This window comes from Cavia porcellus, unplaced genomic scaffold (assembly GCF_034190915.1).
Source record: "Cavia porcellus strain 051 isolate PalLab524CR breed Dunkin Hartley unplaced genomic scaffold, mCavPor4.1 scaffold_16, whole genome shotgun sequence".
Lineage (NCBI taxonomy): Eukaryota > Metazoa > Chordata > Mammalia > Rodentia > Caviidae > Cavia > Cavia porcellus.
Window position 1 is genome coordinate 31,080,981 of NW_026947499.1, and position 70,537 is coordinate 31,151,517.

General features: G+C 46.5%; 2 protein-coding genes across 7 annotated transcripts; both read right to left on the reverse strand.

Moving 5' to 3' along the window:
* Positions 1 to 1,207: 1,207 nt before the first annotated feature.
* Positions 1,208 to 28,050, reverse strand: Ppm1f (protein phosphatase, Mg2+/Mn2+ dependent 1F). 3 transcript variants are annotated; one of them, XM_063226139.1, is made up of 8 exons: positions 27,936 to 28,050; positions 21,838 to 22,106; positions 17,593 to 17,738; positions 13,150 to 13,352; positions 12,024 to 12,212; positions 9,756 to 9,899; positions 6,349 to 6,442; positions 1,208 to 5,280 (listed from the first exon to the last, which is right to left on the reverse strand). In XM_063226139.1, exons 2-8 carry the CDS (start codon positions 22,005 to 22,007, stop codon positions 4,901 to 4,903), a joined length of 1,326 nt encoding a protein of 441 aa, XP_063082209.1. In that variant the 5' UTR covers positions 22,008 to 22,106; positions 27,936 to 28,050; the 3' UTR covers positions 1,208 to 4,900. The 3 variants fall into 3 exon arrangements, with proteins under 3 accessions (XP_063082209.1, XP_063082210.1, XP_063082211.1); XM_063226140.1 differs by lacking the exon at positions 27,936 to 28,050 and adding an exon at positions 27,857 to 27,876; XM_063226141.1 differs by lacking the exons at positions 9,756 to 9,899; positions 27,936 to 28,050 and adding an exon at positions 23,790 to 23,906.
* A 3,425-nt stretch (positions 28,051 to 31,475) lies between these two features.
* Top3b (DNA topoisomerase III beta) lies at positions 31,476 to 57,614 on the reverse strand. 4 transcript variants are annotated; one of them, XM_003478401.5, is made up of 18 exons: positions 57,496 to 57,614; positions 49,415 to 49,596; positions 48,175 to 48,306; positions 46,312 to 46,418; positions 45,482 to 45,556; positions 43,924 to 44,120; positions 43,295 to 43,451; positions 42,238 to 42,351; positions 39,089 to 39,179; positions 37,390 to 37,544; positions 37,167 to 37,272; positions 36,320 to 36,466; positions 36,069 to 36,242; positions 34,615 to 34,743; positions 33,915 to 34,064; positions 33,424 to 33,524; positions 32,732 to 32,933; positions 31,476 to 32,059 (listed from the first exon to the last, which is right to left on the reverse strand). In XM_003478401.5, exons 2-18 carry the CDS (start codon positions 49,482 to 49,484, stop codon positions 31,578 to 31,580), a joined length of 2,589 nt encoding a protein of 862 aa, XP_003478449.1. In that variant the 5' UTR covers positions 49,485 to 49,596; positions 57,496 to 57,614; the 3' UTR covers positions 31,476 to 31,577. The 4 variants fall into 4 exon arrangements, with proteins under 4 accessions (XP_003478449.1, XP_005007385.1, XP_063082213.1 ...); XM_005007328.4 differs by having other exon boundaries at positions 57,460 to 57,565; XM_063226143.1 differs by lacking the exon at positions 57,496 to 57,614 and adding an exon at positions 52,579 to 52,741.
* Between the last annotated feature and the right edge of the window lie 12,923 nt (positions 57,615 to 70,537).

Here is a 70,537-nt window from a genome sequence, read left to right on the forward strand (position 1 = left end):
TGTGAAGTCCCTTAAGGTCTATCAGCTGTGATGGTCTTAAGGAAAGTTCCCATCCCCCTGTCCTGGTAACCTCAAGGAGCTAGCCCCTTTGACCACAAGGGAGTGGGCCCTTTTAACCAAGAGTCGTGAGGCTTGCCCCAAATTGAAGCCAGGTAAAGCCCACCACAGGGAGGGGCTACCCAGGCTATGTCCTTTGTAGCTTCAGCCTGGATTCCTCCAACTCAGTGGAGCTATCTGGACTCCCTGGTTTCCACCAAGATCCTTGGCAGCCATCCTTCCAACCCTGCCTACTGCCAGCTGATCTCTCTTGGTCTGTTTGTAAGATTTTTAATTTTCAGTATTGAGAATTAAACCCAGGGCCTCATACCTTTGTCAATTTTTGAGACATGGCTAAGTTGATAAATTGTCCAGGCTGGGCTTGAACTTGTGATCCTCCTGCCTCAGCCTCCTAAGTATGTAAGTGTGTACCACCACATTCCACTGTAAATGCATTTAAAAAACATTTACTGTGTAAAAAATTAGAAGTTAGAGAAAAACCTAAAGGTGTGGCGGGGGGAGCCCACTCCAAATCCTGTCTTTTAGGATTTACCAGGAGTGGACTCACTTCTTGGATTTTTCTCTCTTCAAGTCCAGCTGCAAGCCAAGTTCCCCACTGTGTGCCCCAGGTCACCAAAGCTGCTGCTGCCCTCACCCTGTATGGAAGCCTTGCTCCAGCAAACCACTCATGCTGGTTCAGGTAGCCAATGCAGTGGGGCATGTAGAATGGGCAGAATGGCAAACAGGCAACAGGAATGGCGGCAGAAGAAATGCTCAGGGCTTTGATCTTAGCCTGAACAGGTCACTGGTATGGTGAGGGCATTCGCCCAATGCTGGACTCACTTCTAATTGTCACCACTGGATGGAAGCATCCTCAATAGCAAAGCTGGACTTCTGGCTTCTGGATGAAAAGGCAGGGCCAGTAGAGGCTCCTGAAGCTTCTCACTGTCATGTAAGGTTCCAGGGGGCTTCGCTTCTCTGGTTATTTTCTTGCTGCCAATGAGGGTAAGCTTGGAGCTTCAGGAAGAAAATGAGCCCAGGCTGTCTAGAAAGGACATTTTGTAGGGCAGTCTGCAGATAGTCTCCTACTGCCTTAGCACCTCCCAAGTATACCCTGGAGCCCATGGGGGCCAGAAATTCAAAGGTCAGGGAAGAAGGCAGGACTCAGTGAGAGTCTTGAAATTCATGGTTTATTGACACTTCAGCATGGTGGGCCCCTGGGAAGAGACCACAATTTGGTCCCTTCACCTTGGAACTTGTCCCCCAAGACCGTGGAAAACAGTGATGTCTTGGAACAAGATCCCCTGCTATGCAAGAACACAATTCTCAGGAAGCCCCCCAAGTGTGTACAGAAAAACCTTTGGCAAGGCCCATATGGCACATGAATGGCAAAGCTCGGCACATTTGGCAAAGTTGAGGAGTCTCAGCAAAAGCATAGGACTCCAGAGTTTGCCCCTTTTGGAATACAGAGGCAAATCAAACCAGATACACAGCTTATTTTATACAGGTCTACCTGGCTTCCAGGTAGCTTGGGGTGAGGGGCAGTCCTTAGGAGTGACCAAGGCTGGCCTCCCAGTACTGGAAATACTGCTGAGGTAGCCGGGATACCCACGCTGGAACATGCTATGGCAGGGGAGGGTGAGGACAGGGGCTGCATGCTACCCCAAGAGGGTAGGAAACAGACTGTGGTCAGTGGCAGGGGATTAGGCAAGGTCTCTGGGAGTCTGAGACCCCATAGGCTGTGACACTCACACCATGTCTCCAGACCTCTAAAACATACTCTCTAGCCTGAATTTTGGCTAGGACACCCTTGAGAATTGGTTATGCCTTCCTGCCTCACCTAATTCTACCACCCTGCAGGACTCAGTTGGGAATCAGCAGCACCTGTAAAAGCAGGGTTTGATTTCTCCAGCTTTTGTATTCCATATAAGGCGCTGGCATCTGTAAGTTGATTCTTTTCCAACCCACTTAATTTTAAGAATAGACACTAATAATACTTAATCACCCCTCCCTGCTGGCAAGAGGAGAGGGGCCTCAGCACTGGCAGCATCTCTCCAGGATATGCAGGCTTACCTTGAGTAGCCCCTACATTTCCAGAATTCCCAGTTGGAGCCACAGCAGATGTTGTGCAACCCCTATGCCTAACAAAAGGGAAACAGAGGTCCAGAAAGGTACAATGACTTGCTCAGCTTATACACTGTGCTGATGAGAAAGCTGCTCTTTGAAATGGGGTTCAGATTTTCATGGTATCCCTGGTCAGAGAGGTTCTTCTCTCCACTCAGAAGCTACTGCAAAGCCAGTTCCTGACCAACCCTAACGATGGCCCAGACTGCTGCATTCAGGACCCTGGCTGTTCCCACAGCAGGGTAGCCCAGCTCAGGGGTTTAGGGCAGGTGTTCAGACAAGTGTGGGGAAGGGGCTTGGCCCTGTGCCAAGCCTGAGAGGCGGTCTGGCAGGGCCTCAGGCCAGGCAATAAAGCAGACCAGCAAAGGGTATGATCCAAATGTCACTGGGGTATAACTCCTCTCTTAGCAGTAGTGAATAGAGTAAGATTAGCAAAGCAAAGAAAAACAAGTCAAAACTCCCTCTCTGTCAAGGTCACTACCATGAGCAGGATGGGCTAGTAGTGAGGGATAAATAGAGCCACACTCCTGAATCTTGCCCAGTCCTCTGCTGAGCACACAGGAGGGGCCCTGGCTTCTGGCCCTCAGAAGGCTGTAGGGCCTTTAAGCTAAGCTAAGCAATGCCTAGTCACTGTTGGTGTCCAACTATTCTCTGAATGGCAATGCTTAAGGCGCTGTCTATCAGAAGACTGAGCAATGCCTTAGAGTACGGTTTCACTTCCTGATGCCCCACTGTAGGAGAGTGTGAGGGGAGAAGGTGAGGAGCCACCAGGGCTGGCTCTGCCCTTCATGCAGATGTAGACTTGGCTGGGGGGTCTTGCACATCTGTCCTTTCCATGAGTTGGGAGAAGGGTGAGATGCACTGAGCACAGCCCTAGTTTCCTGGTACCCTGCTGTCTGCAGGTGGACTCTGATCACTTCTGCAGGGATCTCATGGCCAAGCTGCCTCTTACTGTTCCTGTCACAAGCCCTAGCTAAGCCACCCACTGCTCTTCGCACCTCTGTGGGAGCAGCTCTACTGCTGCTCAGCCCTTCCCTGAAGCTGTTCTCCATGGGCCACCAGGGCCCTTTTCTCCTGCCATGTCCCTGCCCTCTGCTTGAACTCCTCAGTCCTACCAGTTTCAACTCTACACGTAACTACACAAGCTCCTTGAGACACTTAAGTATCACCTTCCCACTTCTGAGCCTTAGTTTCCCAGTATTCAAGAGGACATCGAGTCCTTCATTCTCGAAGCTATAGGAAAAAGCCCTGCAGGGGAAGACATGAGCCTGGGGGCTGGAGGGAGGAGGCGCTATGGCCAATGCTGTCAGATTGCCAGCAGCCTCTCACCCCTGTGTCCAGACAATGCCAAGACACTGGGCTGCCTCTGGGCTTCCCAGAGCCTCTTAAGCAATTTCCCATGAAGAAACCAGTGTGATTACAAATACACAAAGATATTCTGGAACATTCTACTCAAGTAGTAGTAGGATCACTCTGCCTGGGATCCAACCAGAGATGGCATAGCAGAGCCCAGGCAGCAGCCCCACCCATGTCATGGCTCCTGTCAATCACCCTAGAGAGGCTCCTGGGGGTGCCTGGCAAGACAAAGAAGGAAAAGAACTCTAGCCAAAATCACGCCTTCCTAGCAAAACAAATGCTGCTTCTGTAAGAACTTCAATGGGCCTGTCAGAATTCATGGTAGACCAGTAGGTCTCATCTCCCGATAGCCATTTAAGGCACTTAAGTGACTTATTAACACCCCCTGGAAAAGTTTCTGTTTCAATCCTGATTTACAAAAACAAAACACAAACAAAAAAATAAAAAAACTCAATAATACTGCAATGAAAATATTTCCAAAATAGAAGAAAAAAAAGTAAATACTTAAATTTTCTAAGAAATAAACACCAACCTCTGCTTAAATTATATGACACTATGGGTCTTCTTGGCACTGACAAAGACAAAATCTGAAATACTGCTTCTGAATTAGACTATTCCCAGAATAAAACCCAAATACACAAATGACACACACGTCTTGTGTCAGTAAGTGCAGAGCTTCCCCTCTCCAGGGCGCTCAAGGGAAACAGGAAGAGGGCCTTGTGGACCCTAGCACATCACGGGTGGCTCTGGCAGCTGTGGACCAGACCCTTGGCTTCCCTCTCTTTCCAGAGAGGTTGCTCTCACCTCTTTGGGAAGCCAGTGAGGTCAACTAAGACCTGCCAGGCCTTTATCCGTCAATATGATCTTTTCCTCCCATCACGGCCATCCATGGCCATGGCCATGGCCACAGCCACAGTGAGAAGCCATAAGAAACCTAGGCTATACTAGGATATACTGCCTGCTTGACCTGACTCCAGGAGATTCCTGAAGATGGATGGACCTCTGAGGTCTGCTGAGGGGTCCCCAACACATGTATCCTAGTGCTCCAGATATACACCCTGTCTTTAGTCAGACTGCTGCCAGGTGTCTTTGACTGTTGGGCCCACCCCTGCCTTGATGGAAGGTCAAGGCCACTTCCTGGGCCATCTTTACTTTGGTAAGATCTTTTCCCTATGCCTGCTTCTGAGCCCTGCCAGGAGCAGTTCTGCAGTCACCAGAACAGGGTGTAGCACACACTGCCAGCGGTCTTGGGATGCCGGGGCAAGCATTGTGTGGGTGGTTTCACCCTGCTCACTATTGACTGTCAGGTCCTAAGGCCTCTGAGGAGACTCACATGGGTGGAGGGAAGGGTTGAGGGCAGGGAATGATGGGGGACCTGGACCACCTAGTTTCTCTGTGGAGTGTCAGTCTGGGGATTTGAGAGGCCAGCGGACAAGTCTTGGCTTCTCACATCTGCTTGGGAGTTGCCTGGCCCCTGGACCCCACTCTCCAGCAGCTCTCGGGGGTCCCTGAGGAAAACCACCATAACTGTGATGTTGTCACTGGAGCCTCGATCCCGGGCCACCGCCACCAGCTCCTCGGCAACATGGGCCCCATCGCCCTCCTGTTTGACCAGGTGACTGTGGACAAGGCTGGCAATTTCATCAAGGTGGACAAAGTCAAAGAAGCCGTCACAGGCAAGCAGCAGGTAGTCCTCAGAGCCAGTCAGCTCCCGGGAGGTCGAATCTGCATCCCCAGACACATAGGGTTTCTGGAAGATATCCCCTGGGCAGGAGAAAAGCTTATGTCAGAGGGCCTCACTGTCTACTGGTCTTCACTAGCCCATCATGCCTCCTCGGCCTGTGGGCATAGACCCTGGGCCAGATGGAAACCCACCAACACTTCCCACCCTCAGAGTAAGCTCATCCTTCCTCGTGTGTTCAGAGATACAATGGCAGCAGCATGAGATGGGTTGTGAGGAAGGCGCTGCACTTCCCCAGGATTGGACACTTCAGGATGGTGAGAGGGGCAGGGGCAAAATTCCTGGGGTGCTCGTGAGCAGGGGAGGGAGTGATTTTTAAGTACTGTACTTGGAAGGGGCAGGTATGATCTGTGGACTGAGACCCAGCAGTGTCAGGCTACTAAGAAAATGGAGTAGAAGACAGGGTAAGAGAACTGCTATCCTCCTCAAATATGCAAAAGAATCATTAACATAAATGTGGACGGTAACCTCATTTATTAAATATCTGAAACCTTTCTCCTAGCCCATATAGTAGGTAGCTCAAGGATTTTAAAGGGACTTGTTTTAATGAAAGTTAACGATATATAACTTAAACCGCAATTACTGGTGGGAGATGAAAATTTGAGCATTCACAATTGTGGTCTCTAACTCTGCCCCATTCCTGTTACAAGCTGACTGGTGCTATAACCAGTACAGATAGGCCCCAGTTTATGATGGTGTGACTTGGTTTTTACTTTACAGTGGTGTGAAAGTGGTACATAGTCAACAGAAATTCCAGTTTGAATTTTGATCCTTTCTGGATCGGCGGTGAGTGGTCTGAGACCCTCTCTGGAAACTGGACAGCAGCAGCGCACTGCCACTCCCAGTCAGTCCCATGACCAGGGCAAATCACTGATTCTCGACAGCAGACTATGTCTGCGGGGTTAGGTGCCTTCAACACATTTTCAACGTACCGGGGGTTTATTTGAAAGTAATCCTACTATAAATTGGGAGCTTCTGCATGCTGCAAATCTTTTCAAGCTCACAACACTCTGTCCAAAACCACCGGGTGAGCCCCTGGCCACAGTTGGAGGCCTTGCCTTACCCCATGCCAGCCTCTGCACTCTGCTTACCGATAGCTCTAGAGACAGCCAGGGCTGCATTGACTCTCCAGCAGTCCAAGAAAGTCACAAAGCCACCCAATCGTTGGATTCGTTCCCACTCCTCCTGCAGGGAGACAACCAGCGTCTGAGGCCTGGTGGAGGTGACTGAGGGTAAAGTGGAAGCTGTTCTCATGGGCCCCTGTGAGATGGGCACAACCCACACCAGTCTGCCTTCAATCTTGGGGAGCAGTGGTGCCAAAGAGAACCGATTTACCCACCATGTCCTTCCTTGAGGGCAAGGTCTCCCCAGCGAGGCCCTAAAAGCAGGGTGCTTTGGCCTTCAAACTGTGGAACCAGCCAGACAAGGTGATGCATGCCAATTATCCCAGTATTGGGAGGCTGAGGCAGGAGGACTATGAGTTTGAGGCTTGCATGAGCAACATAAAAAGATCCTGCCTCAAAAATAAAAATAAGATATAACAAAAGCCTTGGAACCCTCTTTCCTGAGCACACCTTCCCCCATCCTCTGTTCCCTGAGGGAATCCTGTGAGGACAGGACTGAGTTAGAGGATGGGAAAGCACTTGGGTCACACTGGGCCTGTGAGCTCCACCCTTGACAGCTGCTTAAAAAGCCCTAGTGGGGTCCCCTGTGCCAAAAGGCAACCCTATGTGTACAGGCTGCCCCCGCTCCTAAAGTGGGTCTGGCGTGCCTACTTCAGGCCTCAATTGTGTACTTCCTGGCTAGGGGCAGCCCCACCGAAGGAGCAGCAGGTCAGTTCTGCCGTCACCTGTTCTCTCCAGCTAGTTGCTGCCTCTGGCCTGCAGAAGTCACCTGCCTTCCAGATTCTACTCCAGGCCCCACTCCCATGCCTCTCTTTCTGTCACCCGGTTGTGTCCTCACCCTCACCTGTCACACTTTTTTATTCCATTAGACACAGCTACTGGGTGGTGGATGCAGGTCCTGTTTTGTCACCCCACTGCCTCAGCAAAGTAGCATGTGAAAAACAGGCTCCAGCTGGGCATGCTGATGTATACTTGTAACCCCATTACTCGGGAGGCTGAGGCAGGAGGCTACATAGTGAGTCAAGGCCAGCCTAAACTGCAGTGAGACCCTGTCTCAAAAAAAAAAAAAAAAAAAAAGAAAAAAGAAAAGAAAAGAAGACTCTAAGTATATGCTGGTCTGAACTGCCTCCAGCTGCAGGAGGAGTTCTGTTGAACAGAACCTTTGTGGACTGCTGGGCCCTGAATGAAGCTCTCAGCTTCCTATCCTTGTCACTGATGTGGTGAAACTCACTGTTGTGAACTTTTGCCCACATCTCTGATTATTTCTCTGGCAGGTGGATTGTAAGACAATGGGAATCATAAGCAGCCGCTGCAGGAGGGAGCTGGGATCTAGTCTCTGCCCCTATTTCCCCTCACCCCCCAGCCATGGATCAACAGAACTAGACACCTGTGTGTGCGCCCGTGCAGGCACTGATCCCTGCACTCATGTGTAGTGAGCCACTCTATCCTCACCCCCGAATCTGCCAAATCCTATTTGACATATGAGGAGCCTCAGGCTTAGAGAAGATGGGACCAGGACCAAGCCAGGCTATCTGCCCCTATTCTACCAGGACACCATTCAAGTGTGGCTTGGAAAAGGTCTGCACTGGACTTCAGAGAGATGCTGGCCTCTGCAGCTGCACAGGTACAGGCAGTGTATGGCTTACCTGGCCAGGGAAAGGGGACCAACAGGGAGTAGGTGCTGAACTCCGCTGCAGTGGGGTGGCAGTGGAGCAGCAGTGTCTGCTACTTGGTATGTCCTCTGGGCAAGTGACTGAACCTCTCTGAGCCTCAGGTCTCTCCTCTGTACAATGGGGAGGGCACATGTGTAGCCCAGACCAGGAGCTGTGCTGGGAGGCCAAGGAGCACCACGATCCCTGACTGTGATCAACACCAAAAAGTCTCTGTCCTGCTTTCCAAATCTAAGGACCACAGGAGGAAAGATGGCTCAACATCACTGCAGAAAACTCAAAACAGACATGGGAGAAACTACAAAAGCCAGACAAGAAGACTACCCCCCTAACATGTCTATACATTGAAGGAAAATCAGACAAGGGATGGGAACAAACTGTTCATGGGAAAGGCAGGGCAATAAAAATTATCTTAAAACTTTTTTTCTTTTAGTGTGATCCTGAGGATTAAACTCAGGGTCTCTGCAATGAGCTACGTCTCCCTCTTTCTTTGTTGGGCATGGGGAGGGGGGGTAGGTACAGGGTCTTACTGAGTCAGGTTGGACTCAAACTTGTGATTCTCCTGCCTCAGCCTCTCAGAGTAGTGGAATTATAGGTGTGTGCTACCATACCTAGTTTAAACTTTTGAAAATGTTTAAATTTGCTCTACAAGAGAAAAGCAAATTAAACAACTGCTAATATCCTTCTTACTCTCAGAAGGGTGAAATTCTGTAGTTGGTGGGAACATGGTAGGATGGACACTCTCAGATGCACTGCTCAAGCACAGGCTGGCCCAATGCAGAGGTCTGTTGGGCAAATCTACGAAGACTGTATGTCTACTCTGATCCTGTAATCCTACCTCTAGGAATCTTTTCTGCGTACATACTTGACCCTGGGCAATGTAGTGTACAAAGTTATGCACTGTTGTAATGTTTCCAGTGCAGAAAGATTTAAGGCTTCAGTGTTTCTCCATAGGGACTGGATGATGAATGGAATGCCAAGCGTCTCCAAGGATGAGGGCCCTTCACATGCAGATGTAGAATGGTCTGCCAGGTGCACAGTTAGCTGACAAAAGCCAGTGCAGAGCACATTATGTGGAGAAAACAGGGTTGTTTTCTTTTCTTTTTTTTGGTGGGGACAGGGGATACACAGCATTCTTTGATATCCAATATGCCCTCTCTGCCTCAGGAAACAGACTAGAAATGGAAGATATGGTCTGAGCAGGAATGTCTTCCTCATGCCCAAGTTAGGGCCCTAAGGCTCAGACAGGTGAGTGATCTGGGTGGCAGTCTCCCAGCATAGTCTCTGCCTACTGTAGCTCAGACTTTGTTCCAGCACTAGTGCAGGGCCACTTCCTTATTCTTAGCCCTTGGCCAGCTGCTCTATGCCTGTGGATATCATGGAACTCTGTGCTGACCTGCGATGACCCCACTTCCTGGGCTGCCTTTTGGGACAGAGAATCCCTGGAGCTCTGGGCTCTGTGTTACTGTGACCCAGAGAGCTGTCAGGAAGGGCTTACTTGGGACTCCCTGGCCACCCGAGCCATAATGTGGTGCCCTCTTCAGCAGGAGCACCAAAAGATGCCAGTCACTGCCGAATCCTCCTCAACAACAGCAAGCAGGAACCTGCTGACATTCTGCTGCCCTGTGAGGTCTCCAGTCTTGTACAGGCCCAGTACTACAGCAGTCTGGGAGCGTCCTGGGATTAGACAGAAGGAGCCCTTACCGGTTGGTCAGGTCTGTGTGGCTCCATCAACTTTATCAACTGTCCCTGCTGCACCAGGAAGACCTGGGAGTCTCCGAGCCAGGCAACGTGCAGGTTTGTTCCAGCAATAAGCGCGCATACGCCTGTGGTGCCACTCTGCAGCCGCTGCAGGAGGAGAGGCCCACGTGGGGCAAGGTATATGTGACTCAGTGCCCACACGAGATGCACACACCAGCCAGACTGAGCCACAAACTCAGCACACAAGAGGACTGTCCCAGAGCCCTATGTGGCATGGATGAATTGTGTAGTGATCATGCCACAAGGAAGAGGACAGTGTCCAGCAGCACCCCATTACTACCGTACTCCGGAATATGCAGGTTTGTCTGTATGGCAGGAAGCAGACTCATGAGTTGAGTGGGTGTGTGGAAGGACAGGGAAGGAAACTGCTTTTGAGTGTGATAAAGATGCCCATTACTGGAGTGAAGGGTTTCATGAGTGCACACATAAACCAAAACTTACCCAATCATATACTGTAAATATGGGCAACTTATTATGTGTCACTTACGTCTCAAAGTTGTTTACAGAAAATAATAGGGGCTAGAGATATGGCACAGTGGTACAGCACTTGCCTAGCCTGCTGGATTCTGGCCCTAGCACCACCAAATGAAAACCAAAGAAAATAAACTATACAGCTATAGATGGCTCTCCTTCACGAGCGGCCCTCAGCTGAGAGGCCTGCCTCACCAGCTGGGGTGGCAGTGTCAGTCTTCTCCTAGGCTTCCTCTGGAGGCTTTAGATGTCTTACAGCCTTCTGTCGAGGTGGAAAGTCTCTGCTGAATTCCACTTAGCAATGTGGTCAGCAATGTGCTAATAGGTGCCTCTCCCCACTGTCTCCTCACTGAGACAGGTCTTTCAAGCAATCTTAGTTTCATTTTCCCAATGTTTGAAATGGTTACAATATTAGAAGATACCTCCTGGGGCTGTTGTGAAGGTTAAGCAGGAGTATGTTCACAGAAGACAGGACTGATGGGACATGTGCCTCCCTCCTACACACAGCTATAACTCCTGAGGACAGACACCAGCAGCCTGCTGAGATCCTGCTCAGAAGAGCAAGGTGAGATGGGAGAGTATCAATCGTGTTTTGCTTTTTTTCTTTTTTGAGACAGGGTTTCACTATGCAGTTCAAGATGACCTCAAACTCACAGTGATCCTACCTCAGCCTCCCCCCACCACTGGGATTACAGATACGCCCTACCACAACTGGCTGCATTTTCTGTATGTTAGGATGCAATGACATTTTGGGGCCTGATGAGACTAGCTCAGGGGGTTAATTCCCAGAGATAGCAAATGCTGGCCTGAGAGTGTCACCTCTCATGGAGAAGCCAGCTAGTGCTTCCTCATCTACCAGGCCAAGGCTTCCCCTGTCCAGGGTGGCTTCCAGGCCTGGTGCTGGGATGGCTAGGGGCTACCCTTGTCATTTAGAAACAACTAAGGTTATCCAAACTATCCACTCCTGAGCTTGCTGTGGCTTGCCTGCCTGGCTTCACCCTGTCTTCACAAGGCCACGTTTCCTCTGCTCCCCTGCCCCCCGACTGGCACTGCCTGGTGCTGCATTCTGCCTCCTCTTGGGAACCGTACATACTGAACTCTTCTTTGAAGGCAGTATACTGGGTCAGGGTGCTACGGTTTGGAGAGGGACTTAGTGTCCCCCAAGGCTTAATGTGTTAAAACGTAATGCCCACTGTGATGTACTGAATGGATGGAAACTTAATCAACAATAGTGTCTAGTGGTGAGGACTTTGGGAGGAGAATGGGATTAGATAAAATTATTAGGGTGGAGCCCCCATGGGTGAACCTAGTGGTTTTACAAAGAGAGGGAGGCCAGAAGATACACACATATGCTCGTGTACTTCTGGTCTCTTGCTATGTGATGTTTTGAGAAACTTTGGGGCTCTTCCAGCAAAGTTATTACTGGATGAAGACTTTTGACTCTGAACCTACAGAATCATAAGCCAAAACAAACTTCTTGTCTTTATAAAGTTATCTAGCCTCAGTTATTTCATTTATAGTCATGGAAACAGAATAATAAAAGCTTTATGCCACTTCCATTCAAATGAAAAAATGAGTTCTTTTTCTTAAGAGTAAATGGCATGATGACAAGCCATCCCAGTGAGGACATTCCTTCGCCATCAACCACTTTGGTATCCTTCCCTTAGTAGAGGTAGGTCCTCCAATCCTACTGGCTACTGGCCCTCTAACTGCCCTTGAGACCTGGTTGCTGGTTCTTACCTCTCGCTTGGCTTTCCAGAGAAACATTTCATCAGTGTGCTGGAAGGCTTCTTTGAGGGCTTCCGCAGGGTCTGTAAGCAGCTTTGGCTGGCGGGCAGCATTGACGTGTACATGAACAGCAGCATATCTTGCAGCATCCACACCTCCATGACCGTCAAACACAGCGAAGTAGGCACGGTCCACAGAGTCCTGATGGAGAGCACAGAGTGGGTCACTTCACTGGCCTCCACGTAACTGATTACGTAACTGGACACCTGCCAGCTGCTCTCACCTAGGGGGTGGGTATGGCCTAGGCACTGACTGGGTAGCACTATGGTTTCAATGTTTGTCCTTGAGACTTCTCTGTTGCAAACTTAATCCCAAAATTCTTATGTTAATGGTATTTGGAGGTAGGACTTTTGAAAGATAACAGATTAATCCACTCATGGATTAATGGATTAAAGGGTTACTAAGGGAATGGTTTTGTTATAAAAGTGAGCTCTCTTTGGCAAACACATTCTGCCATGTGATACTCTGCACTGCCTCAGAACTCTGCAGATTCCCCTCTACCAAGAAGCCTCTCACCAGATGGAGTTCCTTGACCTCCCAGTCTCCAGAATGGTGAGAAATACATTTTTTCTTTACAAATTACTCCATTTCAGCTATTCTATTATAGCAACAGAAAACAAACCAAGACAGGTAGGGCTTGAAAAAACAGGCCCAGCAGGCTCAAGCACTTAGGAGCTGGGAGATTTGGAAGAGGAAAACCCTTGGAACCTCAGTCTCCCCATCTGTACTGGGCTGTTCCCAACATAAAATGAAGTAAGATACACCAGATGGCCCCTGGAGCTGTAGGCTGGCAGGGTTTGGCAGTATGTTTGAGGTGACTCTGGCACAGGGCCTGGCCTCCCAACAGACATATGTCCACTGTTGCCTTTTCTCAGTGCTTCGCTAGGAAAATAAGGTGCCTGGCATCTTGGCCCAAAGGACTTACGCCTCTCAAATGTCCCTGAAAAGTGCTTTAGGAGCTACCCAGCACCTCAGCCCTGAGCAACAGAGGAGTCCCTCCTGGCTCAGCTTTGGCTGCTAGCTGTTCCCAGGCCCATCTCCTGCTTTAGCCCAGGGACCCTGTCAGTAGGACACTCACAGATAAGCCGAAGAGCAGGTTGAAGGCAGGAAGGAACACATGCCGGTCCTCCATCCTGCGGCGAGCATTCCGGATGGCGTGGATAGAGACCACCCACTCCTTCTGTGGGGTTCGGGCAGTAACTGGCACCTGCTTCTGCCACTGGCTACTTACTTTCCAGAGCTGGTTAAAGAAACTCCGCGCCACTTCTGTGGTATCTAACACTGAGGACATGACAGAATTGTTGGAGTAGCACAAATCACAACAGCTGAAGTGTCACTGGCTGCTCAGTGCCTCTCTGCTCTGGACCCACTACGTTTTCCAGATCCCCCCACTCCCACCAGCCTGCATGGGCCTCACCAATCCCTCACCTCCTGGGGCATGCTGAGCATACCAACCTATTAAACCATGTGTGACAGTTATTGGCAATTAGAAATGTTTGGTTTGACAACAAGTACTGAAAAGTCTCCTGCTCCATGATGGGGCAACTCCACTCACAGGAGTCCACCATAAAGAAATGGAAAAATTCTGTGCAAAGTATAGAATACATTATAATTACTCACTGCTTAGAAACAATACATATCCAGTGACAGATGAATGATGAGTAAACTCTTATCTATTCTCTTACGAAGAATTAAGCTGCTATTAAAAGTAACTTTCACAACTAAACGTGCAACTACCATATGACCCATAATTGCACTCCTGGGCACTTATCCCAGAAAAATAAAGACTTTACACATAATAACTTGCAGAGGAATGTTCATAGTAGCTTTGCCAGTAGTGGCTAAAATCTGAAAACAGCTTAGATGTCCTTCAGTGTGTACATGAATTTTTGATACATGCAGCAACCTGGGTTAGTTTCCAAGGAGTTATGCCAAGTGAGAAAAACCGATCTCCTAAAGTTATGTATTGGGTGATCTATTTATATACATTCCTGAAATGCCAAAATTCTAGAAATGTACATGAGTAATTGCCAGCAGCTAGGGATCTTGGTATGTGGGGCCAGGGAGTGAGAGTGGCCACTAGAGGATAACACAAAGAACCTTTGTGGTAAGTATAAGATCCAACTTGTGATATTTTATTATAGTTTTGAAAGATGTTACCCTTGGATGACATTGGGTCAACTGTACATGGAATTTCTCTGCATTATTTCTTTCAATTAGATGGGCAGCTATGATTATCTCAAAACAAAAAGTTTCGTTGAAAAAACTAAAGAAAAAAACAGAAAATGGATTTTTACAGTTTACTAGCAAGTAAAACGTTTATGTCCTGATTTTAAGTGAGAAAAAGATAGAAAATTACAAAAACAATTTAAGCACAAGTACATGGAAAAACCACTTGGACTCAGAAAAAAGGGGGCAGAAATGGTATTGCAACCAAGATGTCAGAAGTGGCTGTCTGCAGTGGCTGGTTCTAAGGGTGATTTTTTTCCTCCTTATACATACTTTTTAATACTTCCCAATTTTCCATTAAAAATATTTGTCAAATGTGATGGCTTTAAAATCTGTCCATGAACTTCCTGATATTCCTCCTTTCAGGAGGCAGAGCCAGCCCTCTCTCAAATAGGGAATTAAGAAAAGTGCAAGGGGCTACGTGGCCTTCAAACGTGGAGGCCTGCGTGCTTGCTCTCTTTGTGATTGAACTATTTTGAAAGGGACAAATCCCTCCCCTGTTGACCCCACATTGTGACCTCATAAGACTCTGGGCAGAACCCCCTACCTAAGCTGCTCCCATATTCCAGCCCCATTGAAACTGTGAGAAGATAAATGCTTTGTTTCTAAGCCACTGAATCTGGGGAGCTACTATGCAGCAATAAATAATGCACCCCATAACATTCATTTAACAACAACCACAACAAAAAGTCCAGTGAAGCTAGTCTAACTACATGTGGCAGACACAGGGGAGTAGAAGCCTGCTCCTAAAAGAGTTCCAGGTCAAGTATTAGAAACAGGGTAGAGTCCCTGAGATGCAGGGCATACTCAAAGGACATGGGAAATTGAGGAACAAAGTGTTCCTGGTAGAATAGGAGAAAAGCAAAGGCCAGTGGGCCTGCAGAGGAAGAACCAGGAGTCTGTGAGCACAGGAGGCTGTGGAAGGGTGGACCCAAAGGGACCCTATACTCAGGAAGCACTATGGGGTGTCCATAGCTGGCTGTTGCCAGCACACCAAGAACAGCAACCCATTCAGTACTTTGGCAAGAACTGTGGGACTGGCAGAGCCAGGCTAAGGGTCGGAGGGTGGAGAAGCTGGGCCCAACACAGGAAAACCCAGCTCGTGGATGGTCGCTCTCCACCCTGTAGAAGATCCTCTTTGTGCCAGCCCTCCCATGCTGCCTCCTGCCTTCCTCTCCCTTCTCTGTTGAGGGCTGTGCTCAGAAAAATGCTGGGAAAGCTGCTCTGGCTCCTTTTACTCCCAGAAACAGCCGGCATTTATCAGACCTGAAGACCTCACCAGATCCTGCTGTCTTTTCCTCTCTTGCCTTAGGATGTACTGCCATTTCCATCCTTGTGTTTGAACTTGAAACTTGCTTAGTCCCAGGGCAAGTAAAAATGAGGAGGATCCTGATGGCTTGGAGGGCCACAGTCTTCATGCCCTTAGCAATTGCTTCATGAGTTTTGTTTTCCTATCAATAGGGCGGGGCTGGCTGGGAGGCACAGAGACTGTTTCTGTCATATCTCTGCCCTTGGGCAGTGGAGAGTCCACAAAGTCTGTTTGCCTTGAAGTGATTTTGCAAGGATAGGTTGGGAGAGGACAGTCTGCTATGTTCTGGTGCTGTGAATGATCCATGCCACTAGCCTAGACTTGCATGACTCTGCTCTGGGACAGACAGGGCAGGCTGTGATTTCCTTCTGGCTGGGCCCTCTCCCTCCTCCACAGGTCCAAGATGTCTCGTTCAGCAAGGCGCACCAGTTCTGTTTTATACCAGCAGCTAGCGCTGTCTCCCGCCTGGCCAGGCAGAGAAATAAACCAGGAGAGGGTGAGGGGAGGATGTAATCCTTTAGTGGGGCTAGTGGCAGCTGCCACCAGGCGGGTGCCTGCTGGCTATGCAGAGAACAATGGTAGCCTGTTACTGAGGACAACTGTCTCCTAGACAGAAAGACAAGGCTGTGCACGGATGGAAGGCAGGCAGGAAGCCAGGGAGAAGGGGACCAGAAAGAAGAGGGGAACAGCCTGGCAGCCACTGATGCTAGAGGCTTCGTATAGTTTTCTTTCTTCTTCTCTCTCCCTCCTTGCTTCTCCCTACATGTTTGCACTAATGCCAAAGTAACATGGTCAGAAAGGAAATGGCAAAGGAAGGGAAATCTACTTCCTGCTGCTCAGATGGCTCTGCAGAGGCAAACCGCCGGCTGGAAAACGAGCTGCAAAGATCCCATGGGAGACCTCCCTATAGCCTGTCACTTTGTTTCCTGCCTGGCCAAGGGCTCTTCGGGTCCAACATGAATCAACACTTTGGTGAAATACAATAAAAGATAATTATTAAAAAAGAGAAAATCACGCAGTTAAGTAAAAGTCCATTTTTGGAGGGGGTAGTAAGGAACTGAATACAGGGCCTTTGCACACCCTTCCAAAAAATTTCATTATTTTGAGACAGGGTTTTGCTAAGTTGCCCTGTAGGGCTTCAACTCATGTTCCTCCTGCCTCAGCCTCCATTACAGGTATCTGCCACTGCCCTGAACACAAGCCCTACATTTTCATGAACAGACTGTCAAACAGCTCTGCAGGCCTGTCAGTGACTACTCCATCTTTGGGGTTCTGTGGTCATGCAATGGTGTTTCAGGGCCTTGGTTTCAGTGATGGCTGTTTCTAAAGTGGGCTGACAGACAAGCGATCATCACTGCCACCCTGAGGTTGTGGACTTAGCTCAGCGGCATAAACGCCTGCCTTGCAAGCACACGATTGTGAGTTCAATCCCTGGTACCGATTAAAAAAAAAAAGCAAACATCAATGCCACCAAGAACCTCAAGTTCACTCCTGAGTACCTCATGCTAATGAGGTCCCAACCTGGTAAGTCAAGAGAAGAGGTCCATGCTCTATCGAGTTTTCTACTATCTGGACCATGATGTGATCCCATGCATAGGCTGATGCGTCAGGCTGCTGACTCTGACCTCGTGCTAGCTGAGGCATGACAGCAAGTACATTTCAACTTGGTTGCCTGACAGTGAGCACCTTGGTTTCCTCATGTGTAAAGCAGAACAAGCTTCAGTTATTTCCAAAGGCTATTCTGAAACTTCAATGAGATGGGACACAGGAGGGAGCCTGGCACCCACCAGCTGACCCTGAGCAGTGCACTGAAGGCTACGTTCCCTGTTCTTGGCTACATGCTACCATGACACACCGTCTCTATAACTAGATCCCGTCATTCCCAATGGGCAAGTACCTTGGCGTGAACCCCTTTTTGGCTCTGCTCAACAGGCTCCCCACAATGTCACCTTTAGTCTATCACCTGCTAGGCAGAGAACTCACAGGTCACCGTAGCCTTCATTTCCTCATTGTCCTTCCCTTCTTCCTCTTCTTGCTTGGGCAACTTCCTAAACTCTGAAAGGTCAGCCTGCAGCATCTGGGAAATGGCCTCATGGGTCAGAGCTGCAGCAAGTGGCAGTGGGGCATTCCTAGGGATGAGAATGAGAAGTGAAGCGTAAGTGATTCCCCAGCAGGAGCTGGTCTGACACTCCCCAACCAGAAAGGCCTGCCACAGGTAGAAATCATGGTTTGTACCCTGCTGGGGTCACAATGAGCAGGGTACCCTTTCTCCTTAGGGGTCATTCACATAAAACCCAGGGGAGGCAGACATGCCTCTTCTACTGGGACCTTGCTGGACCAACTGCAAATCCAGGGCAGAGGCAGAGAGGGTGCCACCAAGACAAGTGATCCTCAGTGGCTGGGCAGACTGACACCCAAGATGATGGTACCTGGTCCATGTGCCACAGGAGAGAACACACGGTCACCACTGCAAGCTGGTGAACTCCCAACAGTTAGGCCATGTTAAGAGCTGACTGGTTTCCTCTCCATTCATATATCAAAGCTCTTGCCCTCAGTACCTCAGAATGAAGCCTTATTTGGAAACAGAGTCAATGCAGATGGAATTAGTGAGGTCCTCTTGGAATGGGATGTGTCCCTACTTCAATGACAGGTGGCTTTATGAAAGAGGGGGAATTTGGACACAGACATGTAAACTGGGAGGAAGCACTCTGAAAATAAGCCAGAAATGTGAACAATGAGCCTGAGTATTGTCTGAGAATTGCCAGAAGAAACTGACCCGCTGATTCAGGGTCATCATCTTCATCTCAGACCCTAGCCTCCAGAATCTCTACTCTTCAAGCTGCATGGTCTGTGGGCCTGTGTACAACAGTCTCGGGAAGCTGATTCAGAGAGCATGGGACCTCGGTGCTGTTACCAAAGATAAGCCATGCATTGTAAAAGTAAGCCAGGGCCTCTGGGCAGGTAGGGCTGGGGTGATGGGAATAATGGTTAGGGCAGGCTTGGTGGTCATCAGGAGCCACTGATTTGGTCTGTTTGGAAGAAAGATATGGTATGATCAGATTGGTGTCTTATATCTTTTGGTGTAGAGGGGGAGCTAAAGAGCAAATGTTGGTGGGAAGGTGGTGACCACAGTCTAGAAGAGGTCGAGGCCAGACCTCTTCTGAGCAACAGGCCATAGTGAGGCTGATCAGGAGTGGGGTAGAAGGAGAAACAGGGATAGCTCAAATTTCTGAGTAACTGAGGGTGGCATTGGATACCTTAACTAGCCTGCCTGGGACAGGACAACAGATTCTATTCCATGAGTTCTCAGATTCTGCTAAACTCCCAAGGCCTGGAGAGTGATGGGAACATGGTGTGGCAGGAGGTGGAGCTGTGGGGTGAATGAAGGCGAGTCAGCAGGAGCTCTCCTGATCAGGAGGAGAGCCAGGAAGCACGTGGAGAAGTGGGGACCAAGCGGGTAGATGTCCTCCCTGCGGCCATGGAGGGAAAACTATGAGAAATGAGACTTAGCTGACAGCATTGAAGGTCAGAGAACAAAGCTGAAGAGCCAAGTAGGCGTTGAAGGGGTGGACTGCAAGCTGAAAGCAGAGGAGGAAAAGAAATGCCAATGTCCAAGCAGGGGCCTTTGGCATGCAGACAATGCAGAGATGGGTGAGTGGCTGACCAAGGAGAGTTTTGAGAAGAGAGTGACTGAGGCCAGCTGTGGCCAACCAGGGCAGTGGGAGGATGGCTGAGATTCTGGGAAATGAGACCCTAACACACACACACACACACACACACACACACACACACACACACACACAGGCTTTTGGCACTGGGGACTCAGCATCCACAGAAGCCCATGCTGGCTCTCTCAGTAGAAGAAATCACTTCCTGGTGGCCCTAAAACCTCTAAGATGCATCCTGATTCCCAGAATCTGCCTCTCCAGTCAATGGGGGCAGGGAGTAGGGCAGAAGCTGGAGGATGTGCATTTACTGCTGTGTGCCCATCCCTGGGGACAGCCCAATGAGTCTCTGTTGGGCTGACACATAGGTTTACCCTGAGGACAAGGCTTTTCCAGCAGCCTGGCTGATGGGTCATAACCTGCAGGGGCTGAGCACTTGAGGTATCTACTGATGGACTTTAGAATTCCAGGGGTGTTTTTTTTTTTTTTTTTTTTTAAATAAGAGGATCACTTAGGGAGGAATAGGCGGGGGATTTAGCTCAGCAGCACAAGTGCCTGCCTGTTAAGTGTGAGGTCGTGAGTTTGATCCCCAATACAAAAAAAAAAACCTTAGAGAGAAGCTTCTAGAACCAATTTTTAAAACCACCAGGCCTTGGAAGATTAAAATTCAATGTAGGGTTTGGAATGGAGCACTTGCATGCTCAAGAGCCTAGGTTTGAACTCCAGCTCCACAGAACCCCACCTCCAAATCAAAAAATCCATCCAAGATATGAGCAATGAGTTCCTCCACCATCTGGGGGTTTCCTGCTAATCTCTGGGTTTTCCCGTTTCCTGGCAGGAGAAGGATGCCTGTTCTACTCAGTCCTGGTGAAGTCATGTTTCGGTTTCCTGCCTGCTGCTGCTGCTGCTGCTGGGGGCAGGGAGGCAGCTTCTGGCCAAGGAACTCAGACAATGGCTGGCCACAAGCCACCTGCTTCCCTTTCCTGGACATAGCCCTTATCTCATCCAAGAGGCGTGCCCTGGAGCCCCTCAGCCCTGAGTGGATGCATCATGAAAGTCAACGTTGATTCTGACCTCTGTGCGCTGGGGCTCCTAAACTTACCTGGAGGGTAATCTGGGGAACTAGTATAGGGACTCAAGAAAAACTAGTCCATCCACCTTGAAGGTTAGAGTCTAGCAGCAGAGAAGAAAATTGCGTCTAAATTCCAGTGAAAGGTATGCACTACTCGAGGACAAATGATATGACAGTGAAACTGCCACTGGTAAGAAAGGAAAACAGGACAGAAAATTTACACACCCTAGAGGCTCAGTGATCTGATATCTACACAGCCTCAGAGGAGGCCATTTAAAATCTGAAAAAGGGCCATGGCCCCTTTATATCCAAGAATCTGCTCCTGGGTGGTAAGGGCAGAAGCCCAGCACAAAGCAGATCTTGAGAAAGAGCAACCACACGTGTGCATGTGCAGTGGGCACTTGTGGACACACCCCAAGTGATGACGCCACCTATGAATGTGCATGTCTGCATAAGGGATAAAATACTAGAAATGAACTAAAATAAGAAACCCATTAAGATGGCTAGGAAATAGAATACCTTAGAATGCTCTTATGTAACATGATTTAAGATGTGTTATGGAGGATGGATATGGGGGCCTAATCCCTCCTCGGCTCTGGGAGCTCTGTGCCACCCCCTCCAGCTTCAGACCAAAGGGGAATTTTGGTTCCTCACCCATTTCTTACCATTGACATCCATGTCAAACAAGTTCTGGTTCTCCTTCAACATGTCTAAAACCCGCTGGGGCCAAGGTTGTGTAGCCTCTGTCCATCCCTGGCCTGAACCCTAGTTCCTGCTCAGCCCTTTGCAGAGCACCTCCTGCTGCAGGTCACTGCCAACACTCTTCCCACGCCAGCCCTTCCCACTTTCTGCTGTAAAGCAAAGCCAGCCCTCTCCATCTAGATTCCCCCTCTCCTTCCAGGCCCTGCACTCTGACTTGGCCCCCGTCCTGCACTGATGCCTCAGCTCAAAGGCCTTGCAAATCCCTGGGCTCCCACTTGACACCGAAGTTCTGGCCACATTCCCTCACCAGCCCACTCAAATCCTCCTGGACTTGGCTTTCCTCCTTGATACTCCCAATTACCCAAGGCAATGACAGACAGCTTTTTGTCACCTCCATGGAAGGCCCAAGTGACTGCTGTACCCCGCCCAGAACTCCTTCAACTCCCTTGAGTGCCTCTGTTTTGTGGTTCTCTCCTCTCCAGAAGGCAGGCTCAGATCCTTCCCTCCTTTCTGCACCCAGTATGGCTGGCTCTGCCCCGCCCCAGGCTGATACTATCTGTCTTTAAAACATTTCCCCCAAACCTACCAATAAACTGTTTGTACATGTCTCCTACCTTGTAGACCACAGTCACAGAGCACTGCTTCCTAAGCCACGTGGCTACGTGTCATAAGCCACAAGTGTGTGGTGCACACACTTGGCAGAGCCTCCTCCCATCTATTCAGGGCATGTGCCATGTGCCCCTTTTGCTGGAGTCCAGTCTCCACCCCTCCCAGGTAGCACAGGCCTACCTGCTGCTCAGAAAGCCCATCGCCAGCTCAGCCAGCTCGCCCTCCAACTCTTCTCGGCTCAGAGTTGCTCCCGAGAACCTCCATGGCAAGGGGCTCTCCGGGTTCAGTGGGGCTGGGAAGTCTTGAAGAAATGTGTTCAGGAAGTCTGAGATTTCTGCGTCACAAGCCATCGGGCTGCTGTTCTGTGGGGCTCCACAGGAGATGTTCAGAACATCCCGGGGAGCTTGCAGCTGGGACAAGGATGTAACAGTCTCGAGTCAGTCTTCACTCTGGGGAGAGATTGTGGGATCACAGGGTGATAAGTGCCCTCCAACGTGGAGTGCAGGTCACTGATGGTCAGCAGGGATCTCAATAAGTCCCGGGCCTCAGAGTTTAGGGAGAACAAAGTGGAGTGTCAACCCCTGGTAAGATCCTGACACAGGTCCAAGTGGGTACATGAGGGTGCCCAGAGAAGCAGTCTCGGGAGATGATGCTGGAGACAGTGGCCATGTATTCCCAGCAAAGGATGGCTGCTGTGGCCAGATGAAGATAGGAGAAGGACTCAGGGCCACGTCATTGAGGCAGGTGACTGAGCAGACCTGAGCATGGGACCCTAGGCAGTCAGAAGCGTCTTGAGGGAAAGAAGTGATGTCACATTTGCATGCTTGGAAATGGTGACCAGATGGGAGAAGGGACATATGCTGGAGACTGTTTAGGGCAGTGGCAGTGAACTTATAGCACACAGAGCCCTGTCATTATGCAAGCCAAGTTGCCATAGCAGCACCAACATCAGATAACAGTTGTTTTTTTCTAAACTAACATATTAGTATTCAGGTTTAATTGTAGTGTCGGCACTTTGCAATAAATAAGTAGGTTTAGGGGCTGGGGATTTAGCTCAGTAGCATAAGCACCTGCCTTGCAAGCAGGCAGTTGTGAGTTTGATCACTCTCTTCTCAAAACTCTCCTTGGTCAGCCACTCACCCATCTCTGTATTGTCTGCATGCCAAAGGCCCCTGCTTGGACATTGGCATTTCTTTTCCTCCTCTGCTTTCAGCCTGCAGTCCACCCCTTCAACGCCTACTTGGTACCGATTAAAAAAATAAATAAATAAATAAATAAATAAGTGGGTTTGGGGCTGCATCTTGGGTACTCAGTCTCTAAAAGGTTTGCCATTACTGGTTTAGGGGAATAACATAAACAAGCAGTCAGTTCAGGAGCATTTGGGAGATGGTTCAAAGTGGGAGCAAGAAGGGCTCTTTAGAGACCCAGGGCTGCCCAAGAGTTGGGCAAGAGAGAAGCAGAAGGCTAGCCTGGAAGGGGTGGTACCCTCTGGAATGTGGGCCAGCCTGGTCAATGCTCTCTAGTAGGAATCAGTCATGAATTCAGAATGGCTTAGGCTTCCTAAGCTCTGGTGAGAGGAGAGGTACCACTGGTGAGGGAAGTGTCCCAACACCAGGTCAAATCAGTGAAGGATCTGGAGTACAGAGCAATGGGGCAAGCTGGGGCATGGTGACCTATGCCTGGAACCCTAGCACTTAGGAGGATGAGGTAGGAGGATCACCACAAGTTTGAGGCCAGTCTGGACTACATAATTAAGTACAAACCAGCCTGAAGTACATAGAGAAACCCTGTCTAAACACACACACACACACACACACACACACACACACACACACACAATGTGATAAATTAAAATAATAAAACATCTCCCTTCTTTTAGAGACAGAAATCAAAAGTTAATTTGTTTTTGATAAATAAAAATACACACACTCAAAGAATGTAGCAATAAGCTGTGCCTGTTATTGACAGTTTCAGGGTTAGACTTAAATTCGATTTTCATATTTACACATAAGTCCAAGTAAATAAAACTCCCATTGCCTGGGTTACAAAAGGCAAGCAGGGAAAGAGAGAAAGAAAGAAAGAGAGAGAGAGAGAAAGCAAAGAAAGAAAAAGTAGATGGGAACAGCACTTACATTCTAACCATCAAGGTAAGACCTTGTGAAACGGAGCATTGAGAGCAGGCTGGGAGTTGGGGCAGAAACAGGCAGGAAAGGCAGGGCTGCCAGCACAGACCAGCAGAGCTGTGAAGCCTGGACAATTAAGCCCAGGAGAAAACAAAGAGATGGGAGTGAATTTTCCAGCAAGCTCAGGATCAAGTCCTCTTCTCTGCCTGTAAGCTGCTCTGGCCTCCTAGTGCCATGCATAATGCAGCGTTGCCCCCAAGCAACTGCCAAGAGTTTGGAACAGGCCTGGCCTCATACAACTCTAAGTGATGTAGAGGCACTGATATCTCCAGCTGTGTTAAATATGCGCATGATAAATTTATGATTAGGGTCCAAATGAAAGGACAGCATGCTCATGCCACATAACACAGTTGAAGAAACCTCAGCCCACAGCATATGGCCCCACTTTTGAGTACAGAATTCAAGGCCTTCCACATTGGAGGATACTTGTTGGGGACTCTGCTGAGCACTCTCTTCTGGCCTCCTAGCCCTGGAGGATTTCCTGTGCCTGGTTCCCTTGAGGTTGGAGGCACTAACACTACAGACCCTGACTCTAGCAAGCATATTATGTGCCCAGCCACATGCCTGCATGCTTGACCCTGTGCCTACTGTCCTGAGCCCACCACCTGGCATGGGCCCCAACCACCATGATGCATGTGTACAGAGCTCTGCCTGCATCTGCAGAATGGTCAGGATGATTTCCTCTCAGGAAAAGTGCCAAATGCCCACTGTTATTAGAAAGGCACTGTTATTAGAAAGGCAGAGTGCTCAGAACCTATCCTGCTTGCTGGAGACCACTGAGACTCATTTCTGCATCATACAGTTTGGGCCAGAGATGAGAAAAACCAGGACCATTTTCCTTCCTGGAATCTAGACAAGGTGAGGGCCAAGGATAATTTCTTCCCCCTTCCCCACATCAACTCCCAAGTCTGATGCATGCCTTACCAACAGGAGCAAAATAATCCCTGCCTTTAGAATCTCACAGTCTAGAGAGAAAGGCACTCAGCAGTGGGAAGGAGAAAGTCCTCCTGGTTCAAAGGGAGACCAGGCGCCCTAAGAGTGCCTGGATGGGCAGGGCACAGTCCCTGGGTAGAGACTAGTAGAAACAGTCTCAGGAGGCAGGTGGTACTTGCCTCACAGGTGGTCTCAGGATGAGGCTGAAGGGGAGAAGGTGGGGCTGTTCTGTTGCAAAGCCATCATGACTCACTGGTAGCGGGAGGGGTTTGTGCACGAGTCTGTGCAAGTTACCAAGGATGGAGTGGGGGACACAGGAGAGACTCTGGGCTCCCAACCTCAGAAGTGCCTGCCAAATGTGACCCCTGACTGGTTCCTCCCAACTCCCAGAACAGTGCCCCTCTACACTGCTCATCAGTTGGCAGCCACATGGTATGTCAGACAGTGCTGCCAGCTAATATCTGCCAGGGGCCTGGGATACCAGCACTGCTCTGAGCACTCTTTCTCTGTTACCTGTTTTAATCTCCTGAAAACTTCACTGTGGTTTTCTTTACTTTACAAGTGGGGACTATAGCACAAGGGATGTGACTTGCCCAAATTTCTTAGGTAGGGTTCATGCTAGGGAACTGGCTCCTAACTGTGACAAACCCTGGAAGGTGATCTGACTTTTTTCTGGGCCTGATCCTCATTTGTCACCAATTCCCAGATTCAGCTCTCTCAGGGATACTTTTACTTTTGTGCCCAGTGCCCTGGGACAGCTTCTACCTCTCTGCTCCTGTGCTTTATTGCCCCACCTGAGATCTCTGATCCTATAAGGTTCTGCTGACATTTCCTACCTTTGGGGTCCAGCAAGCTGCTTTCCATAGCTCTGTGGCCCTTTTTCTTGCACCTACCTTATACAAAATTTTTGCAATTTAAAATATTTATTTTCCTTTAGTTTACCAGTTTTGACCCGTAAGCCCAATTAAAGGATAATTGTAAGACTGCATTTTTCCCCTTAGTGGCACAGAGAAAGTATTTGAGTTTTGTTGTATTTCAGAACCCTGATAAAAACACACATAAAAGCTGGGCATGGGGGTGCATGCCTATAATCTCAGCATTTGGGAGGCTGAGGAAGGAGGATTGTTACAAGTTCAAGAACAGCCTGGCCTGTGAGCTCAAGGCCAGTCTGAACTGCTTAGCAAGACGCAGTCTCGAAAAGACAAAAAACAAACAAACAACACTCCTTAAAAATGGAGAGTTATGTTATAAAAGTTTTATATTCAAAGTATACTTTCTACCAATGGAGAATCTTATTTCTTTATTCATAAATGACTATTAGGAAGCGTTTGGTTTAAACTCTTTTTTTCACATGCACACACACACACTTTGTTGGGATAAAATACATACAATACAAAACTTATAATTCACTTTAACTTTTCGTTTTTCTCAGGGCTGAGAATTGTGCATACTAAGCATGAGCTAGTGATACTCCCAGTCACTACTTTAATGATTTTTAATGTATAGTTCTGTGATATTAAGCACATTCTCATTAGTGCTCAACCACTTTCTTTTTTACAGAGGTTTTTTTTTTTTTTTTTGAGACAGGGCCTCAGTTCAGGCTAGTTTTGAGCTCACTTTGTAGCTCTGGCTGGTCTCAGACTTGCAATGATCCTCCTGCCTCAGTCTCCCGAATGTTAGGGTTACAGGCATGAGCCACCATGCCTGACTTACAGGGTTTACTGAAGAAAATAAAAAAGAGATACTGAAGGATCACAAGCTCACTTACGTTGTTCAGGGAATCCACTGTGACTTGTATTCAGCAGGTGGTAAGTGTGGGGACACATAGAAGAGGAAGTTGCCAGTCATGGGCTTAAATGTATGGCCTGAGGCCTGGCACCTTCAGGGAGGAACCTAAACACTCTCTCAATACAGTGAGAAGGGGCTGAAAGACAGGCCTGGCTTCCTGTGACATCTCAAAGGAATTCCACAAACGAATAATTTACAGCTTTCAAAATAGAACTCATTCTACCTCTCACAACTATGTTGACAGATACACACAGGACACACTTACCTTTCACAACTATGTTAACGAATACAAACCATTAAGACATGTTGCATGAGGCAGGATGTCTAAGGTCACAGGAGTAGGAAATGGCAAAGCAGGACCCAATCAGTCTTCTGATACCCTGTGACTTTGCCATTTCCACCTCAACTGGATGTAGGAGGAAAAGTAAAATTTGACAGTAGTACGGATATGGGCATAGAAAACCAGAAAAGGGCTTGAGTCAGCCACATAGTGCCTGCCAGCCTCACATTATCCCCTGAGCAGAGCTCAGCCCACAGAACTTGTTGCAGAGAATTCCATGAGGATGTGTCACTAGGAGAACCACGAGGTGCAAGACTTTGATGAGAGTCCACTGTGTTAGGCCCTGTGCAAAAATTGCTACAGGCAAGTGCTATTTCTCCCCATTGCACAGACAGGTTAAAGGGCTTGCCTTGTGCTCAACCAGCTGCACGGGTGGTGCCCAAGGTCTCCATGCCGGAGGCTGTAATTTACACAATTCCCTTGATGCAGCTGCAGCCCAAGCACTGCTTTAACGGAAACACTCATCTTAACACACACTGCTTCCCTGCATCCCCCCACTAGCCCCAGGGAGCCACAGGTGGGAGGACTCAAGTCAACCAGATGTGGCCCCTACAAACGGGCCTGCGTGGTGGATTAGTAGGGAAGGCAATGGGCCTGACCCACTTGTTCCTGGGACAGCGGGTAGGCTGGCTCCTTAAAAATACGGGTGTGTCACCCGTCAGCACCTAGTTTTGCCTCACAGCCCTGGGCCCCCACAAGGCCCTCGGTTTGGCCACACCCCTGCCAAGCCAAAGGACCCCCCCCCCCAGTTCCACACCTTTAGCACTACAGCCCCTTGATTCCACGCCTCCGGTTCTCCAGGGGACCTCAGAGGCTCTTGCGCTCTTCAGCCCTCATTCCACCCTAAGCAGCCTGCACCTGAGCCTCAGCTGGGCCTTCTAGTTTCCCTGGACCCCCTATTCCGCCTCTGTGGTTCCCGAGCTCCACTTTACCCTTGTGCACCCTGAGCTCCCACCTGACCGTCACCCCACGAACGTCAGCGTCCTAATCTTGCTTCCGGGGCTTCTCCACCCTCAGGTCCCCGCGGGCCTCACCTGCCACCTAGCAGCTCCGTGCCCCGCAAGCAGCTCCAGGCGGGTCCAGCCCACTTCCCGTCCCGGGCCGCAGCGGGCGCTGCGCAGGCGCAGTCAGGCCTCCCGCGGGTGGGGCTGAATTTCTGCTGCCCTCTGGCGGTCTCGCAACAGCGGTTCTTTTCTTTTAGGCGGACACCTGTGCCTGATGAAAAGTATGTCTCACTCTGCCAATGTTGCATACTTGGGGAAAGCAATCTTTATGTCACGGTACCTAGGACTTAAGCAATTTGCGCGATACGTGGCAGAGCAGGGATGCAAACTATCTAGGTACGTAGGAGGCACAGTATTCTAGAGCTCACACTTTTAGGGGGTAAGTTTCCACAACATGAAAGGCCTGGAGGTCAAAAGTCTCTGGTCTCTATGAGCTGAGATCCAAGTGTCAATAAGTATGCTCCTTTCAGGGATTCCAGGGGAGAATCCTTCCCTTCTCTTTTCCAGCTCCTAAGACTACCAGTATTTCTTGGCTTAGGGTCCTTTCCTCCATCTGCAAAGCCAGCAAAGGACAGTTAAACCCTTCCTTTGCTGTCATCTTTCTGGTTCCCTCTTCTGATTCCCTTTGCCACTTCTAAAGGTCCTTGTGATAACATTGGGCCCACTCACACCCAGGTAACAGTATATTTATGTAAGATGATTAATTTCCCTTTGCCATATAACGTAACATTGGAATGGGTTCTGGGTATAAAAACACGGATATTGGGGGAAGTCATATTTCTGCCACCATAGAGGCTTACAAAAATGTTTCCCTTAAGGGGCTGGGGATTTAGCTCAGCGGCATAAGCACCTGCCTTGCAAGCAGGCAGTCGTGAGTTCGATCCCTGGTACCGATAAAAACGAGAAAGACAAAAAAAAAAAAAAATGTTTCCCTTGAAAGCCAGGGGGAAAAAAGCTTATACCACCCACCTCACTGCCCACAAAGTCCCTGCTTCTCTAGCAAGGCTGTGTCCCTAGCTAGCTAGAGCCAGGGACCATGAGAGTGTCAGCCCTGGGTCTTCCTGTGTCTCAGTAACCATTGCTGGGAAAAAATGCCTGACACCCACAAGTTAAAGAAGGAAAGGTTATTGACTGAAGAATGGATTAAAAAGATGTGGTACTTTTATACAATGGAGTGATATTTGGCTGTCAAGGACCCAAATGAGACTTTTATAGGTATATAGATGCAACTTGAGTCCATACTCATAAGAGAAATAAATCAGGCACACACGTATAAACATTGTATTGTTTCACTAGTGTGAGATGCTGAAACCATTTATGTATATATGCATATGTATATACTTATACATACATATAATAAAGATAGTTATACTACTAATTTCTCTGAGTTCATTGAAGAGAAAGATTTGCACTCATACTGTTAGGACAATTGAATGTGGATATCTTGTGCTCCAGGTGACTGATTTGGAGATATCAATGTGTAATGTATATACCACAATTGTCCTGTCATATTTTGAAATTGCTTTTTTTCTCTTTGAAATAAAATGGATTTGAAAAAAAATACAACACGTTAAAAAAAAGATGGAAAGGTTTATTTCACCTCACATTTTGTAGAGGTTTCAGGTCACAGTTGACTGGTTCTAAGGCTGAGTGGCATGGCAGAGGAGAAACAGTTCATGGTGTGGCAGGCAGGATATATGCATATTTGTATATAGTGATCCAACTCTTCCCAGCAGTTTTAACTTCCCAAGACCGCACCCACCTATTAACTTATCATTAGACTAATTTGAATACTGCTGCACAACCAAGATCCAGCCACTTCCCAAAAGCCCCACCTATGAGCAGATGAAGGCCTGGAGGACACCTCGACATAAACCATAACATCCTCCTGCCTCTGCCTTTTCGGACTGAACTCTCTCCCAAATGTTCCCTGTTCTGGAAAGCCTCCCCTGAATCCTCTGTTCCTGTTTCTTGAGGACCTCAGCCACCTACAGGTGAATAAAAACACCTTTGTCTTGACACACCACTCATATTCCCAGACACATCTTATTATTATTAAGATTATATCACTCTTGGGCTTTCAGACTACTGGTGATGCCTGTAACTTCAGGAATTGTAAAGCCTTTATTCCTGACTTCCCAGGATACTAGTGATGAGATGCCCACCAGCACTGTATCTTCTAATGGAGACTCTTGAGTGTTCCTTGACTGCTAGTTTCTTTATAGGGAATGGAAGGAAAGTGAGAGCATAGTTGCAGGTCAGCAGTGCCTTTTGCTCCTATCCTGCAGGCCTGGATTGCTGAGTGACATGTAAGCACATGTGCAAGTGTACACACACACACACACAACACACCTCTTCCTACTGTCAATATGTACCATGATCTCAAAGTAACATGAAGTCTGCCAAGGACAACTACTTGTGTTCAGACAAGTCAGCTAGACAACCAGACCTGGCCACTGCGAGCTGTGTACAAAGCTGGGGAGGGAGGGCTGGTCTGAGATTCTGTACATAGTTCCCTCTGTGGCCCTACAGCCACTGTCCTTTCCAGCCTCCAGGGCAGCAGGGATGGTCCCAAGGAGCATGCTGCTGAGACAGTGCTGGCTTTAGGCTGTCTTCCCTTCATCATCTGCACTGCTGCCAGAGGCCAAGCTAGCACAGGCCATGGGTTGGACCCCACTGGGAGGTACTGTATAAAGTAAAAGGACCAAGAGCACATAACCCAGCTGCAAAGGTTGAGGGATGTCTGTGAGGGAAATTCAAGTATAAGGTATAGTTGCAGAGAGAAATAAAGGAACACTTCATGATCAGTCCTCTTCACAGCTGAAATCTCAGTGCAGAATCTGGTAGGGATGGACTGGTTGGTCTGGGTTTAAGATAGACCAAACTAACCTTATATGTGGTCTGGTTCCTGGAAGGGTTCTGGAGTATTAGGACCCCAGGTTTCCTTCTTGTAGAAAAAAGGTTGGGTCCACTCTGACAAACAGAACTAGCTTAGACAGATCCCAAAATAGGACTAAGTGGCTGGGGACAGGGCAGAAGCTGTCAGTATGCCTTTACTCAGGGGCAGCCTTCCCAGTGACACCTCTCCCTCTCAGTGACCATTTTCTTTCAACTCTGGAGTCATTTCCCACAGTGTGTTTCAGAAAATCTCAGTGTTGGCTTTTTAGGGTCTAGGATGGGGGTGTTATGGGGGCTGCTGTGACTGTGTAAACTGCTGCTTCTCTCCACAGTTCTCCTCAGATCTGTTATAGGCCTCTTTCTGATGCTGCTGCTAGACCGATGGACTATGAGTGCCCACTGTCCTTACAGCATCAGGCTGCTGCCTGCCTATATACACAGCTACTATCACCGTATGAATAATGAGACAAGATGTAAGCTGCAGGCTGGCTCTATTCCTCATGGCACCAGAACTTATGGCTTCACTCGCAGGCATATTTAGATAGAGCAGGAAACACTCTGGAAGCACACAGAGTATAAAGCTGCTATAGAGTGGAGGGAGCCCCATAAGTCCTCAGGGACACATGAATCTTCTGGAATTGCTATACAAGTGAAAGGCTCCAAGCATCTTGCTCTGGAGAAGACAAATTCATTTTAATGGTTTCAGTAGTTCAAAGACAACCATCATGATGTGTCTACGTCAAATTGGAGCCTGGGTGAGGGAAGACACAGTTGTCATACAAAGTAGGCTGCCAAGGCTGACATCTTGTCCTTTGGCCGCCTGGGGTTGGGCTTCCCTGGTGGCCGCCGGCCCCGGGCCCGCCCTCGGCCCTGCCTCCTCCCCGGCCCACCGCGGTGCATGGGGTGACAGGAGGCTGCATGCTTCAACTCCACCAGCTCCTGGAACACAGGGTCACAGAAAACACAGCCTGTATGCTGTGTCTCATCGCCTGGCAGTGGGGACTTGGCCTTGTTGAAGTCCACATCAAGCAGGGCAGCTTCACAAGTATTGCAGGTGTCAGCAGACACCCGTACGCGGTGGGCATTCTCGAAGCAGTGAGCCACCACATTACACTTGTTGCAGGCCACCTTCCACTTGGGCCCTGAAGTGGGGTCCAGCACCAGGATTCCGCTCTCACACTCTACGCACTGGCCGATGCCCAGCATGCTCAGTGAGTGCTGGCAGGTAGGGTGTGTGCACTCATTGCAGCCCATGCCTGGGGGAGAAAGAAGCCTGGTGACACACACACCTGCCACGTATGCCTCCCCTCTGCCACTGGGTCTGCTCTCTGTCTCACACCCTGGGCCCCATGTCCCAGCAGAAAGTGCTTCTCTCTGCTTTGCTCTTGGGAGACACCCTTGCTGCACCAGCCCAGGTTCCTGAAGTCCCCAGATGTTATCAGCCCCTCTTCTCTGCTTTTCTAAAATCCCCTCAATCATCAAGGCCTCCTAGGCTGATGCCTTCCTGACAGATTCCAGCTGAGTCTATCCATCCTGTGCTTTGCACCCATCGCTCATAACAGTGGCTTCATGTGGCTCTCATGTCATTGTCTCACATGGGACTGTCCACTGCTCTGGAAGCTGCTGCAGGGGAGGAATGGGGCCTCATCACCTTGGCAGTCAAGCGGCAGTTTCTCAGTCACCCCACCAATGAAAGGGTATAGCTCATACTTTGCCCAAATCCCATGTGAACAAGTGGCCTAGAGTCACCTGCCCAATTATGACACAGGCAGCAAGTGGCAAAGAGACCAACTGATGCCTGAGTAGTACCTTGATACACTGGGATCATTCATCTCAGCACATGTGAGTGTGGAAAGGGTTGGGGTAAGGGACACCCTTGGTGTGAACAGGCATTACTGGTGATGTAGGGACAGGGTCACCACACTCACCTTTCTTCATATCTCGGAAGGGTGGGTGGTTGTAGCAATACGGGCACAATGGGTAGCTCTTGCCCCGGGAACCTGATGACCACAGGACCAGCTCGAAGTCATCCAGTGGGCACCGCAGCTCCTTATAGAGCTTGATGGTGCCATTCTGGGGTAGGGTGTAGGTCTCATCGCAGTGGGAACAGTGCAGGCGGCTTGGCTTGGCCTATGGCAGTGCCAAGAATAGGTAAAAAGAGTTGCTGGAGCCACAGACTCTCCTGCCTGCCTTCCTGCCCCTCACAATACAAAATATATAACATGCATGCAGCATGCCTTGTGTTTCTAGGCAAGGAACTCTTAATTCCTGGCCATGAGTCTCAGGGCACATAGCCTATACACAGAGACAGGGAGTTCTAAAGTCCGGACACCCAGGTTAATATTCACAATAGCAAGAAATGTGGTGTTAGGAAAAATGGACAGTGTGTGTTTACATGGCCTAATAGATTATGTAGTGTTCCTGGGGTCACAGGGACACTGTGGGTATGTATTGGTGCTGATTTAGTGCTCTCAATCATTCTATGTGACAACCAAGACAAAGGCTATTTTGTATGACTAATAATTAAGTAGTGGCCAAAGAGGTGACATAATTTGCCTGAGTTAGTGCCCAAAGGTGCCATGGCCAGGAGGGATGGTCACAGGTATTCATTCCCACCTACCTGAATGTACTTCATGAACCGATGGCACTTTCCACAGCGTGAGAGTGGCTTGCCTGTGGCCGCCAGGGGTGAAAAAGACACCTCCATTAACTCATCCATTCCTGAGAGCAAGCACAATGCAGAGGTCACATTCCTTCTGGTGTCTGGCAGTCCATCTTATGAAAGGCAGGTTGGTATGGCTCACTGGGCTGGAGTGGAAGGCCACATACATGGTCCAGAATCTGGGTATGACTGTCCTTACCAGCAGTGGGGTTTCTATTACCAGTGGGAGTGGCAGAGCAGCAAGTGTTGTTCCCAGTGCTGTGTATGGTGTTAATTCACCTGTTCTTTGGTATTGATAGTAATCATCAAAGCAACACCATTAGCCTCACCTGTAGAGGCCTGGAGACCAGATTCAAGAGCGGGTCTCATATGGGTGCCCTCAGCTCCAGAGTTTTGGTGGCCTTGACAGAGGAACCTCTGTTAAGGGGCAGAAAAGACAAGGATCTTACCAGCGATGGAGTCGACGAAGTAGTGGAACTTCCGCTTGAAGATATCTAAGGTATGGCCTAGGACCTGGCGGTAGTCTGCCTTGCCCTGGGCAATGAGGTTCAGTTGCTTCTCTACTGCGCTGCGGATAGTGGGGAGCACCAGCTCTGCATCTGTGAGCAGGCAGGATGACACTGCTGCAAGTACTTACACCAGGGTCCTGTCATCCCCACCAGGCAGAGCAATCTTTAGCCCATCATCCTGGCCTCTTCCTGGGATACCCACTCAGAGAGGCGGATGCTCCTCCAGCTGGATGCAGCCTCCAGGCTGGCTCCTCTGTCTCAAACCATTCCTAACTTTCCCCAGGGAAACCTTGTACAGAACGGCCAAGATTTGCTCCTAGGTGATTTGTGCTGTGGTCTTCTGTTTCCTATAGGTGACAGAAGGGGCATCTCCCAGGGACAGAACTAACAGACATCTTACTGAAGGAAGAGAGCCTTTCAGGTCCTCTTTTAGATTTTTCACACGTCCGTTCATCTATCAAGCAGGCCCTGAGTCCCTACCCTAGGCAGATCTTGGGCAGTACACCTGTGGTGGGAGCTAGGGTTATGTATTAGAGGCTGAGGGCTCACCACCATCTCAGGGTCTATGTGGAGGAGGCAGCAGAGCCACAGCCTAGGGGGAAGCTGGTGAGCCCTGGCAGGTCCCAGGCCTCAGACTCACCAATCTTGTAGTAACCATGAACCAGGACAATGCCAAGGTTGGTAGGCTTAAGCCGGCGGCCACTCTCCACAGAGACATAGTTGCGTTGGCAGATATTATTGATATGCACAGGGATGCTGGCGTCAGTTCCTGAAATGCATAGCAAAGCCCCAGTATTCCTCAGCCTGCTACTAACATGGCCCACTGGCCTATGCACTCCAACTTCACCCCTGCTCATCACGGGGATCCTGCCTCTCAGCCCTTCCCCGCCACCCCGAGGAGGGAAGATGGTATAGCCCCTGGTGCCCCTGCACTGTATTGGATCAAATTGAGTATCTTTTATGTACTGCCTTGTGAACCTGAGGATGGCTGTCAAATGGTGCTTATGCTAGCACTAAAGGACCTGAGGTTCAGAGAAGCTAAAGGATTCTGGCAAGGTCACAGTACTTACTCTGCAATGGTTGAATGTAACCTTGGCCTCTTCTACCTGGAAACTGTGGCTTCCAGCCTACCCCAGAGCCAGGACCCAACTGTCTCAGGGAGAGCTTACACACTCTACTGAACCCATTTCCTGCTGCTCACATTCTCCCTCTCTCCAGGGTCCTTCATAATTCCCAAGGCCAAAGGTGAGGCATTTTGACTGTGGTTTATGGGCAAGAAGGAAACTCAGGCTGAGTATACACATGTCCATGCTGGCAGGTGACATGCATCTTTCCAAGGCAGCTTTACGGGTAAGAAACTCCTACATGAATTTAAACTGAGAAGCCTGTCAAAGTCCCATGGCTTCTAGGCTAGACTGGAACCTGGACCCTACTGTGATAGGATATGCTGGCCCATGTGCATGTGGGGCTCTGTATCCCAGTGTGCTCTTGCCACAGCTCCAAGTGTGACAGGTCCTTTTTAAACAGCCCTGTGGCCTCCATCAACAGGACCACCCATCGCTCTCCTTTGTAAATAAGTACCCTCTTCACTGTCACAAACCGGAGATTGGGTCTAAACCACTGTATATGACTGCCAGAGGCTATGATATGGGATGAGTTCCTAAGCTACAACATATTGGGAAACCAGACCTACACTCCACAGCAGGCTGAGGGCTCTGTGAGCACCCACCACAGGTGCCCCAGCTCCCTGGAGAAGTAGGCCCAGAGCTTGATTCCAGGGCAGTCTTGCTCATCTGCCTAGTGAATCCTTTGGCATCCTAAAATAACCCTCTGTCCCATGGGTGCTCGTTAGTGTGCTGGCACTTCAGGGCACGAAGGGTGCATTTGGGCTTTGTGGGGGAGGCCATGTCCTGATGCGAAGGCCTCAAGAGCAGCCGCCCACGGGAGCTTGTCTGAATCATCTGTTCACACAGTGGGCTGCCCGTTTCTGACTGCTGGCTCATGGGCTAGTGCTGGGGAGAGTGCAAGTACAGCCTCCTGGTGCAGCCCTTGGAATGGGAACTCCCATGTCTACATCTGGGCAGGTGTACCCACCAATGCCATGCTTCTCCATGAGTGTGATGAGCTCGGCTTCAGTCAGGTAATCAGGCGGGCTCGTTTGCTTCTCCAGCATCTTTACCTCACCCACTGCGAATGTGTCACCCCTCTGACAGGTGGGCAGGCTCTCCTCCAAGGGCACACTCTGCCAGGGCATGATCTCTGTGAAGCCTAGAGGGACACAGCACCAGCACTGAGTACTCGTCCCGGGTGGCCCAGGCCTCCCACCTTGGGGCCTGCAGTTTTACCTGGTGAGATAACAGTCTTCCCTGAGCAAGTGAAGAGCTCAGGCCCGATCCGGAAGGAGATGGTGCTCTGGAGGTACTTGCAGTCATGGCTGACTGTGGCGATGAAGTGTCTGGTGATGTACTCATAGAGCCTCCATGCATCACCCCCTGCAGAAGGATCATGGCTAGTCACCTTGGGTCTGACTGGAGGCTGAGGTGCTAAGGACCCCAGAATGCTTCCTCTAGCAGCAAGGCCTTAGCACAGATGCCAGGGACAGCCTGCGCCAAAAATGAAAAAAGAGGAAGAAATGCCTGCAAGGGAAAGCCAGTCCCCCATGCTGGGTGGTTTCTTCACACTCATCACTCCTCTTTCCCCACATAACCTCTCCTTGTTTCCTGCTCCAGAGGTACAGGACTGTCCTTCTACCATCTAGTAGTATCTTATCCTTCTATCCTGTCTTCATACTCAGAGTTCTACAGTGGCTTTCCACTTGCGATGCTCTCCCTTTCCCATGCCGTCTAGCCTGAAAGCCACCAGCAGTCTTGGCCAGGTGGGAGCTATCAGGTGCTGCTCACCATCAGGCCCCACCACTCTGCCTCAGGTCCTCTTCCAAGGCCATCTGCCCACTGGCCTCTCCCTGACCAGCTGCCAGACTTCACTCTTGTCCTTGATGAAACAATATTCAGGTGAAGCCTTCACCCATAAAGGGAAAAGTAGGGGCAGAAGGAGCCTCCATACTGCTGAAGGCACATGGCCTTGTTGACCAGTGCACCAGGGCTATGCTGATGAAGCATCTTGTCATTCCCACCCTGGAAGACTGAGCAGTGCATGAAATGCGAGTATGTCAGCAAGTGGGGCACTCAATACCTAATTCATCCTCTGTTGCAGACCTCATGGGGGTGATGGGAGGATGGTCACCAGCATCATGGCCTTTCCTTGGGCGGTTGATACCTTCTGTCAACAACTGCTTGACCTGAGGGAGACAGGACAAAATAGAATGAAGTCTGGGCAGGCTCTGGCCATTAGTTCCATGAGCCTATCCCAAGGCCTCAGTGTAGGTATGTGCAGGAGCAGCGCCCACTCCCCTCACCGTGTCTGCCCAGTAGGGGTGGTTGGCCTGTTGCCGCAGACAGCCCTTCAGGTCAAAGTTCTCAGGGTAGTGGGTGGTTTCTGTCCGGGGGTAGCTGATATAGCCCTGTGTATACAGTCGCTCGGCGGTCTGCATGGCGTGCTGAGGTCCCATGCCTGTGAAAGACAGGAAACTCAGCTGGCCAGGAAGATGGGGAGAGCTGTGTGCCTGCCCACTGGCCTGGGCATTCTGGCTCCCCCCAAGATAGCAACCACCTCCTGGAGGGTGAGGGCATAGATGGAACTCTCTGCTATTGGCTAGGTGGGTACCTGTGCCATGGAACCTGTTCAAGGACAAGTTCTGGATCCATCATGGTGGACCCAGGGCAAAAGCCTGACAAGAAACACCATTCACCCTGTTCCACAGCACCACTGTCATGGTGTTCATGACTGTGGTGATGATGTAGCCTTTGGATGGCCTTTGCCCCACACTCTGGCTGAGAGCTGTATATAACCAGGCCCTGGGAGCTGTTAATAGGAAATCATCTGTGCTTCTTTTCCTCACATAAATTCAAGGAAACTGTTGAGTCTTAACTAGCAATCCTGTGAAAACGCATATTCTCTTTTTTAGCTATAATTTCTCTCATATACTTTTGTTTTTTCGAGACAAAGTCTCACTATACAGTCTAAACTGGCCTTGAACTTGCTTATGTAGCCCAGGCTGGCCTTTAACTCACAGTGATTCTCCTGCCTCAGCCTCTCAAATGCTGGGATTATAGGCATGTGCTACCACACCTAACTTTCTTTTTTTTTTTTTTTAATTTTATTTAAGGAGAAAAAAAAAAGCAGAGAAAGGGTACAATTTATACAGATTTACAGAAAAAAATAAACAATAGGAAATCACTAGTTAATGGATTACATATTGTCATCTTAGAAATAATTGTTCAAGTTACAAAATTAAAGCTTGTAAAGTGGACATTCCAACAGTGAGACTGCAAACAGTTCTGTTCAATGATCCAACAAAACTCAGTGATATCATTATCTATCTTATACACTTAAATATACATGCAGTTATATCATTTAGAGCACTTTCTTTTCCTCTCTTTTGTACAATGACTATTACACATTTTGGGTTTTGTTGCTCCCACAGTTCTTATTACTTTTTTGGAAGGGAGTAGAACCAAATGTGATATAACAGAACAGAGTCAATCAAATCAAAAGGTTGGACATAATAGATAATGTAAAATCATAATACAATGTGATCAACAATGGTTACCATAATGCCTCCTGCTATCTCTAATAGAATTGCCTATATCATCAGTTATAATAAAACTGAACAAAACAGTAAAGAACAAAACTGACAAAACCAAAACATTGGAGACATTATAGGTCTTCAAAAGTAGATAATAGTCAATCAGAATGGGCGTCATAATGAATCTCACTATCTTCACAGCTGTTGCCTAAACTTTCGAACCTGGTACTACCAAGCAAAACAGAATAGGGGGACATCAGTCAAAACAAGATGCACACCTAACTTTCATACAAAGAGAAATGAACCTACAAGAGACTTGGAGGCTCTCTACACCCTGGGCATCATAGCAAGAGAGAAGTGCTCAGCACAGCTAAAGGTGTTGATAATGCCCTGTACCAGGACTGATGAGAGCTGCCACATACCTGTCTCAATAAGTCTTTGGAAGATTTAGAAAAATAACCCTACATACCCAGAGCCGAGCTGGCTACACGCAGCATCTCCACAGTGTTCAGGGCCAGTGGCCTCTGCTTGGCTTTTTCTTTTCTGCTGGTGGCCTCTACCTGGAAGAGAGGATGGACTGAGTGATTCTAGGGTAGGGGAAGAATCCATATTAGAGGAAATTAAGATATAATTAAGATATGTGATCTACACTGTATTCAGCACTCTGAGGGCTGAGGCAGGAACTGTTGAGACTTCAAGGTCAGCCAGGGGAACTTAGCAAGATTCCTCTTTAAAAAAAGTGTGAGCAAAGGTCAAGTTCCATTCTTTTGGTCTCCCTGCAATCTAAAGACTAGATTCAATATCTATTTAGGACTAAGAAAGGAAAAAGAATGAAAATCCTTTTCTAGGGAAAGAGGAAACCTAGAGGAACAGGGAAAAGAGGAGCTAATGCAAACTTTACAGAAGACAGTGTCAGTCAGGACAAGGCACATGGGCCTGTCTCAAGGGCCATCACCACTGTTCACTGAATGTGATGCTGAGTAGGCTGCTAGCATTGCCATGTCTTAGATTTTTCAAGAGACATGACAAGTCAGAATTTAATGTGAAATCTTGCAAGTTTCAAATGTTAGTAAGTATTCTTTCATTAGATTTGAGGGCACAGAGAGGTAACCCAAAAATAGCAGGTTATACCATGATGGTAACTGTCCTTAATTTCCTGTTAACTAAAACTGAAACCCTGTATTACTAACATTGTCTTACTATGACTGATCTTATTTGAAGCTGGTTTGTTTGAATGTTATTTGGCCTTGACTGATTTTATTCACATTTAGTATGCTTGCTGGTATCAAGTCCAAGAGCAGAGGCAACTACTCTGAAGATGATAAGATGTCAAAGATATATATTGGGGGGCTGGGGATTTAGCTCAGTGGCTTAAGCCCCTGCCAGGCAAGTGTGAGGTTGTCAGTTTGATCCCCAGTACCAAAAAATAAATAAATAAAATATATAAATTCCAGGTTTAATTTTTTAATTTAAAGAGAATAAAAAAACATAAAAAAACAAAGCAGTAAAAGGGTATAAATAACACAGAATTTCAAGAAAAAAATACAGTAAGAAATCACTAGTTAATAGGTTACATATTGTCTTCTTAGAAACAGTTGTCCAAATTATAAAATTAAAGCATATAAAGTGAACATACCTACAGTGAGACTGCAGACAGTTCTGTTCAATGATCCAACAAAAGCTCAGTGATATGGTTTTCCTTCCTACACACTCAAACAGGCACTTACTTCCCTTAGATCACCTTCCTTTCCTTTCTTCTTCACAATAACAATTACACTTTTGGGTTTGTTTTACTCCCATAGTTCTTATTACTTTTTTTGAAGAGAATAAAATCTCAAGTGAGTTAACAAAACAGAGTTGGTTAGGACATAAGGATGGGCATAGTACTTGATGCAAAAATAGAATACCAGATGATCAAAAATGATTACCATTGTGCCTCTTGCCATTTTTAAAAAGAGTTTCTATATCATCAGGTATAATAGAATTGATCAAAACAGTACAGAACAATACCAATAAAATCTACACTGCAGACCTTACAGGATTTCAAAAGAAGACAATAGTCAAACCATAATGGGCATCATAGTAAATCTTACTGCCTAAAAAGTGGTTGCCTATACCCTCAAACTTGATACTATCAAACAAAATAGAATATAGTAAAATCAGGCAGAACAAGATGGGGAGAGCAATACTGGGGTTAAAATCAGGTTAACAGAAAAACAAAAAAGTTACTCTAATGTATCCTGCTATTTTTTAATTTAGTTTTCCTTTAATTGAAAAAAATAAGAAAAAATAGAATAATTTTTTTTTAAAAGGGTGGAGATCAAGAACAAAGAGACATTGTAATAGAACAACACAGGTCAGAACTGAAAAATTGAAGAATCATTTTGTTTCACCACCAGATAATCTAACATAATAGTAGTCACCATAGTGCCTCTTTCCTTGAATTATTTGAGTATAACTTTGTATACTATAGAATCAATCATATCAAGACAGCGTTAAGCCATTCAAAAGAATGAAAGAAATAAAGTGTATTTCGAGCCAAAAAAAAAAAAAAATGTTAGTAAGTATTCTGAAACTTTGTAAACACCACACAGGTTAAATGGTAGCTATCTTGGACTATGCTTGGTTGGCAGGCTACTAATTCCCACCTCTGGACCACATATTTGTTGAAGAGATGACTCTTTGTTTTGCCTACTCCTACAACAATCTAAACCATTCAGCATCAGCTCTTTGTTCTTGCTAAGAGCTTTCAGACTGACCAGTGCAGCACATTCTGGATTGCAGGCTAACAAATGTGGGTGCTAACACTGAAGCCATTTCCATTTGTGCAGCAGTAAAAGCCAGGTCATTTGGGGTGAAGTCAGGAGGTAGAAATAGAGTCTGCAGGAATGTCATCAATGCTACCAGCATAAAGCAGCTTTACTAGTGGTTCCAGGAGCTCAATCCTGGGCAAAATGTCATTAAAGGAAATTTGAAAAGGATAGGTCATAAGTAGCTAAGTAAAGTCAGGCTGTGCCTCAGAAACTCTGGAAGCTATCACAGCTGCAGAGCACTTGTTGCTATGGTGATGGACCTGCCCACTACTTTGTGCACTAATCCCATGCCAGAATGCATCACCCACTTCCTAACAGCCAAGTAGCATGTCCTTCTAACACATGAAACCCTCAAGGAAGAAACACAGTACCACCAAGGTGTAAAAGCTGACTGAAGTTGGGATCTCAGACCTGCACGCTGCTAGCTGAGTGGGCAAAGTCATCACATCCTAAACAAGGCAAATCCTTCTATGATTGTTAGCCTTCAATATCATAGAAAGGGGACATCTATGTGAAATGGAGTTCTGCCAAAGATAATGCCCTCTGGGCCTGGTGGACAGCAGAGTGGAAGCAGCTGAGAAAGCTCACAGGTATGAAGAATACCTGGTAAAAGTAGACATGCAGTACTTTGTAGTTACTGCTTTAACTGAAGTACCTTTGAAGTGTATGGGTGAATATCCATTTCTCTTTCAAAAAGATGTGTTTCAGAAAGAGTGAGAAAGACATGGCTCAGTCACTAGCAGAAGCTATCAAGACCCGTGCCCACCTAAGGCAAATGTGACAGGTAGGGGCAGAGCAGGCGTACCTGGGCTTCCTTCTCCAGCTTAGTCATGTTTAAAAACATCTGTGCAATCTCCCGATCGAACACTCTTACACGGTCCCAGTCCAAAAGGAGAGATTTGTCTTTCTCAACATTCACCTACGGAAAGGACAAAGATAAACAAGTGAGAAGTGTCCAGGTGATCCTACCACCAGGAAAGGGAATCAGGATAGAAGCGGGTTTTCATCCAGGAGCAAAATACTGGGGGTCTAGTGTCTCATAGCTGCACTTGTTTAGGGGTACACAGGCAAGCTGACACCAGTCTTTCCCATCCCCAACCCTCCACCAGAAATCATGCAGGCAGTCTCAGGAGGGTGGCAAAGAGCTGAGGCTGACATGTCCTTAAGAAGCATCTAAGCCTCCATCTCTTACTCCAACCATACCCACACCAAGTGCCTGGCCAATCTGTGTGAACCAGAGCAAATCTGTGTTATGTTTTAAATCTTACATCAAGCTTTGGGAGGCTTTTATTTAAAGAAAGGGTTCTAAAGACTTCCAAGAAATTTGAAAGCCCTTGGCCTCAAGTCCAGTATATTAGATCTGACCACTGCACCCACAGGCCTCTGAAGGTGACCTTACTTTGCACACTTGGGCAAAAATCACCCCCATTTATTCAAATTCAGTGCATTCAGGCCCAGCCTAGACTAGTACCCCAGAAGGCTGGAGGACCCCTTTTCCTGGGCACCAACACCTATCTCAATACAGGTATTTACACTTGTGCCCTTAGCTTGAGCAGTGGTGGTGAACTTATGGTATGTGTGCTGCAGCAGGCAGGTAAAGGCTTCATTGCTGGCCTCGTAAAAGTCACCCCAGCACTGCTCCACCAGCTGAATAGATAATAGCATACATAGGGGAAATACTGGCACTTGGTGATAAGTAAGTGGGTTTCGGGTTGCAGTTTGGGCACTCAGTCTCTAAAAAGTTCACCATCACTGGCCTAAGGCTTGCAGGATAACAATTATGATGATGGTAAGAGAAAATGTCTCAGAATCCACATCCTAAACTTAGAACATGCAAGCAGGAATAGAGGAAGGAAAAGAACCTTGGCCTGCAGCACCCAATAGGTCTCCGGTTTGAAGGACTGGATTTTATCATGTCTCTCCACACAGAATCCCAGGGTAGGAGTCTGACACGGCCCAAAGGAGATGAGAGAGCTGTCCAAATCACCATATTTCCCCTGGAAATATTTTGTCTGAAACCTAGAGGAAGTGATAGGGTGAGGGAAAGAAAAACAGATGGTCAGCAATTCACTCATGGCACAATCATCATGTGCACTATATGGGGTGGTACATGCAGGTAGGTGGCTGCTTCTCACCTAGAAGCCAATGTATGTAGCACAGCATCAGCCAGCATGAAAGAACTATGTGAGCATGTGATGGAGCAAAAGACCAAGGAGAGGATCCTACCATGTTGGGAGCCATCTACTATATTCTATGCATCCATCCACTGCACTGTCCTCAAAGCCTGAGTATGGATATTCTGTTGATCAAGTGGTGTCCTATGATTTACACCAGCTAATATAATATTCTTCAGGGTTTTTAAAATGTAAGAATTGCCTCTTGCTCATCAAGGCTCTGAGAAGCCTGGAGAACCACAGTAGGGGCCAAGCAAAGGCATGCACTTTGGCTGAAGGGAGGGTGGGGCATGCCTGGGCCCTTTGGGGAGCAGCACCTGGTGAAAGCGCAGCCAATGCGTAGGTCCAGCTCCTGGCGGGCATCCACAGATAGCGCCTCATTGTGGTCTGGCTCGCCCAGGCAGGCCATGGCATTACAGATATCTGTGTCAGTGATAGAGCTGAACCTGGCCCGGAATACTGTCTTCTCACCATTGTGGGTCTTATTCATTACAGGCAGAACAGCATCAAGGACCTAGGGGGAAGATGCCCTGGTTGAGACTGCTACATGAGCTCTGCTTCTGGCCCCACCACCACTGTTGTGTGTGGCTGCTTCCAAAGCTGAGCATATATATGTAAGGAACATTCCATCTCCTGTAGACCCTCCCCTTCTCTCTCCACAAATCCCTTCCATATTGCCCTCTTTTCTTGTTTTGTCCCAGCCCTCTCCTTAAATCTGCTCTTTCTTCTTTTGCTTCATTCCCATCAAATTAGGAAATGCTACTACGAAGCACATGTGGGGCTTCACAGTCTGGATCTGTCCCCTCTTCTTCTGGGATGAAGGAAAGCTGGAAAGAGCAATGGCAAGTAGAGAAAAGTCAGGGAAGGCAAAAGGAATGCAGAGGAAGAGGAAATGGGAATGAAAGGGAAGGCCTAGCTTATGGGTAAGGGCTGGAGTCGAGACACTGCCACAATCTGGCTGTGAAGCATCTTTATGGAAGAGAAGGGACTTTGTTTCTGAAGAGAGAAGGTCCCATAACCAGTTACCATCTTCAGCTCTAGATGCTAAGGCCCTGGAAGGGGAGCCCTGCAGGGGAAGAGTGCTTGGAAAGGGATGGTGTGTGATCAAGAAGTGTTGAGGTTGCCATACAAGAACCCTAACTACTCTGACCACTTCCTTGCTCACCAGAACCATCTCCGAAACCCCTCAGATAAAAGCTGAGGGTATAGAGACAGACAAGCAGGTGAACCGTATGGAACTACAGCCTTAGGGGCACCTGTAAGATCAGCAGTCACAACTTGCACAAGAGTGCCACAGCCACGGTAAACATGAGGTGGGGGTATACAGGGTGCTGTTACTGCCTCCTTGCAGAGAGGGTTATTGGGGGTGGGGGAGACAGGAGAGCATTCTGAGTAGAGCAGAGGACATATGAGGATGGGGGTCACAAGAGTGAGGCCTGGGAGAAATGTGGTGCTAAGGTGATCAACCAAAGATCCCCAAAAGGCAAAGTTGGATCAAGGATGCACTGAAAAGCCCATCTGCTCTATTCTGTTTTTTTTTTGTTTTTGTTTTTTTTGGTACCAGGGATTGAATTCATGACCCTGTGCTTACCAGGCAGGCGCTTATGCCACTGAGCTAAACCCCCGGCCCCTCATCTGCTCTATTCTGATGTTTGCTCATATGGTATGATGAAATAATACTCCATCAACCTTAAGTAGGTTCTGTGCATTTTAAAGTGTATGCAGAATTTCTAAAATAAAGTGCGCAGGAGAAAGCTTTTGTAAGTCGGTAATAGTTTACCACCTACTCAAACTTAAGAATGATGTGACTGTGAGTATCAGATTGGGGAGAGGGGTAGAAAAGCCTAAAGTGAACCAAGTAAGCTTTATACTCACCTCAAAGCAAATGTTCTCCCCTTCCTTGTCGCAGTCCAGCCACAGCACAATGTAGTCACAGCCTCTGCCCTCCACCTGCCACACAGCACCCGTTAATAGCACTGGGGTTACTCCCCCTGGGGACAGGAGGTGGAGCCCAGAACCTGGGTACATTAAGGGGACTGGTGTCCAGGCTAAGAAAGAAGCTATAGACTGGCCTGACCCCTCAGAAAGAATTTAGTTGAGAGCTGCTGCAATAAGACTCAGTCCTGCAATAAGACTGGCCTGACCCCTCAGAAAGAATTTAGTTGAGAGCTGCTGTTTTTTTGAATAACAAATCATACTTACAATATGATTTTAATCCCAAAAACCTAATAGGAAAAAGGCTGAAATGAAATGATCCTGATTATTAACAGTAATTGTCTGGGGTCATGTGCTTACAGTTTTTTATTGTTATCTATATTTTCTAATATTTCATAATATTTATGCACTTGCTTTAAAATTAGGGGGAAAAAAAACCTTCAACCAAACCATTACAAAAACAGGATGTGCTGGGTATGGTGGCGCATACCTATAATCCCAGCATTTAAGAGGCTCAGGCAGGAGCACTGCTGTGAGCTCAAGGCCAGCCCGAAGTACATAGTGAGACCTTGTCTCAAAAAAAACAAACAAAAAGCAAAATGTGTACTCTCCAGGACAGATAGGGATGTGGGCCTGAAGGTGCCTGGCAGACCAGCAGGGAGCATTCACAGGCAGAAAGGTGGGCCTAGGGTTGCCAGTAAAGGCCTCTGTGTCCCAGATGAGAATGGGGACTCAATACTAGTGGACAAAGACAGCTCCTCCTCACACACCTGCAGGAACTTCACCATGTTCAGCTTGGGGTTGGCCTCCTTCTTCTCTGTTGGAGCTTGACTGAACAGCTCTGCAGGGTCCACCTTGTCCCACTTGTTGTACTTTCCTACAAATCACAGCCACAGTGACGTTGAGTCACACTTCACAGTCAAAAAAGGATCAGCCTCTGAAACTATTACAGCCCTGGGAAGATGACTGTCTCACTGCACGAATGAGTAGAAGGCTTGGCGGACAAATGGTCTGGGTCACCTAACAGAGGCAGGGCTGGGACACAGGCTGAGGCCTTTGGGTAACTTCTATGACCTGACTTTCCTTGCCTATGCTACTAAGCTAATACCATCTCTGGCTACCCACTGGAACCAAGCAAGCTCTCATTAAGCTTGCTCACTTCCAGGGTTTTTTCCGTGACTGGTAGCACCATTCCTGGGACAGTTCATTTTGCCAGGGCTCTGAACTAAAGCCATCATTTGCTTCTCCAACTTGGATTTCTGTAACTCTTTCCCTCCATTCCAGCACTTCACAGAGCACACAACAGACATTTAGCCAGTCCCTGCAAAGTAGCTCTCTCTTGATCGCATGTCCAATACTTCCTCCTTTCTATATAAGGCTAGGTTCTTGCATGCTGAACCCTCTGATTTTCTTTTAGCCCCCCCCCCCCCCGCCCTTTTTTGGTACCGGGGATTGAACTCACGACCACGCACTTGCAAGGCAGGTGCTTATGCCGCTGAGCCAAATCCTCTACCCATAGGCCCCATTTCTGGTAGGCTAGGAGAATTAAATTAGAGCCAGGTTCAACTCCTACTTGCCTGCTGGAGATGAAGTTTGGGGTTCAAATGCTTGCCTACAGAGTCACCCTAGCCACTGCTGTGGTCACTGAGCAGCAAGAACAACTACTAAGGCTTTGCCTTGTGCCCGCTGTGCACAAGTGTTCTATTTTCACTGTCATACTGAGCCCTCACCAATCCTGAGAAGCAGATGACATCGATGTACATTTCACATGTGAAAAATGGCAGCTCACCAGGGGCCAGTTACTGACCCAGGCCCCATCCAGTGAGTTGTCAGAGTACAGATGCTGTAGTTTATACATGGTCTAAGGCGACTCCAAAGGGCATGCTGGGATCTTGCTCCCCAGAGTGGCAGTTTTGGAGATGGTGTGGTGGTATTAGGAGGCAGGACCTAGGAGAGGTCACTGGGGGCACTTCCATCATTGTTAGGAGAGCACCCTGATCCCTAGACCTCTCTCCAGCTTCCCGCCTCAGTATGTGATCTCTCCTCTGGCATGTGCTACTGCCACTGTGACCTGCCACAATATCCTTGCCAGAGCTGGCACTCCATTTTGAGCCTCCAAAATTGTAAGTTAAATATATCCTTTTTTATCTTTAGAAAGTTAGCCTGCATTAGGCATTCCAAAGTGGTAATGCAAAATGAACTAATATGCAGGTCAGAGTCTGGCTCAGACCCTTGTCAGACACATGGTGTTGTACCAAGACCCAGTGGGTCACTAATGCTGGCCCTGTGGAGGAAATGATAATAATGATAAAAGATGACAATGAAGCTATCAAATGACTGACAGACAACAGTCAACTCAGCAAAAGCACCAAAGCTCTCTGAAACACCTGATTGGGTCAGGCCCCTCCCAAAACAGATACCACTACCTCCTCTATACAGCAAGGTACGCAAGGCATGCAGTGACTATCAGGTGCTAGTGGGATAGGGCCCCAGGGCTCCTGGGCTCCAGAGCTCACACAGGGAACCCAGTCACTCTAATCCACAATTCATTGGATTGAGATGCTAACAGGACACTGGGCAGTGCTGTGCAAGGCTCCCATCTATAGGAAGGGAAGCATGGGGATGGAGCTCACCTAGGAAATCCAAGGTCATCACATGACCACAGACAGAGGTCATCTTGAAGCGGACTGGCTGGCCAGCGAAGGTTCCCATATACTCGTGGACTGAGCATGCCCCATTCAGTCCCTTGTGTGAAGACATGCCCCCTGGGGAGAGGAAACACACAGGGGTGGTTGCTGTGTTCAGCTGCAGATGTCATGGAAATCCCAGACCTGGATGCCACCTCTTACAGGACCAGAGTCCTCCTCCTTCAAAGCAGATGATATTCCTCTGGCCATGGTGCTAAGTGGGTACTGAGAGACTCAGTAGTACTCAAGAGACCAGAGCGTCTGTACACAGCCTCAAATGGAATACTCTCAAACACAAGAGCCCAAACTGGCTGGGAGTCAGGATGGACACTAGTGGTCTTTTTGTCTGTATTTCTGATTTCACATTTCACTTTGACTTCTGCCCCATGTTATTCAAACTTTAAAGTCATCAGAGGCCTTCTAGTTATCAAATCCTATGGTGTCTTTTTACTCACTGATGGCTCCTCAGTCCAAGTTTCTCAGCCCTGGGGATGAGATACCACCTCTCAGACCTCTTTGAACACCTCCTCAGCTGTACTAGAGGCTCTTTATTCCCCAACTGCTGGACCAAGGTGACGTTAAAGTAGATGCTTGCCACTGTGGATATCCAGCCATCCAAATTCCCTTAATATTTAGAGGGAATTCAAAGATAGGAGGGGAAACAGCACTTGACCAGCTACTCTTGTGGCCAGAAAAGGGAGTGAGGGAGAAGTCATTTTTGCTCTAGCTCCCCAGTGTATCAGGAGTGCCTGTGGCCAAGGCTAGGCCCACCAGCCAGTCTTTAGTGATGTGAGGTACAGGAAATGTGACTGAAGCTGAGTTGAGGGTATAGCAGGCAGGATTCAGTGCTGACAATGCCCATGACGTAAACCTGTCAGGTCTCAACTGGGGTAAGATCCTAGCTGTGTCTATCTCTTCCCAGGGTTGGTTCTGCTGCTTGTGACCAATGACCCTGACTGGCCTCCTCCTCTGACAAGGAATGCACTCTTCCCCTCACCATGAACTGTGCCCTTTCCCTGATACACACCAGGTGGGGAGTGCTTCATTAATTCTTACTGACCTGAAATAAATTTACTCCAACAAGGGCAGAATCACACTTTGAAAAAAGAAAGATACATCCTGAAAAGTAAAAATGACCAGGTTTACAGACCAAATAATAAAGAAGCTTAGTATTGGTTTTTCCTACCTCGAGAGAGGATTTTGGCGATGGACTGTGCCAGGGAAGGCTTCTCAGCAACCATGAACACAGTCTTCATCTTGGCTCAAGGCTGTCAGGGCCTTCAGCCCTTCACATTCGTTCAGGATGATGGCAACAAAAAAATTGAGAAGCTGTTCTTCTGTAGTCTAAACAACTGTCAATGTTGCCTCCTAAAGGGAAAAAAATTTAATTTTTGAGGACAAGAGTGGCTCCATGTCTGAATTATACTCAGAAAAAAGCAACACTTCAAAAGACCTATACCACTAATAAGAAAACACACTTTAAAAAAAAAGGCAAGAGAAAGAAAAGAAAAATTAGAGAAACTGGATGAAATGTGGCATATAAGCAACTTCCCTGGAATTCTGCTTCATTTGGGAGAAAGTGAAGTGACCCCAATGACCTCAGGTCAATTCTGTCACTAAACTGAAGCACATGAAGATGCTGGGGCTGAGGGACTTACAGGGCAGGGGCAGGATGCTGGCTGGTGTCCCCCCCGCCCCCACCCTGGCTGGTTTTTCCACCTCCAGATGGACTCATCCCTCAGGGGGGAGATGAGTAACTATAGTCTTTCCTCCTGTCCCTTGATTTTGTTGAATCCCTGGGCTAAGAGCCTCTTAGTTGAGCACTGGGCTGCCACGAGATACATTTAGATACATTTTAAAATGCAGATATCCAGACAGGGCTTCCCAGGTCCTACTGACCTATGAGAAGGCCTGAAATCCAATGGCTGGAGAGTTCAGTCCCTAGTGGAGCTTGGAAGGCCCTTTGTATCTACCTTGCCTCCTACCACACTCTACCTGTTGCTTTGAAGGCCAACCTCTGGCCTTTAAATTAAACTGGACACCATCATCTAAAGAAAGAGTCCACTTAAAGCCTCCATGCCTGAGTTTGCTTTGCTGAAATTCCATTAGACCTTCAGACTATAGCTCTACCATCCACAGGCCCAGCTCACTTCATTGCTTTCTGGTGCTGGGGCCAGAACCCAGGGCTTTATACATGCTAAGCATGTGCTCTACAACTGAGCTATACTCACAGCACACTGAGCTCTTCTTAAAAGAGCTTTCCTAGCACACACTGGCAGGATGAATTGTTTCCCATTGTATACTGTGGTTCTGGGGCTAGGCCTCCATCTCAGCCCACTGACCACTGTAATGCCATGGTCAGGTACTGCTTCCACCTACCAAGAAGACCAGAATGGCTCCAAATCTGAATCAGTATTGGGATCTACTACAGTTTTCTGGGCCTGGTATACCACTTAATATTTTCTGGTTGAGCAGGAAAAACAACAATGACAGCGACATATGAATGCACACCTCCTACTATGAATGGTACTATGAATCAAACAAGACCTTTGTACATGCTTAGTAAGCAGTCTGCCATTAGGCTATGTTCCCAGCCCACATTCTGCCTTTTTGAGACAGGGTCTCACTATGCATTGAGGCAAGGCTTGAGCTCACTTTGTAGACCAGGCTGGTCTCGAACTCGCAATGCTCCTCCTGCCTCAGCCTCCCGAGTACTGGGATTACAGGCATGAGCCACCATGCCTGGCTTGTCTTTTTGATCACTATAAATACAGTATTGTATTTTTAAAAATCCAAAATAAATTGTATTGAGAAAATACAATTTGCTAGGGAAAAAGTTTTTTCTTACTTTGTAACTTCTATCAGATGATTCCATATTCACTAAAGGTTTCATTTTTGTTTAAAAATGGAAACCAAGAAAATGCCAAAAGAAACCATGGAGCTTTAAATCTCAGTGTAAAGAAATGAAAAAATTTAACATCCCTCAAAACTCAGAAGTACTTGAAGCATGTTTAAAAGCAATTGGTTTCTTTCCTGTGAACTATTTGTATTTTTAACCCATTTTTTTTCAGTTTGGATTGCTGTTTTCTTATTTTTTGGAGTTTGTATAATGAGAAAAGTAGAATGATATGAAATGATATTTGATAACACTTGTCAAAGAAATTTAAAGCTAAAATGATTTTGTACTTAAGTATCTCACTAGCAAAAACTCAAATCTGAGCACATAGTGGCTGAAAATGTGGAGGAAATTCAAGTTGAACAACTTTTCCATGGGGAACAATTTAATGATCCTGCTCAAAACTAAGACACATGCCTAGTAACGCTGCTTTTTGAAATTAATCCACTGTTTCATTATTAAGCACCTACTACAGGCTTGGGCCAGTCCTGTGTGCAAGGAGAATGGCAGGAAGCAGCACCAGGTCCTATCTTCCAGGAGTGCCCACTGCAGCACAGATGTGTATGTGTGTGTGTCCATAAGTGGGAGGAGGAATAAGGCAAGACTGGGCCATGTGGTATTAGAGACTACTCAGAAGGACAAGGGAAGCAAGGTTCCAGAAGAGATGGTTGGGGGTTTTAGAGACAATGAAGAGGCTGGTGGGGCTGAGTGCAGCTGGTGTAGAATGTGGGGCTCCTCTGGCCTGAATTGTAGGGGAGCTGGGAAGCAGCAGAAGGTCTGAACAAAAGTGAGAATTATCTGACCTCACATGCTAAAGGGTTCCTCTGGTTGTCATGTAGAAGTGAATGACTGGACCCCAGGGAAAGGGTAGGGAGGGGTGATTCAGAGTCAGGGCAACACTGGAATGGGCAGAATATGTGATGAAGAAAGCAAGAATTACTTCTAGACTTTTAACTTAGGCAAAAAGGGTTCCTTTGTCTGAGAGGAAAAACTGAGAAGGAAGCAGTTCAGGACAGGGACTCACAAGCAGTATTTCAGGTGTGTTACATGCGATCTGCCATCATGACTGCAGAGCAGGCAGTGGCAGTGGGAGAATGTGGGCATGGAAGTGATCAAAGGTGGAAGCTGAGGAGACAGCAGGAAAGGTGGGGTTCTAAAAGGCAAAAAAAAGAGTACTTTAAGAGTGGCGACTGCCGTGTCAAATGCAAGCTGAGTAATGCAGCAGCTGAATTCTGGGCATGGAGTTGTAATTTCAGTCACTAAGTGTTGGGAGCCGTGGCACTGTCAAGTCATCAGACGCGGTGATTGCGAGGCCTGTGGGAAAGTACAAAAGCCTGAGCTAGATTACCCCTCTCATCGAGCCCGCCTGTGTGGCACCTGTTTCTTATCACCCCACTAAGTTCCCGCCTCACAGGGTAGTCTGCCTAGCTATTAATCCTATATATAGCCAGTACCTCCACCTTCGGGAGAGAGACTGAAGCACGCAAGGAGCCGCGGGGAGCGGACCGGTAGAGGCTTCGGGAGAGACTGAAGCACAAAAGGAGCCGCGGGGAGCGGACCGGTAGAGGCTTCGGGGCAGACTGAAGCACGGAAGGAGCCGCGGAGAGCGGACCGGTAGAGGCTTCGGGGCAGACTGTATAAGGAGAGAATAAAGAAAAGCCTGACCACCGCCAGACCTTGTCGTGTGTCTTTCCTGCCGGCCGGGAGCGACATCGACAACTAAGTAATCTTGATGGGAAAACTGAGCAAGTCAACTTTAAAGAGCCAGAAAAAGAAGAGGAAGTCACACTTTTTTATTTTAAGATAGGCAACATACCAGTATGTTGTACACAAGATGAGGCTGGTCCAGTAGAAAAGGAAAAAGTAAAAGTGCACAAATAGGGATGGAACTAGACTGCAGTAATACTGGGGTGGGCACAGGGGTGAGAAGCAGCTGGTTAGCCAAGGGTGTACAGCGGAGGTGGTGGTGTCCAGTCTGTGCATGTGTGTGTCTGAGACAAGATCTCGTATCTCTTAGTGGAGGAGGAATTGGACAGACAGCAGGGGGGATACTAGGGCAGCTCATAGCAAGGTGTCTGGGGTTTAGATAGGCTATCTCAGCTGAACAGGAGGGACTAGAGAGTGGGGGCTGAGTGGCATGACAGTAATAACAGACCTGACTCCAAGGAGGGTGGGAAGGGGAAGAGGAGAGTCTACTCAGGCTGTGCCCTGTAGGTTCCAGAACTGTAGAAAGCAAGGCACTATGGCAGAGAATAGGAGTCAAAGGAAGCAGTCCGCAGGGACAGAATGCTTGAGTGGGGCACATGGGGTAGGGGTGAGGGCCCTCAGGTGGTGAGTACTGACCTGAAGGGTGAAGTCACCCGGGAAGGAATGAAGGGATAGCCACAGAAGTGAGCCGTAGGTGCTGGTAAGACTGCAGTACAGTACTGTGATGGAGTGACTCTGTACCAGACATGAAATCACCAGTGACAAACACCACTAGCTAATTCTCTGAAGCATTATCATTTATACTAAAATATCAGAAATGACCTAATGTATGTCAACAGAGAATCAGTTAAATAAAAGTATGACACATGTATACAAAGGAACACCCATAGCAGTTAAAAAGGACTGAATCTGCTCTGTAAACATTAATGCAAACCATACTGCTCAGATAGATTACATAAACGTAGACATTTAACTGATGTGTAAAAATCACTGCTATCTGTGATCAAACATGTGGATATGGATAGTTTGTTTACAGTGAGTAGATGTGTCTTGGTATCACTCAGAAGTAGCAGAAGAGACCATAGTGGTGGGAGGGTCTGGAGGTCAGGACTTGGGGTCCTCCTGCCTATCAATCCCTTCTGTACCTTTTTCATTGGGTCCTAGGATATAGGTGGCTGAGTAAAAAGAATAGACAGTTTGGGATTTAAAAATAAAGTCAAGATAAAATAAAACCAGAAACTAGAAAAGAACTGAAAAGGACATTTTTCAGGAAGGATGTTAATGAAACTTCCTTCATTAAAGGGCCTCTTATTCTTCATGATGTGCAGAACTGGCCAAGGTCTGCCCTGTGCTCTCAATTCCACTGCTGCTGTAGGACCACAGTGACATCAGTAATTCTTCTGAGAAAGTTGCTCCAAATAAAACAATTTGTGCCGACTCAAATAAATACTTGGATATTTTCCCTAAATAAACAATTATCCCAGGGGAAAAAACAATGCTCCAGGTTGGCAGACCACAGGTGACCTCCCATTTCATCTCTGCAAGTCCCCAAGGCCCTCCCTCCCTCCCTGCACATGGTCATTCCTGCTGTTCCTCCTTCTCCTCCTTGGCTACTTCTTCTCCTGAGTCTATTTGCTTTGATGCCTGCCCTTCTGAAAACCATGCCTGGCATTGCTGTTTTGTCTGCCCTGTGGGTTGTGTTTGAGTCAATGCTGTATCTCTGGCACCCAGAACACACCAACTGTTTTCCGGGTGAGTGAATGAGTAAATGAATGAATGACCACAGTCTCTGTTCTCCATCCTGGGGAAGTTTTAGTGCTGCCAAAGATCAAAAGCCCAGAAGTGAAGTTTAATGGAGATCCAGAGACACACCTTCTCCCATCTAGAGAAATTAGAGGGAAATTGGCAGAGGGAGAATCTTGCGTGAAGATTTTGAGCTTCCTATTTCTGTAAAAGCTGGGAAAAAGCCAGGTGTGCTGGTACACACCTGTAATTCCAGCACTTGAGAAGCTGAGGCAGGAGGATCACTGTGAGTTTGAGCCAGCCTGGGCTAAATAATGAGACCCTGATTCCAAAAAAATCTAAATAAATAAATAAATGTATATATGTAGGAAAAAAGTTCTGTCCTAACATATCTTCTCAGATTCTTTTTTCTTTCTTTTTTTGTCTTTTTCTTTTTTATTAGTACTGGGGATCGAACTCAAGACTGCCTGCTTACAAGGCTCACGACTGCCTGCTTACAAGGCAGGCGCTTATGCCGCTAAGCTAAATCCCCAGCCCCTCTTCTCAGATTCTTGTGTCTGTTAGAGAAGCCAGGAGTTAAAGTATAGTAATGACATGCCAACTAAGGGTAGTCCTGATAGTGTCCTTGGGAGGGGTGCTGCCATTGTACTGTCCTTAGGAGGGAATGCAGAGTAAGAGAGACCAGAGTTCAAGTGGCAGGACTTGGAACCTGTGCTTTCTGTCCTTATAATATTCAACCTATATAAACATCCCAAGTGGAACAGCAGCCTTCTCTGCAGCAGTGCTTATCATTAAACTTCAAACAGTCTTCCAACTACTTATTTGGTTCTTGTCTTACAGCTCCTAGAACAGAGTAAACTCCAGAAAGATAGGTTTTTTCCCTTATTCACTGTAATGGTAAGTGAAGTGCAGGGACAAAATGACTGAATATATTAAACAGCAATTTTACCTGTAAATAATAAAAACGCTTTTAAATCTCTAAAATTGAAAACCTGACTTTAAATCTATAAATGTATTGTAAATGCTTCTGCTTTGCAATGTCCCCCTCCATGGTGTCAAAGTTCAAGAAATTTTACATCTCTACTACTCCCCTTCACAGCTATGATCCTAGGTTTTTTGATAAAATCATCAACATACTGACAATTCCTTCAGAGATAATTTTTCCTTTCGTATCTTAAAAGAGGTTACCTCATTTATTCAGAAAAGGGACAAAATTAGGCAGTACACGCAGACACATACATATCCCAATTTTAGATTGCACATTCACCTGTCAGTCTGTGCAACTATTTCTGTCTAACATGCACCTGTCTTCAATAGCTTCAGCTCTAAAGAAAGAAAGGTTCTAGTTCAGCATTTTACACTTGAGTACTGCACTAGAACTTTGTAATGTGCTGGCTATCACTGTTTTATTGGCAAAAAACGTTGCTCTTTTAAGGGTATGAAATCCTGGGGGAAAGGGCCTTGATGGTCATCTGGAAGAATGAAGAAGGCTGGTCTCAAAGAGAATAGTTTACCAAAAGTCACCGAGGAAGTTTATTGGGTTGGGGCTGAAACTCATGCTTCCTTACTTTCAGCCCATACACTTTACTTCCGCTGCATCAGATTCCACCTTGAAGACTGATGCAGTCTTCCCTGTGATTTATCTCGGGCCTCCTTCTTTTTCCATTGAGGCATAGCTCCCGTTTCAAAATAGAAACCAATGATAAAACCTGAATGCAATGTTTGCAAATTTCATTTGTACACTACCCTCACACTTTTACCTTATGAACATTATTATTCACTTAATTTTTTGCTTAAAAAAAAAACCAAATATATACAAAATGACCCAAATAAATTCTTAATGGTAATCTACAACATACATCAAGTTCAATCTTGTCTACTAAAGCTCCAAAACTGCAGTATGTCCTCTTCCAAAAAGGCACATAAGCAAGTGCTAATCAGTGTTCACCGTAAACATTCCAAATTGGAACTGTTATTAGGACTGAAGGTTAACACATGTTAGTATCTTGTCAACTCTCACCAGGGAGACACTAAATACCAAAATTTTCTTTCACATCAGTGTCTCATGAGCCAGTTAATTTAGCTTGGGAGTGGAGGCCTAGCAGTGATCCAAACAGCACTGAGAGTCCTAGGATTTCCTATTTCACTAACTTTCCCAAATATTTACAGAATCAGGAAAAGAAATGACCATTTTTAAAACTCTGTCTACACTAAGTATGCCATAGCTATAAATACCAATCTACCAACAAGTCTATAAGGCAGGCGTTGTAATTTTTCAAAACAGAGTATGGGTAAACCGAGATTCAGAACAATTCAAGCTATGTAGTGTCAGGTGATTTTGGCAAAGGAACTCCAGGGCTCATTAGCCATTATGCCCCAAATTGGGCCAGCCTGTCACAATCCTGTTTCCAAAGGCCGGACGGATAAAGATGCAAGACAAGGCTATCATACTCCCTTTCACCTCTACGAGAAATTATTGTCCCTGCGTTCTAGCTAGTTTGTTCACTAAAGTTTTGTCCCTCATCTACAGAGATGAAGTGAGAGAACTCGGACTCGCTATAGACAAGGAGGCAGTGAGTGGAACCTGCTTTGGCGTGGAGATTGTGCCGATCTAGACCTCTGACGGCCGCACAGCCTCCCAGAGCCTAAGCCTCCTGCCGTGCGATTGGGAAAAAAGACCTCACTTCAGAGAGCCGTGCGAGGGGCCGAAGAAGAAGAGCATTAACCCCAACGCGTGCTCCCTCCAGACACTGGGCTAAACGCTGGCCCGCTACCACCTCCCCGAACCCCCACATCCAGCTGAGGTGGTGGGTAACCCCAACAAAGGCGGCGATCTGCGGTGGGTCAGCATTCAGGAACCACGCCCAAAAAAGGCTCGCGCTAACCTGCAGCCGCCGCGGAGACCACCACCCACAGCTCACCGGTAGTCAGGCCGTGCTTCTCCTCCCCGGGCGGCCACCAGTAACCTCTACTTCCGGGTCCGGCAGCTTCTGGAGTCCCCGCCTCTGGCGTGCCAATGTCTGCCCTCCGACGCTCCCGCTTCCTTGTCAGCGGGTTCCGTGGTTTGTGCTTCCTGGAGCACGTCTGAAGTCAGTGCTTCTACTCATCAGTTTGCCTGGATCCGGATCCCTGCCGTCCTTCTCTGTTGGGTATCCAGGGGATCGATCTTCCAAGTTTTCAACCTGACTCTTCATTGCCACGGTCCGTAGGGGGTCCTCAAACCCCCAGTCTAGGGGAAACAATGACAATCATCATTACAATGATGATGAAAACATATATAGGCTATTACTACTAAAATAATAATCTACAGATGTGATTGTAGCAAGCTTCTTTCAATGCTGTAAACATTTGTGAAATTAATTCGTGTTAAATGAAATCTAGGATGTGAGTAATATAAACCTGGAAAATAAATAGAGATGTATTTTTTATTAGAGTATTAACATTGTGTGAGTTTTAAGTAATTTTTATGACCTCGAGTAACTTTTTTTCTTATTCTTATTGGAGACAGGGCCTTCTTGTGTATCTCAGGCAGGCCTTCAACTCAAAACTGGCCTGCCTCAGCCTTCCAAATAACTGAGGTTACAGGCACACACCACCAAACCTCGGTTTTGATATCTTTTAAGTAATGGCATACACACATTTCCTTTTCTCTTTGTAGTCATTTTTCCCAACCTGTCTTTATTGGAATACGACCTACATTTAGATGCATGGGGAAAAAATTATGGGCAAATTAAGACTGTGAAATGCCACAAATTAAATCTCCCCTGAGATTTCACTTTCAAAACAGAACTCATGATTCAGAACGTATTCTTTGGCAGATTATCTCCAAAATGGCATCTCCATCATCACAGTTGCTCCCTCCTACTGTTTCAGAGTCATCTTGGAATCCTCTCTCACTTGGGACCTAATCATGATCCTGTCTTTAATGTATTAGAAGTCCACTCAGTCTCACCTGCCTCTGCTGCCACCACTTTGGTCCAAATTCCATTATCTTCCTGTTGGTTTTCACCTTAAAGTTGTATGATCTGTTTTCCACTCAGCCTCCAGTTACAGCACCAGGGCTAAAGTTGGATCCATGGCATGACCATTTGGCAGAAAGGCAAAGCCAAAGCACATTTATTTGCTAAATCCAGAACACGGGTTCATTCTGCAGAGACTTGGGCCCAACAGAAGTCCCTGAGTGATCAGTTCTGGAGGACTGGGCCTCTCAAGGGTATTCTTAGTCTCATGTGGGAAATCATGCAGCTGTCTTGTGTTCTTTGCTGAGAGCCCTATAGCTGAGCCCTCTACCCATCCCTTCTGGGTCAGGTCCTTCTATGAACTCTTAAATCCCAGATTTAGATGAATCCTTCCAATGTGATTTCCTCTGGCTCCATTCTATAATGAGTGACTTATGATCAACTCAGCTGGAGGAGATTTTTCTCTTCCCTCATTGCCAGAGCAAAGCAAGACTTGTCTTAGGAGTAGGGGTAGATTTATGTGTAAAATCCCCTGAGGAGTTAAGGACCAAAGAAAGCCACAAAAGAGAAACTGGGGAGCCTAGTACCAGCTGTGGGACTTCAAGAGGCAGAGCCCTGTAGGGCATCTCCACCATGGCCTAGACTTTCACAGGATGTACTGAGCAGTTTTGGAGCTGCTGCAGAATTCTACCTGGGCAATACCTAGTGGAGCTGTAGAGACAGTACTGCCACTGAGTTCCCAGAACTTGCACTAGTGTGCAGTGACAGCTTGGGAGATCTGCAGACATGAGAGTCCAAGTCAAGAGAGCTGAAGGTGAACTAAGTCCAGCTAAGTGGAGAAGGTGGGGTGGCCAGAGGTTTTATGAGCCCAACCCCTGTACATACCAGTGTGCACCAGAAGTAAGGCATGGAGTCCAGGAAGATTATTCTGGAGCTTTAAGGATGCTGGGTTTAAAAAAAAATGCTGGGTTTTAAGTTACTGGGGGTCCTTTTTTCTTATTATTATCTGTCCCTTTTGCAATAGGAATGTCTTCCTTATCTGTGTCCCACAACTATTCTTTTTTTTGTTTGTTTTTTGTCTTTTTCATTTTTATCGGTACCGGGGATTGAACTCACGACCGCCTGCTTGCAAGGCAGGTGCTTATGCCGCTGAGCTAAACCTCCAGCCCCCCAACAACTATTCTTTGGAAGAGAATAATTTGTTTTGATTTCCAGGTTTATACCTGGAGAGGAGTTTGGTTCAGGATGAAACATTCCTTGAGTTTTATTCATGTCTGATTCAGATGAGACTTCAGACTTATCAAGTTGATAAATTAAGATATATGGAACCACTGGGATGGAAGGAATACATTTTTCACTTTGAGAAGGAAGTGATTTTGGGAAGCCAGAAATAGAATTACATAGTTTGAATGTGTTCCCCAAATTTATGCATTTGGGGTTTGACTCCCAGTGTGCCATCTTTGGGCTATGGGGCCTAGTGGCAGATAACTGGGTCAGGAGAATGGAGAAACATGAATGGATTAACATCACTGTCCTGAGAGTGAGTTAGTGATTTATAACGGGTTAAAAGCAGCCTACTCCCATCGCAGCCTGTCCTGCTGGGTTGTTCTTGTGGTTTCACCTTCCATCATATCATGATGTAGCATAGCAGGGGCTGGAACCATGTCCTTGGACTTCCTAAAATCCAAAATTGTGAGCCAAATAAACCCCCATTATTATTATTAATTATTATTATTATTATGGCAGTGGTGGTGTGGTTGTTATTTGGTGATGAGGATTAAATCCAGGACCTTGTACATGCTAGGTTAGTAAGTGCTCCACACTGTGCTACCTGTCTAGCCTAACTTATGTATTTTATATGTAAAATTAGCGGTGTAGGTACATTATTAGAGCAACAGTGTGTTAGTTCATTTTCAATGTTACAACAAACAGTTGAGGCTGGCAATTTATTTGTTAAAAAAGAAGATTCTTTAGCTCAGCTTTGGAGACTAATAGTTCAAAAAATATGGCACTAGTTTTGGCCACTTTCCCCACTGACTATGTCACATCACATTGGATGCCATCATGGGTGGGAACATATACAGGGAGAAGAGATCACATGATCAGAAAAGAAACCAGAGAGTGGGGAGAGCCTAATCTTGCACTTTTTTTGTACCAGGAATCGAACTCCAGACCTCGCACTTTGCCAGGGAGGTGATTATGTTCTGAGCTATATCCACAGTCACAGTCTTACTCTTTTATAACAGTTCATTCTTGTTGGAACTAACTGGGATCGAATAAGAACCATGTTAATCCTTTCTGGGGGCAGTGTATTACCACTTCTGACTAGGTCCCACCTCTTAAAGATTCTTCCACCTTCTGCTGTTGTCACACTGGGGACCAAGTTTCAAACAATGAACCCTTGGAAGACACACTTAAATCATACTCCCAATATAGCAAGCAGAAAACATGCTGAGACAACAAGAGTTCATAAGGTGGACCAGACACATGAGGGCTACAGGTTGGCCATAGCTGGGCTCTGGTTTTTAACACTGTTAATAGTTAACACTCATGCAGTGTCTGTGGTTGGCCATAGCTGGCTCTGGTAACACTGTTAATAATAAACACTCATGCAGTGCTTACTCTGTGCTAGGTACTTTTCCATTATTAACAATTTAATCCTCATCAAAACACTAGGGATTAGATATTATTATCTTGATTCTACAGTAAAGAAATAAGTTAAAAATGGCAGAGGCAGACTTCAGAATGAGGAAGTTCAGTTTCAGAAACCAAGTGGGTCATTGGCTTCAGGGCTTCTCCCTCCTTTCATGTTTGCTCTCTTTCCTGACTCCAGAGTGGTGGTGGTGGGGGACTTGGTTGTTCTTGTGGTTTCACCTTCCGTCATAGTCATATCATGATGTAGCATGGCAGGGGCTGGAACCATGTCCTTGGACTTCCTAGAATCCAAAATTGTGAGGAATACATGGTTAAATTTCAGGGCAAAAGCATACAGGGTCTGTGAGCAGTTAATGGTTAAACTGCAGGGGAAAAAACGCAGGCTATGTGAGGAGTGAATGGTTAAACAACAAGAGGTTTAGATTGCTGAGATGTTGTGTTTGGCAATTGTCTGTTCCTTTTTCCCAAAAAACTGCCCAACCCTGAGATAGCTTCTTGCTCAAATTGCTTTTCTTCTGCTTATTTTTCCTTGCACTGATAATTCTAAATAAAAGCCTGAGATTTTCCAGCTTTGCTGCTGCTCCTGGGAGTCTGCCTCACTCTGACTGTTCTCAGTTGAGATGGCCTCTCTGGGCTCTCAGCAATTGAACAAAGTCTCATCTCTAACTAATCATTCATTTTCTACTCTACCATGGTCATGTACTGAGACATCAGAGCCCTGGGAGTTTTGGAGGTCCCTAGGAAATATTATGTATTATTTTATGAAAATTATATATTATTCTGTTTCTCAGTATTTAGTCTAAGTTAAAATAATGCTGCTCTGAAATGGAATTGTTGAAACTATAGCAACATATTTAATTATTTTCATATATATATAATATACACTATTACTCCAGGCCTTTCTAGGGATAAGCTACTCCTACCCCTCCTAAACTTTCTGAGGATGTCTTTGCTCTGCGTGTGCTAATAATTTTAGAAAAATTACAATTTATATTGCTAGCCAATGTAGGCTCACTACATGCCCTGAGTTTCTCTATGGACTCACTTTTGGTCAAACTTGCCTGCTTATAACTCCGTAGATTGACCTCAGCTTGGCCCATAATAGACAGAGATGTGGTTATCTTCATGTATAAAAACTCACAGACAAACAGTTCCTATGGCAACACACTTTCAGATCCCATCTGCTTTCAAAAACTTTCCTCTGATAAACTTTTATCCTACTTATCTCCTACATCCTCGAGTCCATTTGTCAGCATTGTGAGACACAAACTCAGATTTGTACATGTACTCTGCAACATTTGGAGGCCCCAGCAAGACTGATAGGAGGTAAGAGTCCATTTGGGGGCTCTTGTGTGTCTCTTCTAAGATTAAAGTGTTCCATAGTGAGTTCAAACTCACCCTGAACTACATAGCAAGAACCTGTGTTTACAAAAAAGATTAAACTGTTCTGTTTCTATCATTGTTATTAAAAGAGGTTATAGTACTTTGAATAGATTATGGGGGAACAGGAGCTCATTGCACCCATTCACCATTTGTGGTGCCAGCGCACCACAGTGTACTGTATTCTCTACAGTGTATTCTCTCTGCAATTTTAAAACTGGGGCAGAGCTAAAGAAACAGGAAGATTACAATCCCTCGTATCTATGAGTCTCTCTGATAGGTCACAACGTGCAACATGCAGAAAGCAGGTGGACTCTCCAGTTTCGGGGCTATGCTGTGGAGTGGGCTTTATGACCAGAAGGGGGCGCTATGACGTGAAGGCGTGTGCAGTGGTCCCTAGACAGCTGCTCAATAAGAACAGTTTACTCAAACAAACAAACAAACAAACAAGTCGTTGTTGCTGGGCCCTGCCTCACTGCTTGGGATGCAGCAGCTATGTCTTCTCTGCCTCGGCAGAGCATCTTGGGCAAGCGCTTTGTCTTGTACTAGGAGGTGCTTCCTCCCAAGAGGGGAAACAAATCTTTAAACTCCGCTGCACAATAGGAAATAATCTCCAGCACCACAGCTCAGAGAGAGACTGGTGCAGTCATGATAAAAACACACTTGCATGAACAGTCCCTCCCAGAACTGGGGAATGAAAAAAAAATAGTCTGGGCCAGCATAGTCCTATAGTGTGGATCAAAGATTTCTGTCCACTATGGCTTATACTATGTCATTCCTTCTCCCCATTTCTCACTGCTCAGGTAAGGACAGGCTCGGAGACCAGATGTCAGTGCTCAACCTGCATGTGAAATTTTGTAAAACTCCTGGAAAATGTAATTCTGATTTGTTCCCAGAGACCCACATGTGTCTCTGTGCAGGTTCCTTCTCCCAGCCTGTGGCGACTCGATTATCCTCCCTCTCTGCATCTTTTGGAGCATCTGACAAACTTCTTTGCACCTTGAGAATGTATCAGTGTGGGTCGTTACACAGTGTACTGGAACCAGCAGAACCCACAGCGTCCTCCTCAGTTTCTCCTGTACTACTGCTCAGACTCCAATACGGAACCGGATTCTGGCATCTATAGTCACTTCTCTGATTCAAAAGACACCTCAGCCAATGCAGACGTTTTGCGTATTTCTGGGCTGCAGCCTGAGAACGAAGCTGACTATTACTGTGGCATCTGCTATAGCAGTGTTTATTACAGTGGCATCCATGGGTAGAGAAGTGGCACAAAAACTCAGTCTACCCTGGAATTTAGACTGTGAAGCCTTTTGAAATGTAAACATAATTTGTGTCTACACTAAGTATTCTTGGGTTTAACAACAAAGTAACAGCATTCATCATCCCAAATTACCAGACAATATTCCTAGAATCTCAGGAAAACGAAATAAGGTGTGATGGCCTCCAAATTTTGCTTTGTGGTCCAGTGATTGTAAAATGACATGAAAGAACGTGGTTCTGGCATCTTTATTTTAACAAAAAATTATGAGATCAGCTCTATCATGCTCCACTAGTCAGAGTTCATGGGCCATTCCAGGAGGAGGAGGAGGATGGTCTATAGAGCATGGATTCTACACTACAGATACCCCACCGAAGAGCTCCCCTTCGGTTGGAGTCAACAATGTCCCTTGAAGCTCATGTCTCACTGTGTCCAGCACCGAAATATGAATTGTTGAGGGAGAACACAGGCTCAGGAAGAATCTCAGACACAGAGCTACTCTGATGGATTTTTAATCACCTGAAGCCCAGTTGAAAAATGAAGTAAACAGGCTTGAGGTAGGTGGGAGGAAACTGGGGACAGCAAACCATGTTGTGGGACAAGGAAGAGAGAAGGGAGGAATCCACACGACTTAGAATGCATCAGGCCACTGCTGAGAGTTGACTGTTACGGAGGTAAGGTAGAAAAAACACAAATGGGTAGAGGGAGATAACAGCAATCATAACTAAATATTTGTATTTTTAGAAAGATTATAACACTTTGATTATCAATATGAATAATCCTGTGGTGTTTTTATATATTTCTTTGGTTTATTACACCAACAATATCTAAAAATACTTTAAGTCTGTAAATTGTTTTGTTGACTAAGGTAAAAATTCTGATATTAAAAGAACATATTATGAGAGTGCAAGAATTTTGTAGGCAAAGCATTTCAGATTATCTGTCAAAGGCACTGTTAGGGCTCAAGCCTGTAATAGTAAGCATGGGATATTATCTTTTTAAATTTTATTTATTTATTTTGGTACCATGGGTTGAATTCACAACCTTGCATTTCCTTAGGCTGGCGTTTTTGCCTCTCACCTAATCTGTGGCCCAACTGGCCATTATCTTATGAAAGAGTCATCCTGTTTTCCTTGGAACAAGACCATGATGTAACTTCATATACTTTGACACATTCACACAATAAAACAGCCAAAGACGTGTATATATTTTCAGTTTCAAACCATTGCATGCATCTCTCTTTCTCTAATCAATTTGTTTGTGTCTGTACTTCGTTTCTGCCCAGTAAACTTCAAAGTGTCCCTTAGTGACATAAATGAAATATTCTTTTACCATGATACAAGTTCCTGAACCTGCAGGTTATTCTACAACTAAGGAGGCTTTAGGTCCCTCATCACCACTTTTAGAAGCCTCTGAAACCCTGTCTGGTGACTTAGTGGGTTACATGGATCTGATTTCCATAGAGTTGCTTTCCCTCAGGAGGATGGGAACTCACCTTAAGGAATCTACATGAAATCATAGGTTGAGGTGTAAACTGAGAACCCCACTTTTGTGACCCTCAAGAGGTTTCAAACAATGTCTGATATCAGTTTGGAACATGCCAAGCAGATATTTATTTCAAACTTTAAGTAATCAAGTCTCTTGCAAAGCTCAGTTCCTAAGGCAGCTTTCTCCACCACCTCCCCCAAAAGCTGCAGATATACTGAGTTGTAGTTTACACAGCTGATAGGAAAGTCCCATCTTCTGTGATGTAGGACAATAGTGAGTGACCTGCTGAACATCACAGAGGGAAGCACTCCCCGAGCACCATTTGCCCATTCAGCTGTGCACGGCCATTGGCTTCATCCTGTCTGTCTGAAGATGCCCCCATTTCTCCCGTGTATTTTCTCCCAGACAGTCTTTCTTCTCTTCTCTTTCTAACATCATGAGATCAGAAGGGTTTACTCTAAAATCTCTACAAGTCATCACTTAGCTTTAGCGATTGATTTTGCAGCTCCCACAAAGATCCTTCTTATTAAAAGGGTAAGAACATAATAATTTCCACTCATCTTCTATGGATAAATAATACTTCCTTCAGCCATGAAATGGGCCATCGTTAGCCTTGGGAAGCAGCCACAGAATGAGTCTGAGTATTCAAGTGTTCGGGTGCATAGGTGACAATAGTATAGCACAAAAGGAAATAGAGATGTAGTGCTGGGCCAGGTTCAGCCCTCTGCTTCTGATCCAAATGACTTGTTCAGGGGCAGTTTAATGCCAGTGGAGGTTTGCATGGTTTCTGTATCCCAAATGGGAAAAGAGCAAACATTTTTTCCCCTCAGTCCTGACAGATCAGATCAGATCCCCTCAGTCTCTTCAGATCAGATATGCATTTGTTTCTTGAAATCATAATCTTCCTTGTGCTACAAATTCAGAGGGAAAGAGTAAGACACAGAATTTTGGAAGATGGATAGTACGCCACAAGTGACCCGTGTCTAACAAAATTTGATTCTAAAATCTGAAAATAAATACTTTCAAAGAGAGGTATGTTCTGTTTATCTCCAAAAAGTTCTGTGGAAAATTGGTTGAGAAAAACCAAGAAACCTAAAACAGGTACCATTTCAGATCCCTAACACACCCGTGTTGAATTCTGTATATTATGAATTTCTAGGAAAGAAATTTAAGTATAACCTTGTCAACAACTAGTATAATCGTGAGCTAAAAGAGTGAAGACCATCCCAGACAAACCACTGAAATGGCTCAGGTGCTGAAGTTATGTGGAAGAGATTTTTTAAAAATGTGTATTTTAAAGAGAATGCAACAAAAGAGTACAGAACAAGGCAAATTAGAACAGAACAATGTAAGCAACACAACACTTCACAACAAGATAACCGGACATTAACAGTATCTACCATAACGCCTCTTCCTCTGTAATAGTTGAGCATACCTTCACATAGCATAGTATGAAACATAACAAAATAGTATAAAACCATTGAACTTCTCCCTACTTCCTGATCATCTGTCTTCTACTTTTCTCTTTAAAATATATGCAAATTGGTTTCATTTATAATACTAATTTCTTTTTGTTCACTCAGAAGAAAGATTTTGCTCTCTTATTTGCCCCTTCATTGTAAGAAAGTCTATTTCATCTATGACTTATATTGTAAGTAAAATTTTAGCCACTCTCTTAATGATATGGCTGTGTATTAATTATTGTTATCATTGAATTATTTCATTATGAAACAAACATAAAACGATGAAACTAAAAATGATATATTACAGAAGATAGTACTAGAGGACAAACTACAAATAGTTGTTGAAGTCCACTAGGGGGCACTGCGAGCCTTCTTAAGGGTTGCCAGAGCATGATACAGATACACAGGGCTCAGGGGTAATAACATGGTTTGTGCTCATTGACCTGAGACAGATATTAGAGCAGCTGCTTCCTCTCATGGGAAAACACAGAGCTCACAACACACAGCCACCCTGACAGCAGAGCAGGTCTCTGGACTCAGGATCCTGCCACTGATGGTGGTGACAGCGTTGGTAAAAGATTCACAATTGTACATGACACCAAAGAACAATAGGCCATACGAATTAAAAGAGACAAAAAAGGATCACCCTAGAGTCAGCAGCAGTTGCAGGTGCTCAGGAACTCTTGGAAAGTCCACCCTGTGCCCACACAGGTCTGCTTCTCCTTCCATTTCTCCTCACTCTCTGCCCAGGTCATGTAGACTTCACACACCTGTCTTATGAGTAAGCTTTCTGTCTTTCTTCCTCATCCGAGATGTGTGTTGATTGTTATGCTGGGGTCAAGTCCTCAGGCTCTGGTGACCCTGGATCCTTCAAAACCCCTATCCATCAGAAGCTCGGCATTATTATCTGTGCTTGCTGTGTTTTAGCAATCACTGATGGTCACGTTCCTTACCAGTCCCAGCAGAATGTGCCCAAATATCCACAGCAATGATTTTTGACACAAGCCATAGGCACTGCTAGTCACCTGTCAGGTCTGCAAGTTCCCTCCCATGACAAAGTCGCCTTAACTCTTTGGGGACCCACCCTCAGAATAAAGCTCAGTGCTATCATGAGCTGCATGACAGCACTGCTCAACACAGGAAGATCCAGGTGGGGAATCAAAACCTAAACACAGGTCTGACTAACCCTGAGTACAAAGAGGATCACGTGACTGAACAATCAATACTCTGGCAGAGACATGCTACTTTCCCTAGAGAAAGATGTAGGAAACTGTCTGAGTTGATTCTTCCTCATGTTTCAGTCTGAAGGTGAAGAGAAGGCATGAACTGTTTTGTTTGCCATGTGCAGTTATGTAATTTAATTTTTAGAATTTCCTAAAATTACAGCAATTGTGGCTTAAGATCTGAAGACTGCGGTCGCATTATTTACTCTATACCAAAACATCTTTGGTAATGTTCTTTCCACATGGAAGAGAAAAGAAAAGCAGCCACCCTTTAGATGTTAATAAAGTATACTTTATTGTTTCATTTTAATAGGAAAGCATTGCATGCCATTTTCAAAATATTAAAATCTATGAAAATTTGGAATTAGTTCTTTATATCTAACCTGCGGTAAAATATTTCCCTATAGAAGATACGGTGAGATGCCACTCCCCACTACCACATAATGTGATCTCTGTGAAACACAGTGTCATCCCAAGTGTCTTTAAGATGAGGTGATATGCGAGTAAGGTAATTTATAAATATGCTTAGAGTCTGCATAAAAGATGGTCCTGAGATGACAGGGATTCATGGAACATCACGTGACAATAGAGACCCAGAATGAACTTATGCAACACCAGGCCAAACAGAACCTAATGTCCTCCACAACTGGGGCCCAGGAAGAGGGAAGGAAGGAGTTTCCTAGAGGTATCATGGGGAACATGGCCCAGCGTGTGGGTTTTGAGTGACTGGCCTCCAGAAGGCTGTGTGGGATGATATAAGTCTGTTGTTACTACCAAGCAAATTTTTGGTACTTTGTTAGTTTATTCCTAGCACTGATTTACCAAACACTCATTGTCATGATCACTTAATGATGTGATGTTTTATTCTTTTTGGTACGATAAGGCCCAGGGTTACTCTGCCACTGACCCGAATCTTAGCTCTTTGTATTTACTATTATGTGACAGAAGCTCATTAAGTTGACCAGGCTGTTCTCAAACTTTGAGGCTTTCTGCCTCAGCCTCTTCAATAGCTTCATAAAGGTTTCTGCCAGCATGCCCAGCAGTCTCATGACATTGCTAAATTTGCATGTATTTCTTTATGCTTACCTAAAATTTACCCATAATTAGGATGATATTTGTGCTTACATTTTAAAAATTTATGACTGATATTGAAAGCTTAAAATTAAGAATTCTTCTCTTTTAGAATGCATAAATATATACCTCTTGTAATTCCGTTAAGATTGTTGAATAAGATCAGAATCACAACTTCTTATTCATTGGTGTAAATTTGTGCAATATGCACATGAACAGGCTTTATGAATTCATTTAGGCTCACTGTTACATGTGTAAGTACTGAGGGAGAGAGAATCACTGACTTCATTAACACTAGAATACAATGCAAAAGACCGAAAATATGATCGGTATTGAGAAAAAGTTGACAGTGAAATAAACGGAGCTAACTGGAACTATTTATAACCCAAGTCACAACACTGGCTTCTTGCTTCCATTAGACCAGTGCTTCTCAGATTTAATGTTCACACAAATTGTCTGAGGACCTAATCAAATCTGTAAAATGTATTTTCTACTCACTGGGTCTAGAATCGATCCTGAGAATTTCTTTGGCAGTTAATATTCACCTGAACTCTTCTACTGTGAGTCTCTGTTAATTCACTAAAAGTCCCAAGGTCACAATCATGATTTTGATTTTAGCACATTCATACATGTGATACTCTGGGCTGTCAAACAGCTTACGCTGAGACAGTTGGTCCAGGTGTTAGTAAAGTATACTATGGGAGCACCTTGGTGGGTCAAAAAATGTGACCTTGTAGACGATATCTTGTCCTGGCCCATTCCTTTCTGGTCATCTTCTCCTGTCCTCTACCTCCAGCCATCATGAATTGAATGACTTTTTTCTGCCATGTCCCTCGTCCATGACATTTCTGTCTTAAAGCTAGTTGGCCATGAATTGGAACTTCTAACACCCAAAGAAACCCCTATGATCCAAATAAACCCCTCCTTAAATCTGCAGGAATTAGTTGTTTTTCCTAGTCTCATGAAGCTGACTAATACTTTACCTTTTCTTCATATTTTTTGAGTTTTTTCCTATTTCAAATGAATCTATTAAGTCAATAGTGCTGTCATTTCTCCTCTCAAGTAATTATCAGTATGCCTCAGTGGGCCAAGATCTTCAGATATAGGAGGCATCAAGAGACTATGGTATCAAGAGATTGTGAGATATGAGTTCATTTCTGAAATTTCCATACAGTTAGGTAATGTAGCTCTCATTCCAGATAAACCACGAATAAGAAGCATACCTTCTCACAGCATTCCTGATAAAGGAGTTTGATTCCACTGATAAGGCTCAAGTAGAAAGCCAAGATGGAGACAAGGTTGGGGCTGCCCCTGAGTGGAGGAGTCACTCTGCTCTTGGCACAGGCAGGCAGGAGTTAAAGTCATGGTCTGAGCAGCTGCTGTCAGTCATCTGCTCACAGACACAATGGACCTGAGCCTGGCCAGCACTGCATCCTACTTCTGTGGAGTCTGTGGGTCACTCA

Excerpts from the sequence above, each read along its gene's own strand:
- Top3b (XM_003478401.5), bottom strand. The coding sequence starts at position 49,484 with ATGAAGACTGTGTTCATGGTTGCTGAGAAGCCTTCCCTGGCACAGTCC. Across the intron at positions 36,467-37,166 it reads TGCAACAGAGGATGAATTAG|GGGGTGATGCATGGAGGCTC; the intron begins GTATTGAGTGCC and ends ATCCTTCTGCAG. Across the intron at positions 36,243-36,319 it reads GAAGACTGTTATCTCACCAG|GCTTCACAGAGATCATGCCC; the intron begins GTAAAACTGCAG and ends GTGTCCCTCTAG.
- Ppm1f (XM_063226139.1), bottom strand. The coding sequence starts at position 22,007 with ATGGCTTGTGACGCAGAAATCTCAGACTTCCTGAACACATTTCTTCAA. Across the intron at positions 17,739-21,837 it reads ATGGGCTTTCTGAGCAGCAG|GAATGCCCCACTGCCACTTG; the intron begins GTAGGCCTGTGC and ends TCTCATCCCTAG. Across the intron at positions 13,353-17,592 it reads AATGAAGGCTACGGTGACCT|TGTTAGATACCACAGAAGTG; the intron begins GTGAGTTCTCTG and ends TCATGTCCTCAG.